Source organism: Magnolia sinica, chromosome 6 (assembly GCF_029962835.1).
Source record: "Magnolia sinica isolate HGM2019 chromosome 6, MsV1, whole genome shotgun sequence".
Classification (NCBI taxonomy): Eukaryota; Viridiplantae; Streptophyta; class Magnoliopsida; order Magnoliales; family Magnoliaceae; genus Magnolia; species Magnolia sinica.
The window spans coordinates 382,278-454,366 of NC_080578.1; the positions used below are offsets into that span (position 1 = coordinate 382,278).

Genomic DNA, 72,089 nt, shown 5'->3' on the forward strand with positions numbered 1-72,089 from the left:
AGTTGCCAGTGCATACATTCTAGAGAAATGATAATATATTGTAGAGCCATCTCTCCTTCGGACACGTGCATGGAACACTGTATCCCCACATGCACTCAACAAGGAGAATGAGTAATCTTTATTGTTTTGAGGATGGATTGTTCTTATTTCCTAATTTCCTGTGCACACGAAAGTCACAAACCATGGTAAGTTATTCGTCTTATATAGATTGTGCTCTACACATCTTTGCTTAAATCCAAACGTCTCCCAAGGTCATTTGGCAGGGGTGAATTGTGGTGCATTGGAAAAAAAATAAGGTTGTTTACCTAGTGTGAATTAATGTGAAATGAAATCGGTGGTAAATGGATTTGCGGGGAATTGGTGTGAATTAGCAGTAAAAGGATAGTACCTTTTTACAAGGAGGAGAGCCACCCAAATAACAAAGGTGTTGTTAGGCTATTAATCTGCCATACATGTGTCATGTTGATGACACTCAAAACAATCCAATCATCAACCATATCACTAAAATCACACTTAGAATAATCTAAACTGTCCAAACATTGGACAAGTAATGGATGTTTAAAAAATATTCGCAAGTCACATTATTTGAGATCCTTGCATTTGTGCCCCAATGAAAGATCAAAATTTCTTCATTTTGTCTAAGCATATATTTCAATGGGCTTATTACAATTATCGAATGTTGAATATGTATATTAATTAATTTGGGGTATTAAAGCTAATTTATTTAATCAAATTCAAGTTCGCATGAATGTACCATAGAATTCCAATGCATTTCAATTATAGGCTATGAAACACAATTTTTGGATTCCAATGTATTCCAATTACAAGGTACCAAATGCAGTTGAGAATTCTAATTCACATAGATTCCATGTTAATAGTGATTTAGATTTCAATTCACAATTGTCAAACTATAAACACCGACCCAAGGCTAATAAGTTGATTAAGGCACAGTAAGAACCTCAAAACCCGTCCAAAGTCCAAACCCAATTCAAGCCCAAGCCCATTAACCTTTTAAACCACAATAAAGTAAAATTGAGTAGATCAGAGGGGAAATACCACCTCCACAAGAGGGCCCTTCCAAAAAATGGGCCCCATTCATGTGGTAGATGGCGATGTGTCGACCGCCACCTAAATTCCTACAATATTTTATTATGGGTTAGGTAAGGGGATGACCAAGTCGAAGCTGCATCTGGTAACTCGCGTGGAGTAAAATACCCATCTTTCCTCACTCTTTCTCAAAATTACTCCTCTCGTTACTTGATCTAACCATCCATATTGCACCACGTGACGCTTCCATTCCAACAGTCAATCTTTAGAGCCCTTAACCCTTGACTTCCCAAAAATTACCTAAAAACCACTCAAAAATACTATAAATATCCATTTTCCTTCTCATTTTAAATCACCATCTATTTTCATATCTTCACCACTAACCATCACCAAAACAGGCTTAAGAATAAGAGAAGGGGAATGTGAGACTTAGCCCATCCATCTACTAAGGAGAAAAAATAGTGTAAGGAGAGGAACTTCTAGCCTAGGTAAGCTTAACTATGCCTAACTCTTAGGCACCTCAGCCACATGAAAGACCCATTTAAGCCACTCAAGTCTATACTTGTGACAAATTTGTTCACCTACTCATCCTATTATGATAAACTTCGCTCATGCTTGCATCTGTATTGTGCATTATTGTCTCCACTCACAACCCACCCACTCGTCTAGTTGGTTTAAGTGATATGCTTTGTGGCTTGTCGATATACCAGATCTTGCCTACAAAAATTCAGATTGACCATATGTCGACCACTTCTCCAAGTGGGTGAGTCCAAGTAGACTAGTCTAACCCAATCCATCGCATAGCATCACCACACTGCTTTTCACACACACTTGCATCATCTTTGCACTAGAAGTAATATAATCCCTAATATTTTGTCTTATCCTGTGAAGTAAAGACCATACACTCGTACAGGTAAAGAGAGTGTCTACTGTACTTTCCATCCATGTCATCGTGGTCTCTTACCTAAAATTTTTGGTTGTATATTGTAAGTCATTTTAAGACATGAAATCTTCTAAATTCCTTCTCTTAAAGTTTCAATAGAGTTTAAACTATAAAAATATAAATAATTAGCTAGTGGCAACTCCAAGTCAAATATACATTATCCCAAGTCACAAATATAAAAGGAAGTGAGAAAAGACACTTGTGAACACGATCAGCCCACAATCCAGCATTCACACAATGACACGTTAAGGATCTCATCATAAAAGCACATACAAGATGTTGTAAGCACGTACGAGATGTTGTCTCCTCTTTATGACATGCGCCATATCCTAAGGTTTTCTATTTGTACCAGCTAGGCCATGGTTCAAAAAGCCCAAATTATCTGTCTAAATTAACCCACAAATAATGGAGCATGCTTTAAAGAATATATATCCTAGATTAGAATATCACAATCCACAATTCTAAGAAAATTTCAGTTCATTGTGGGTCATTGATGCGCAGTTCTCTCATTAATAGTATTTTGTAGCCCACGAACGACGAGAATTTTGAGGCACGATCCATCAGGGGCAGGGCCTAAAAGACGAATGATCCTGATTACTAATCACACACAGATACATTCATGTATGAATTTCCCATCCGGATTACTAATCACACACAGATACATTGAGTTTCATGTATGAATTTCCCATCCGGATTGCTAATCACACACAGATACATTGAGTTTCATGTATGAATTTCCCATCTGGATTACTAATCACACACACATACATTGAGTTTCATGTATGAATTTCCCTTGTTGTACACCGAGTTGGTGCATGCAGGGCTGGTATATCCAAGCCATTAATAAAATGGCACCTACTTAGGATGAACCATGCCTAAAAAATAGCCCAAATTGAAAGATCCTAGCCATTGAATCGTTTTTCTTTCTTCATTGAATGCGGACTGTTGGCAACTTTCATCGTAACCATGTATTTACATTCCAACAATGGAAAGGTAAAGTATAGAGCATAGCTATGGAACTCAAACTCAGTGGCTCGACTCAAAACTGGGCCAAGTCAATGAGATTTCAGGCCGTTTCTCTTGCAAACTCGCTTACAAGCATGATTCGGTTGAGACTCAAAAAGACTCACTGGCTTGGCTCATAAACTGATCAGTTGACTTGAAGCAACTCAACATGATAGAGTGAGTTGCCTTTTCGGTGAAATATAAAAATGTGACCAATAGAAATAAAAAACTCATGACATAGTTGAGGAGCACACAAACTTACTACCAACACGCCATCATTGATTTTTATTTATCCTATGTTGTCCAACACATTTAAGTATTAACCATTACACCCAATTGTAAATATTACTTATATATTGAATGGAGTTGAGTAAAGATTCAATCAAGTCTTCGAGTCGACCTGATCCACTTGGACATTAAGTCAAGTTTTCAGAGGTTTTGAACTATGGGGAGGTGCTGACCGATCAAAGAGATTTTATTTTTTTATTATTATTATTGTTATTATTATTATTATTATTATTATTATTTATTTTTTTATTTTTTTGCACGGTTCATCCATGAGAGAGGCTGTCAGCAGATCAATGGCTTGGATAAATTAGCAATTAGCCTCATATGCACATATTCGGTGCTAAACAAGGAAGTTCCCTTTTGTGTGTTTATGGGAAATGAGTCTACGGTAACGTCATGTATCTCACGTGTTTAGGCCTAAGCGCAAAAATCAGTCCGATCCAGTGCGTATGATGTTCCAATATGGTTATGTTACCACAGCAAATATGGTGATGATATTAGGTGTGATAATCTTTGTGATCTCCACCTCATGACATCCACTCCAACCATTATGAAGGCCTCTCATTTTTAATCATTGGCTCAAAAAATAAGACCAATCCATGATCTCACATGGGCTATCGGTGATTGTTACCCTTGATTGTGTGGAGGGCTCACCATGCTCCCTATATCTATCTAATCCATTCATTTGAGACATCCTCCCCAAACAAAGGACTCCTCAGAAATTACTCCATTCAAAAATTCAACTAGGGCTCAGAGCAAGCAATGGTGGGCGTTCCCTTCCAACTGTTCCTTCTAGTGTGGCCCACCTGAGTTTTGGATTAGTCTGATTTTGGGCCGATCACCAAACAAAAGGGCACGTTCATGATGGTCAGGGTGGATACCATGCATGCATCACAGTGGGGGCAGAGGTGGTTACCACCATAGTAATGGTGGATCTCCCTTCTTTGGTGTGGGCGAACTGAGTTTGGATCTACTTGATTTTTACAATCCTGTCCTATTGTGGTCTTTCAAAACAGATGGACGGAGTGGATTTATCACAGACATCTCTGTGGGCCCCACACAGCTCCAGGCACAGGTATATATATCTTTGTGCCGGGGGTCACACGCAATCCGCTTCCGTGTATGCGTATGTTTGCAGTCCCTCTTAAAATAAATAAATTGAAAAAAAAAAAAAAAAAGGTAATATTTTAAAATTTGTGTGCACGCGCATAGAGTAGTGCATACTGCATACTCCATCGACGGTACTGCCTAGAAAGGCAGATGTGATACTTTGTTTTTCAGCCTTTTGGTTTCTTCTCTTGGCTCCGTGTCCACGATTCCACAAATGAGTGAGTCGTACATGGCTAAATGATAATGTGGAGTAGGAAATGATTTGTTTTTCATGGCATAAAAATATATATTAGTACAGCTAGCAAGCTATTACTTTTAATTTTCTATATATTATAACTGTAGTTACAAGTATAAAAGTGTGAAAGAGAATGCATCAAATTGCATGATAACACATGTCATCTGGTGACAGACGTCCATAGCGCCTGAAGCCAGGGGTCTGCAGCATTTGGGACTGGGGTTAAGCTGAACAAAGACATTAGTGCCACAGGAAGTTCTGACGTGGAGTCACCTTTTTTGGCACCACTGACAGATATGGTATTTAAAAAAAAAAAAATGACAAAGAAAAGAGTAAATGTCTATCTAATTTTTTTCAATCAATTTGTCATTTTTTGTTTTAAATGTCTATTGATCGATAGGAATTTACATTAGATTGATTTTTAGATTAATATCTATTAACTCATTGCTTGGATGTTGCTTGGATATGTATCCAAATATGCAATCATCCAGAGGCTTTTATTGATATGAAAAACAAGGATACATTTTAAGTTGTAGTCTAGCACTAGTTTTTAATTACATTTCTTGTGTAAAAATCTTTGATTGAAACCTAAAAAATCATAGAAAATTAATTTATCACATAGTATAGTGTAGCGAAATGCAAATGGTATACATAACATCTTATTTATAGTCCTTAGTCTTCAATGTATCTACATCATCAGTCAGGTTGAGGAAGCTCCTCATGGCCTTTGGATATAGCCAATTAGGTGTCAGGATACTAACATATGATGTGTATCACATACTCTTAAAGACATCGACTTTAGATAGCCGTGTCACCTTGCAGCATACACAAATTTGATCATTCCAGCATTGCCATGGATCTTAAATGCCATATATGATGAAAGAGAATGTATTAATCTGCATAGTAGCTTGCACTCTAGTGATAGGCTCTTTAACGCCTGGCACAAGGAGTAGGCTGAAAAAAGAAACTAGTTTTAGATCATAGTACTTATTGTCCTTGAACAATGGTTGAAGGAGTAGCACCCTGCATCTGGCATAGATGTTGCAAGAGATGTGCTGTGCGCCTGAGTGGAAGCCATGTCCTTTGGAAACCCGGAGCTAAGGCTTACATTAAGATGTCTAATTCCTTATGCAAAGCCTTCTCAGTGGGAGTAGAAGTTTTCAGATTAGTGAGGCTCACCTTAATGAGCATCTATGTTAATTTGAAGTCCTGAAGTTGAGGAGTCATGTCGAATTAGCTAGTCCTTCAAATTATGCACTATGAGGTCAATTATGCACTATGAGGTATTTATAGTCCTTAGGAGCTTGATTCTCCGCAGAAAGGTTGTTACACAATTATAAGCATGCGTTAGCATTTTATTGGATAAGAGAAAGTGCATTCCATGCAATTTTAGGAACCTGGCTTACTATCATCTGTCATAGAAGAAGCTATGTGCCTGGTGCTTAGGCATTGGCACATATGTCTTGGCAGATTAGTGTAAGGTGCTTTACGGCCGGCAAAGAGCTAGGCTTTACTAAAGAATCCTTCTACGGAGTAAGGGCAAAGGGTGACATTAAGTATTAGGCATCTGGAGTTGATATAGACAACAGTAAGAATCATTTTACTGAATCATTTTAAGGAGCTACGTCATAACAATGTTCATTTTAGAATGATAACACAACAACCTAGCAATCATAGCAATCATAACAACCATAACAGCTATAGCAATCATAGTATTCATATCACCTATCTTAACCGTACATGTATGAGACACGTTGGAATTCACTCACCTATTCTTAGTAGAATTAAATCCGCCAAACAATTATGCTTGAAATCTAAAATCCAAATCCCTATTAAGATAGTTTAACAAATCACGAATTTAATTTAGTTATTCCATCCAATGAGGTTCACTTTTGATCAATTCAAGATGACCCACCAGTCTTATTAATCCGTTAACTCAATTTAAAAATCGACATGAGACTATTGATCAATGCAGTCGATCAATCAAGTTAGGTCGAAGGCTCTCAATCTATCCTTCAATCAATCGACCATGGATAAATGAAATTTGAATTTTAACATCTTTAAGTCTTTAGACACTTTTAGTTACCTTCGATCGATCATATCTTCCCATTGATCGATCGAGATAGGTCAGATTTAATTCATGTCATTGGACAGTTTTTGCTATTCTCGATCGGTACCTTCGATCGATCGAGATTGCTCGTCAACACCCTCGATTGATCGAATATGGATTCTGATCAATCGAACCACATTATGAATTTAGATCTTTAGTTGCTAGATAAAATTCAACCCATTTGATCGATCAAACACTAACTTTGATCGATCAACCAAAGTCAGCTAGCTTCTATTACATATATAACTCATTTATAAAAAAAAAAAAAAACTCTACAGTTTTTACTTCTCTTCTTGACTTATATGGATTCCATCAATCCAGGGGTTAGGTCCAAACCATCCCATGATTATTCCTATTTCGAAGTTAGAGAAAACTAGAGTATCGCTCGGAATTATCGGGGTCTACAATCATTAGTTAAAACCGTTTTACAGCATAGTCTACCAAAGTTATTTTTACCAAGTAGGTTAAGTATTTAGTTTTATTATTAATGACACATTAAACTACTAATTCTAATTAATTGGGCATTATTTCATTGTATTTGACTATTATTTATCATTCACATTAGCCATCTATTAGACATCCACCATTCTAACACCTTCTATGGTAACGCTTTGATTTATGAAGGCCCACACGGTCATGGAATCATGTCCGCGATGTGGATGGGGCAGTTTGCCGTAGCAGGATATAGTTCGTCTTCATCAAAATGTAACAGTTTGATGGGAAAAATGCACTCATCTTGTAGCTCCACCCCCAACTCTGTTCCACTCGCTTGTGCTAATTATAACTGTTAATGGATGGTCCATCTTATAGTACTATAGGAAAATGTTTGCGTACCTACATAGGTCACTTTCTCTGATGTCGGGTATAAAGGCAGAAATTGCATAAAATCCACCCCGTCATCCACACCTTTATTTAGACATGACTTCAAAAATCAGGCTGATTCAACACTTAGGTGGCCACCCTGGAAAATTATCCCTAAAAACCTCTCAATACATGCCACATGGCCCACTTAAAGTTTTGGAATGGGTAATTCTTAGGTTCTGATCATGAGGCCTATTAAATGAATGCTAAAGCCGATTGATCTCAAATTAAAATTACCTGTTTAATTCGAGATGGTAGTAATCGCTGATTGAGACAAGCCTCGTGCTGCTGAATTACCTTGGCAAAATGAATGTGTTTGGTTCCTTTTGGAAGAATGACGTGACGTGGAAAATGAGCTCTCGAACTTGAAGGTAAGGTTGCACAGGGATACACAGAAAGCAAGTCACTGTATGATCAAATCGGCCTATCTTGCCCATGGTGGCACACTGCATTTTCGAGCATCTAGATTGTGTACCTCGCACATAAAACATACATACGATGATCTGAACCTCGCATCACATGGGATCATCCATATTACTAGCCACTGACCAAATTTACCTTTGATATATAGGATTATCTTAACCATCTAAGAAATGGGCCTTTTTGATTGACGAGAGCTGTTACTGATTTTGGTCGTTTAGATTTATATGCCACCAATTAAAGGGCTAGATTGGCTCAAACACTGAGTTTTTTGGGCCACAGCCCATTCACTATTGGGAATATGAAACGGATGGTTCAGATCTCATCCACGTGTGTAGCGGGTTCAGAATGAAAATGAGGCACAGAAAAGGTCCAGCCTCTGGATGCACGGAATCACCCTCTAATTTCCATCCCTTTCAAGAGTACTTGGTTTCCAGCTATCGTTTGTGTCGTGCATGAAGATGGGACAATATTCTATGTTGCTGCCAATTTGTGATTTGAAGGAGAAATCCACTACGTGGGGTCCACTTTCATTTTAACGTTGGATTTTACATGTAGATGAAAAGATATAAGAAAGGATAGAAAGAAAGGTGATAAGAAGATAGAGACAAGATATCATTCAAGGGGCAATGGATTCCTTCTAATAAAGGTGCCATGCGTTAGAGGGATGACATCACTTTGATAGTTTGATTGCTGGGTCTCTGGCATAATTAGTTACTTGCCTTTACACGTTGGGTGCATGGAACGTAAATCCCTTTGGCTCTTCTTGACTAACACTACACAATCAACGCCCATCACAAGAATTTATGAATGATTTCAGAAGATCGGATCTCCAACTTTAGGAGTACGTCCAAAAGGATATGCTCCAAACCTCACATCCAGAAAATACCATGCAATATTCATTGATGAACGCTATTTTCTTTATATGCGCACATCATGCATCCACCTCTCTCTCTCTCTCTCTCTCTCTCTCTCTCTCTCTCTCTCATAAAATAACATGCATGTACAACCAGACAATATTCTATATTCTATATTTGGTAATAGTGCCCATTAATATTTATGCACATGCGTACCTAGTATGTATATATATGTATGTTATATATGGAAGTACTGGAAGTTTCTATGGGCCAAATGAATCCGGGGTTGAAGTGGACATGAGAAAACCAGCAGCAACCAATACCACCAATCTAATCAGTTACTACATGCTTATGCTTGTGTCACTGTCCTCACCTTCTCAGATGAACATGGTCCCTCCCACTTTTTATTTGGTTTCTTTTGCATTTCACATTGGCTTATTTATAAATATCACTTGTATCATCACTAAAATAACAAAACGACACTTCCCTACATATCCATATTTTTATGAAGTAGCGGTGGTGGATGCCACTCCAACAACCGCGTGACGATGCTCCCACGTCATTATTATTATTATTTAAAAGTTTTTTTAAAAAAAATAAAAAATGCATAAATACTCACCTATACCCTGTTACGACTCCTCTCACTTCAGTTAAGGCGGTGCTTGTGATTGCTCTTGAGCATGCTATTTCCATATGACCCATCTTCAAGAACTAACCGAATATGCAGCCCACATGCCAATGTAGCATCTGTGTATCATCCATCGTGCTAATTCTAGATGACCCTTATGGTGAACGATCCTCAACTTTTTCTTTTTCTTTTTTTAACGGATGATTCAATTTTTGGGTGGGCTACATGCGTACCAAGATATGGACAGCTAGAAAATTATATCCAACGGTTGATATTAAATATGCATTTGTTGCTCAGCTGATGAGTGGGCTGGTCTGATTTTCATGATAGAAAGATATGCAACCCTATGAATGTCTGGATCTTAAGCATTTTCAACCTTAGCAGGTGTGTTGCATTCTTATTCGGTGATTGAAGAAGACATTGGAGCGTGCAACGAGCACTCCCCACTATCTAATATATGCATGTACATATCATTTTTGATTGAAGAAGACATGGTGTATGTAACTAGCACTCTCCACTATCTAATATATGCATGTACATATCATTTTTAAAGAGGCAGACCGGTTTCTTTAAGGAGCGGAGCATTTTCATAATGGGGGGACACTCCACCTCATATCCCATGTATTGACTGTTTTGGTGCATTTACTTTCTAGTATTTCTTTGGTGCCCATTTCTCTTTTTACTAGTTTTGCTAATGTCATCACAACAACAATATCCCTACACATCCTGAATTTTGCGCAGAGTGACTTATTGTTGATTTAAACCATTCATTCATTCATATAATTAGGAGTAAGCCTTGATACAAAAACCAAGTCAATTGGGTAATCCTAAGCTTGCCATCAATAGTGTGAAAATGAAGTCATGATTGAACAGAGAAACAAAATATATAGGCAGTCACTTTCTTGAAACAACTACCAGAGATATTCCATTTTGTATTTATTATAGTTCTAAAATAACACTTTGATTTTATGATTATAACTCTATCATTTACAGCTCATAAACAATGGATGGTTGTAACAAACTTTCCCCATTCAATGGGTTAGGACACTCTCATCAGCGTAAACCTTGCAACACAACTTGCTCTTAGTTGTATGAATGAACAAATGGTACAAGTTGAGGATAGATCGACCTATGTCACTTAAAATGTTTGAGGAGAAGACCTTTATTTATTCAACTATTTCCAGAATCCACTCGAGTTTTTTTTTTTTATTATTTGTTTTTTTTTTTTTTTTTTCAATTGCAAAATGTTGAGTGAAGTAAAGACTAGTTCGTGAATTGAAGTCGACCGAGCACACCTAGTCCTCGAGTATTGTGATTTTTGAATTCCCATTGCTTGTTATCCCCGAGCGGAAGCCACCACCAATAATGCTACAAGCCGGTTTCACCAGGACCTGGAGACTGGGCTCAGATGAAAAGCAATTCCTGGTTTAGCCCATTACCTGAGATCTGACTCTGACGCCCAGTCCAAACTGTGAAATAAAATCAGGCTCCCCAGGGCTGGGACCGCCAAACCCGTGCTCGACTCACCAGTAATCAATCTTAAACGGATTAGATAGTGTACAACACAACTAGATTGGTACAGCGTTGACATGGCAAAGTTATGGGGCCCACCATGATGTATGCATTATATCCAAACTATACATCCATTTTCAAGATCATTTTAAGCCTTGGGCCCCAAAATGAGGCAGATCCAAAGCTCAAGTGGACCACTCCAGGAAAAAGTGGGGATTGAACACTTCTCAGGGCCACAGAAGTTTTGGATCAAACTGATATTTGTGTTCTCCCTTCATCCAGATGTGTGTAATCTTGTAAATAGGTTGGATGGAAAATAAACATCATGGTGGGCCCTATACGGTTTTAATGGTGGGCCTCATTGTCCCCACTGTTTTCTGTGGTGTGGTGCACTTGAGGTTTGGATCTGCATCATTTTTTTTCCAGGTGTCCTAAAATAATCTGGCAAAATGGATGTACCACACGGATGTACAATACATACATTATGGTGGCCCACAGAATTTTGCCACCTCAACATAGCTCGGTTAGCTCAATTCGACTTGGTTCGAAACTAAATTTGAGTTGCTGATTTTTTTAGCATGAAAAAATGTTGAACCGAGTTCGAGCTTGCCCGAGCTTGACTCGACTCGACTCAGATCGAACTCGGATCAAACCAGTTCAGTGATCTCAGTTACTTTGATATTGATGTTGCTCACCAAGTGTTTGATGAAATGACTCAATGAAGTATCAGCTAGTGATAAGGAAGGTATATATCTGAAACAAATATCCTTTTTTCTTGATTTTGATGTTGCCTACAAGGTGTTTGATAAAATACTTATAAAAAGCTGGTGTTGTTTTACATACAATAAGTGAAAGTGCACTCCATGTGTTTGTGAAAATGCTGCACATACTCGATCTTGGCTTGAACTAGTCCAAGCTGCTGACCGAACCGAGCCGAGCTGGCCAGTCAGGCTTGAGGATTGAGCTGAGCCTAGCTCAAGCTGGGGTCAGCTAGTGTTCGAGCCAACTCAAGTTGTGCGAAGCTCAACTCGGTTCAACTTGTGTACACCTCTACAATGACCTCAGCTTTGTGTTATCCGAGTTCAGCTTGGAGGGGCACAAATTAGGTGTGGCCTTGACTATGGGGCCACCTTGATGTATGTATTGTATATCCACACTGTTCATTTGTTTTTCTAGTTAATGTTAGGCCATTATTCCAAAAATAATAATAATAAGCAAGTCTGTATCTAAGGTGGACTACACCATACGAAATAGTGGTAATTGACCAAAAAACTTGTCGTGGGCTACAAAGGTTTTGGTTGAAGTTGGTATTTGTTTTTCTCTTCATTCAGGTCAATGGGACCTTTCAAACAGTTTAGATGGTAAATAAATATTACCGAAATATTACAATGGGCACTAGGAAGTTTTTAATGGTGGGCATGTAATCACCACTTTTTCCTATAATATGATCCACCTAGATTTGGATCAACTTCATTTTTGGGCTCATCCCTAAAATGATATGGCCAAATGGATGGATGGCATGTATATACAACACATATATCAAGGTGAGGTTTTGAGTCTTGACCGAACTTAAACTAAACTGCTCGCATCTAAAATGTGCTATACTCCCATTTTAGTTTTGGACAATTGTAGACACCCCACCTCAGATCGATAAGCTGATGAAATTGGACCAAGTCAACTTCACCTAACCTTAACTCTAAACCGAACCGTAAGCCATGAATCTAAACCCAAACCTAAACCTAATCCTAATCCCGTGCCCGACTTGCCAAGTCAACTTACCGAGTTAAATCATTTGCCCAGCTCACCCTGTTCACTCATACAATCAAGCCCAAGGTTTTTTATTATTATTATTATTATTTAAAAAATAAGGTCCAAGCCCGAGGTTTAAAAAAATATTTTTTTAAAAAAGGGTCTAAGCCCAAACTCCAAGGCACATGAAAATCTAGGAGCACAGCAGTAGGGCACCAGGAAGTGGATGCTCTCATACATTTGAGGGAGCTCACCTGCTAAAAGCAGGGAGGCACATGTGGATCTAGCGGTGCCTATGTCCCAAGCCCCCTGTCCAGCAGCAGAAGACCCCAATACGAGTAAAAGCTCTCCTTTTGGAACCTCTAATGGTGTGGTAATGAGAAAAGGCTATGGTGCCCCTCCCGTGCACCAAAATTATGATCTGTGCCACCCAATCCAACTCTTGAGATTATGCTATGTTGTTATCTTGAATTTAAGTCATTCAAACTCTTTTTAACCTTAGACTTGTCGCGAATTACCAAAAAATTGAGCTTGAGGGCTATAAAGAGTCCCCTCCCCTTCTCATTTCAACACACTAAAGGCACCGAAACCTCCCTCATTACTTAAAACACTTTCTCATCCCTGAAATTCTGAGCCATCTCCACCTAAGGAGAAACCCCATTAGCCTTAGCCATTTTATCCCTCTAACAAAAGGATGAGAGAGTAGCAAAAGAGAGTTCAACCTACTCTAGCCCAAACCCTAGCTTCTTGAGCCACTTAAGTCCTAATACAAGCTGCTGGAACTAATCATTGTGACACTACCGTTTATCCTATCGTCCAACTCTCAATCACCTTCGTTCATCTTATAAAAGCATTGTGCAACATCTACTCCCTTCTCTACCCCCTGCTTGTCCAACCCATAGCGTTGTATCACATAACATTGTGGACTTAATCAATTGCAAGTGTAATACTCTTCGACTTATTGATATAATCAAATCTTATCCATTAGAAATTTTAATTGATTAATGTACGCTTTGACAAGTGGAAGAGTAAAGACAGATTTATCCAGCCTAGGCAACACTCTATTGTAGGCATTGTATCCAATACTACATCACATGCATCTTTACATACATAACAACATTGTATATATAACACTCTGCACCCGGATCAATTCAAACATATGCTCTGTAGCTCACTAAGTTAATCAGATCTTGTCCATCAAAAATTTAAATTGGTTGTGGTTAACCACTTTGGCAAGTAGTTGGGTCAAGGCAGATTTATCTAGCCAAAACTTTAACTCGTTATAAGCATTGTACCTAACATGGCATCACATGCACATCGTATCATTAGTGTGCAATAACTAATCTTAATTCTCAGCATTTGGTTAGATCTTATGAAGTAGTGGCTGCACGATTTGTATAAGTAAAGCGGGTGCATAACCCTCTCTCTCTATGTAACCATAGTTCATCAATGAATTATTTTGGGACATGGAATCCTTAAGTAATTTGTCCTACCATTTTTATAAGGTTTAGTCGACCGAAGAATTAAATTAATTGACCAGTGACAACTACAATAAAATATAATCAGTTTTCTATTATACTTGAGAATCCATCATCCCGTGTGAGCGTGATCCGCGGAGGATCGAGCGTCCACATCCATCCATGAAATAGTAATAGTTCACCCTCTCACAGGTCTAAATTCAATCCCAACTGCTTCCTGTGGTGTGGCCCAGTTGAGCTTCCATTCTACTTCCCTTTTAGTTTTATGTACTAAAATGATTAGTCAAAATGGATGGACGGCGTGGATAAAACATATACATCACTGTGGGCCCCACAGATCCCCTGACAGGACCGTCCGTCTCTAGCCAGGTCATGGTAGGGGTAGTACCCAATCCGCGCCGGTGGGTCGCAGGACTCTGTGGGGCCATCATGATTTATGTGTTCTATCCACGCCGTCCATCTGTTTTTCTGGCTATTTTAGGTCATGATCCGAAAATTGAAGCATATTCAAAGTTAAAGTGGACAATACCACAGAAAACAGTGGAGATCGAACGCCTACCGTTGAAAACTCGTGGGGGCCACACATGAGTCTGGATTCTTTCGTCTTGCAAGTAGCAAGGGAACCCAATGCAGAAAGGAAAAGGAAGAGAAACAAAAGCAAGAGGGGAAAAAAAGAAGAGGAGATGGGCAAGTCAGGAACTGATGGTTGGACGGAATAAGCGAGAGAATCAAATGAGAACGTGATCAGCTTCACTTCCAAAATGCGAGATTGGGTAGGAGGGCATCCTTCTCGCTATTCCTTCCCCCATCTTCTTTTGGATCGGTACCATCCATCCATCCTCTCTCTCTCTCTCTCTCTCTCTCTCTCTCTCTCTCTCTACTCACTTTCTATATTTCCTTTTATCAATTGAATTGCAGTAGATACAAGTAAGACATAGGAGTGTCCCAAAGGATGAATCTCAAGAGACTTATAATACAAGTTTATTCGACCACATCCTTCATATTCCCTACTTGTCGCTTTATGTAGAAATTCCCCATTAACAATGTAGAAATTATCTACTGGGCTATAAGTGTACGAAAGAGAACTTCCCATTGGAATCTTTTGCATCCACATCACCCATCTGGACCATCCATCTCAACCATCTTGACTGTGGCATGCCAAAAATGGACAAACAATTCTTTCTAGAGGAGATAGTTCCAGTCGCAAATGTTTAGGGACATTCTATTGATGTGATCATTGCACAGCAACAGAAGAAGAGTAAACCGCACCAAATGGAAGGTCCAGATGGGGAAGGTGGTTTTCAGAAAGTCCAAATCCAACTAAGTGCATGGAAAAAAAAAAAAAAGAAAAAAGTTTCCACTTGATCATTTCTCTCACAAGGAAACATTTTACTTAAAGAAGCCAATACTTAATTCTATTTGTCCACACAAAGAACATATTACTAAATCTGTCTCAACTCATAGTTAATGGGAAATAAAATACGGAAAGGCGTTCAACATAAAATAAGGCAACTAAAATAACAGAATCCAAAAACTGCCAAATCTTTCTTTTTAAAAAAACCATATTATCTGTATACAGCCATAGGGCTTGTGCATAGTCCAACATTCCCATGCGGATTTCACAGAGAGGCAATAATGGCTTTCTATTGGACTTGCTGTCCCCAGTCTACTTGATTCATTCTTCAGCCATCCGAGTGAGTTAGCAGGCCCACAATCCAATCTAATGATAGGTTTTCTCCTGATCTTTCATTGCCCAGCCACTGTTCCATTGGTGGGGCCTGATTGATGATCCAACTGCACTGCATCACATTGTCTAAGGGATAGGTCCTACCATATGTCATTCAGAATGTTGTAGACATTTGGAAATTTGTAGGTATTACAGGAAAGTAACAATCTAACATATACTTCAAAATCTTTATAAAAACCATACATTTGAGAAGAATGCGGTGCTGAGTTACTAGTCCTAGGATTCAATTGAACAGGGCAAGTGAATCCTCTCGGAGAATCGTAATGGCTAAAGCGTTTTTTTCCGGGATGTAAATATCATCCGTATGGCATTTGTTAATGGAGAATGCTGTGCCAGTTTACCCAAATCCCCCAATTGTAGGATTTGCGCTCCCATTGGACCAGGTGTTTGTTGGCTTGGTTCTAGAGCACCAGTGTTGTTAAAGGCACTAGGCACACCCCAGGTGCACCTATCCCGGTAGTGCTCAGAATGCCTATGCATACCTCGACACACACCTGGAGATTCCAAGCACATTTTTTTATATTTTATATAATAAATATTAATGTTTAATTATTTCTAGATATAAGTTGTTCTTTTGTTTTTTAAATAATCAAAGTCAATACCATGAAATTTCTCTTAGCCCAAAGCTTCATATATGCAATTTTCTTCTAAATCCCAATTTCTCAACTTCCTCAAATCCTAACCCTAAATCCCCCAAATTAACCAATCCAAGACCACAAATTTTGCCAAAATCCATAAAATTTCAAAATATTATAATCCACCTTTTCAAAATCCCAAATTCTCTAACCTAAAATTTTCAATTCCCCCTCCCAAAATCTTGTCCGGCACTAACAAAAGCTCAAATTGCTTTTAGGAAGCCCAATGTGATGACCAAGAAGAAAAATAAATTTAAAAAGTTGTTGAAATTTGGGGAAAGAATATCTCAAGCTTTAATCTCAAAAGAAATGAGAAAAGTTGTCGAAATTGGGCTTGAAAGCCCTTTCTTGTATATTTGCACCTTTATTTGGGTGTTAAAATAACACAAAAAAAAAAAAAAAACCCCACATATATGAGGTCCCCACTCCCCATAAGGGCACCTCACGTAAAAAGTTACAGGTGCTAGGCACATGCTTAAGGTAAATTCCTCTCCCAGGGTCCAGGTAGGGCGCAATGGGCCTAAAACTCCTACACATGCACCTAGGTGCACGCTTGGAATGCCTTTGACTAAGCAACCAGTTTCTGTCCATAGGTTTCACTTAGTGGTATGTTAGAGAGGAAAGAACTGGAAAAGGGTAGATCCATCTCACTACACTACACGAGGGTAGGGTCATCTTCCAATCAAGGTTGTCTATCTGGTGGGCCTCATTATGGATCGCTGATGTTTCAAAAAGGAAAATTACTAGACCTTTCCCATGGATTTCCCTCCACCCAATATTTTACTTTCAACCATCCATTTGATAGCCATCAATTGGAAGGTTTGGATTGCTTGATCACTATGATTTTCAATGTACGCTCCGTCCGCAATGTGCCACACAATCAAGGTTTTGGATTACAGTATCAATAGGTGTATATCAGCTGGGCCTAAAAACAATGTGATATGAGGTGTATTGTCCTAGAGGGCCCATATCTGTAGTGGTTTTTGTTGTTGTTGTTGTTGTTGTTGTATTTTAACATGCATTCAATGGGGCATCTAACCATTCTTTTCTAAGAATGTTGTCCTTCTGCTTGACCTGCTGAAGATGAACCAAAAAGGTCCTAATCAAAAATAAATTCAACATGATTTTGTGGTTAGGGCCCATTACATATGAATACAACAACAATAAGATGAAAAAATGATAAAAGAAATTATTGTTTACCCTTTCTTCTGATATTTCCTAAAATGTTTCTTTTTTTCTTTTTCTTTTTGAAAGATAACTAAAACTTTCATTGAAGGAGTGTTGAGGTAGCGCAAAAGGATAAACAAGAAACAAACAATGAAAGAAAAGGAAAAATTATAGCTTGTCCAGAACCCCTTTCCCCCCACCCACTCAACAACATTATCCGATGCATTAGAGACTACCCCCTTAATATTTCGGCATACCTTGCAAAAGCATCTACCATTCCTCTCACCCCAGATACCCCATAAACCTAGAAGGAGACAAAGCCTCCAAGCCGCCTGCCTCTTGTTGCAAAAAGAAACCCACCAAAAGATCACCAATATCCCATGTTACATTAAATTTGACAAATAAGGAGGCCTGGACATAGCTAGTGAAGGAACAATGGATAAAAAGGTGCTTGACCGATTCAACATCAGACATGCACGGGAGACATATTTGGGATGACCATGGACCACTTTTGGAGGTTATCAATCGTCAACACTATTTCTACCACTAACCATATGGAAGTACCGATCTTGCTATAATGCCATGCATGAGGAGTCTTTCCAAACTTCATCCCACCATTCTAAAGCATGAAGTAGAAAGAACTAAATGAGAAGCATCCTGATTTATACATGAACCAAACCATACTATCACTTTCATCAACAAAAGGCCGACATAGGTGAAGAAACTCCAAAACGTGGCATATTCCTCCACCTCATTATCTCGGAGAGATCGGCGACAAGATGAAGACCATGCAACCGACTTTTCCAGAAACTCAATACAAATGTTGATCGTGCCATGCCGATCTGGAGTAAGGCGGGCAATGGCCGGGAAAGAGGTGAAGAAGCACGTTTCCCCTCCACACATAATCCCAAAAGCAGTTGTTCTTTCTGTTCCCAAGTGGAAAACCACTCCTTTCATGAACTTGGATCTCATACTAGAGATGCCCTTCCAAATCGCCAACGCCCTGTAGTTGGAGGATTCTTTTGTCCACCACCCGCTAGGCCAGCAAGCATATTTGCTAGCAATGATCTCTCTCCAAAGAGCTCCTCCTTCTATATTAAACCTAAGAGAGCATCATTCATCACACCCAACTTACGAGTGTTTGGACCATCCTCGTCATAAGGCCTGCAAACTTTGTCCCATTCCGAAAGTGGAACTTTTTCTTCTCCAGCAAATCGCCCCCGCAAAAAGTCCCGCCTAAGTTTCTTGAGGTGAGCAAGAACCAAATTAGGACATCAAAAAAGCGACATGAAGTAAAGGGGCAAACTAGATAAAGCTGCTTTAATGAGAGTAATCCTTCCTCCAAGCAACAAGTACCGCCCTTTCCAACCCACCAATTTCTGCTTGAAGCTTTCTGCTACTTTGTCCCATATGTGCTTGGCCGGTTTTTTGATAGAAAGGAGGAGGCCCAAGTAAGAAGAAGGGAAAGATCCTGCATTGCATCCATAGGACTTGGCTAGGTGCTCGATTTCATCACTAACCAGTGGATACCAAGCATCTCACAGTTAGCAATATCTACCTTTTGCCCCAAAACTTCTTCAAAACACTGAAGAATTATACACTAGTTATCAACCTTTGCTGCATTTGCCTCATAGAACAGAAACGTGTCATCTGCGCAACACATATGAGCGAAGTGGTTCATTCCACTTCAATTTGTTGATTCCTACTTAATTCTTCTGTTCTGATCCTCAAAATAGGCCTAGATGTAGCATAAAATTAGCGTTTAAGTTTCCTTCGTGGTTGGAATGAAGAAGTAGAAAAATCAGAAGAATCTGAAAATAAAATTTTCAGAATGGGGCCTTTGTGGCCATATTGGCCCATTGCGGCCTTGTATCAGTCTGATTTGGCGTGTATCATATTGTATTGGCCAATATGACCCATTTTCTTTTTCTTAATCGACTGGTTCACCCCCTCATCACATAAAGGGTATAGCCAATACAGTTACAATATGGCTAATACAGCCCTATCATAACTGGTATTTAAAACCATACGCACAATTTGGATGGTTTGGATAGCTGTGCATGAGTACCACATCACATGTAGCCTACAAAAACAGGATTAGAGTGCCATTGTTCGTATACAAAGCTTTAATTCACACCAAGTTATCTTTTGTGTAGAACATCTAAAAGTGTGGACTGCACCATCAATATTCATGGAGTGACAATAAGACCAATCCTCTCATTTGTTAGATCACATTTCATATATTGAGTTGGCTTGATGAGTGGAAATTCCTGGTTTTCCTAGGTGACCTTCATGAAGCATCCCTCCCTTTGCATAGAGAGGATGTTCTGCAAAATTGACATGTCAGCAGGAAATAAAGCATTGTGTGTGAAAGTTCAAAGTTCACATACAATGTTGTGAAGAACACTTCTCCTTTTGAAAATTGTAACTGGTTACTAGATATCAGCAACAAGCCAGCGGATACATGTTCCTGTCGTCCTCTTTTTAGGCCCTACAACCACGATTAAAGTCCCACTCCTTATTGGTGCGATCTTTGGTTTAATCTGCATGCAACCCAACCATCTTGATCCACTCTCCATCATATCTAGGGGCTGCTCCTAGGCTACTTTGGGTGATCTCATTCTTCATTCCATCCTTCCTAGACTTCCCACACATTCATCTCCACATTCTCATCATATGCTCATTTGTTGACTCTTAACTGCCCAACACTTTGACCTATAGAACACAACCTGTTGATTAACTTCTAAAATGTTGCCTTCAGTTCCATTGGCATGTGAGAATCATATAGTTTCCACCGACACATCTCTGCTTTGTCCACCTGGCTTTAATTCTATTGCAAATATGCTAATCAATCTTTCCATTCCTTTGAGTAAAATTCCCCAATATATCTAATTAAAATTTATGAGCATTCAAGGTCCAAGAAATACTCTCGCTTGGTCATGAGTCTACTGACTCTCAGTAAAGGAGGGTCGATGTCAGGTGGGCAGCCAGTCGACAAACCATTTCCTAGAAAATCATGAGAAAAGCGGACCCCAAATTGCTGGGACAGGCTATGTTGACGATGATATGATGATGGCAAGGTCCAAATCCTCTTCTTTTTGAAAAGTTTTTCTTGGTGCATTGCTACTTGTATAGCGTTTGCAGTGTGGTCTTATGGAACTGAAGGTTGAAAGAAAGATGGCCCACACACACGCACGCGCAATTTGCCAGGGTACTAAATTGGTACAACTCTCCCCGTATTTCTGTTTTGGTCCCATTTCAGTTTGGTTGTTTCATTTTGGACCAAAATGATATGAGTTGAATGAAACCGAGTCGCATTGGAAGATTTTTTTTAAAGAAATGATTAAAAGAAGAGATATTCATTAGGGGAGAGGGAGTGGAGGAGTGAAGACCACACTTCCAAGATTTGGTTCTATGGGTTGTGGATTTTGTATGGCTAGTGTGGAGGAAGAAGGTGCTAACAATTGACAATATGCAAAAGTGATCGTTGGTGTTACCCGACACTTGCGTTATGTGCATGGAAAATGTGGAATCCATTAATCACCTTTTCATTCATTTTCCTTACACTAAAGGTGGGTGAGGGGTTGTCACGCCACGCAATTTGGATACAGAGTGCGCACTTTCAGACCTGAGTTACAGTTCATGACTCGTACACCAAGTGTGCATAAGCTGACCCATAATACAATTGCTTGGGTATTCTATGTTCACAGCAGAGTTTAACATACATACATGCACACATGCCATACAATCATATACTTTTCATTACTACCACCATTACATTCCCAAAACCACATTATCTAATTTGAAATTAACTGAATCCACCCACCTTGGGACTTTATTCAATCATAATATCAAATACCATCCAGTGAAAATGTTTTTTTTTTTTTAAAAAGAAAACGAGTATCGTGACAAAGTTTAACTATCATGACAACAATGAAGAAATCAACTATCTAGACAGAGATTCATATTAATAATCCATTAGTTCAACACAACCATTTCATCTTCCGATAAATATGGCCACTGGTCCTGGGTGTTGTTCGCCGTCTTGGCCTCATTCTCTAACGTCTGGTTCAGATTTCCTGTCTTGATCACCTCTGTACGGTTGACATTCAACGAACGTTAGCTGGCCAGGCTAGTGAGTGAACCTATCATGGTTCATACTCGGCACAAGTAAGATAGTACAAACATCATTCAATTACATGTTTGCAAATATAAGTATGGATGCAGAGATGTCATGAAATGCATGTCAAGTAGGATAATTGTCCACTTGCCTGGCTTGGATATCCATCAACCCGCATTTGAACCTTGCAATATGACTCGGTGTAATTACCATCTCTACCAAACGCCAGCTAAAGGCAATCATCACAAAGCCACATGTATTTACTGTGGTAAACAGGGAAATAAACAAGCCCTAATTAAGAATTAAGAATTAAGAGAGGGAAGTGAAATTTCAGAAATAGTTAAAATTCAACTGTTTCCATGTTGTAGGTGGCAGTAATTGTTTGCTGGGATACCCTTCAAAAAAAGAAGCAATTGTTCATTGGGATGATTTTACTTGTAAAAACTTGTTTTGCTGTGCCTGGATATGAGTGATATTTAATAACTGTATATCTTGGATCTGAGATTTCTCTCCCTGGACATAGGCTGTCTTCAATTGTTATTAACAGAGTTGAGTGGGTATTAAGTTTATGCCTTTGTGTACATGTCTCTGCCTCCACTGGACTTTTAATTGCCTAAAGAAATTGTCTATCTATCTTCGCATAATGCATCTTTTCTTTTTTTTCTTTTTTTTTTTCTTTTTTTTTTTTTTTTGAAAGGTAACATGACCAGGGATTGAACCCTGGATCACTCACACACTACACTGTCTCTACCAGCTCATCTAACAAGCAAGGGACTTTCTTTATTTTTTTTCTTCTTTTTGAACATTGACAATTTTATTTTAAAAAGGCTGCAGCCTAAAGAATACAAAGAAACAAGGATAAGAAGAACGGAAAAAATTACGACTCTAGCCAACTATCAGGGAACTGAGCCATAACCCCTGAAGAAATTGCCCACTCCATTACATGCATTTTAGCTCTACTGAAGACCTCCAAAACTCGCCTCACCCAATTCCCGAAGCATCAATTGTTCCTTTCTAGCCAAAGGAACCATATCCCTGCTACTAGAAAAAGACACCAAATTCTTTTCCCCACCTTTATACCACCACCATGCTACATCAGGAAATATTGATCAATAGACCTCTGTAAGACCCAAACTGTTTTGAACAAATTGAAGAAGCAATTCCAAAACCTATTTGTGAACGAACAATGAATAAAAAGGTGATCCACCAATTCGTCATCATTATAACACAGGAAGCAAACATTTGGAAAAATCATCTTTCTCTTGCGAAGGTTGTCCACTGTCAGCACCTTATTACAACCCACAAGTCAAGCTAGAGTAGCAACCTTTGGATGAACACCATAATGCCACACATATGCTGATTAACTAACCCCTTCACTTCTATCACCGCCACTAAGCATAGTGAATAAGGACTTCACTGAGAATATTCCAGACTTTTCTTTTAACCATACCATTGAACCCCCTTCTGTTAACACGGTACGAAGCTTGGAAAGCAGACCCAACAAATTAACCATCTCCTCAAACTCTTCATCATCTAAGTTCTTCCTACAAGGTGGGGCCCAAATTACTCTCTAACGAAATCCTTGCTAAACAAGGGAAGACTACACTCAAATTTTGCTCCACAGAATAATGCATCTTTTCTTGTGAACAAATTGTATTGAATGACGTTCCTTGCAAAGTGTTGTTTTGCAGTTGCATGAAACCTTTGGCTACTCACACCCTAGAAATGTGTGACCAATTAATTTAATTGCCTGCTGAAGTCACATTTTCTGAATTGTTCCATCCCCTGCTACGAGCATCAATTAAATGCATCTTTCTTTGTGAAGATGAAGGATTACCTTGTAAGGGTTTTGTGTGTTGATTTGCAGTTGGATGAAACCGTTGGGCGTTGGATGCTCACATCCTACAACTGGTGAGCATCAACTGTATTGCAATGTGTCTCACAAAAAACATATTAGTTCATGCCTCATTCTGTCTCATATTTAGATTGTTAAATTTATGCTGCACTAGCAGAATCCCTATACCTTGGATGGTCTTTTCGGTTCATTGTTAGGAATGAGATGTCTAAACCTCTAAAATTGGTGAGGCAAATCTTTTACCATTCCTGAGTTGCTTGGATTGTCAGTAGTTCTTTGTTGTTTCTTGGGCTTTTTCATGTAGAGCATGTATTGGACTGCATGTTGGTAAAAAAATTCTAAGACAGTCTGACCATGCTGGTTACAGGGACATTCTTAATCGGCGATGTGCATTTTATTTCTACTTATGAAATGCCCATGTGCTGTAGTCCATAAGTTGGAAAGAACTTAGTGAATTCCTATGAGTATGAAGGAGAATAAAAGCAAGATTCCTTCTAGATTCTCGGAGTTGCACAAACTGAGTACAGAAGAAGAGTCTTGAACATTTGGTAGCTTAGGGATTTCGATTTTTCTTTATTGGGAAGCATTAGAGGTTGATATATGGGATAAGGAGTTATGATGTTTATTCTCAATCAAGACTACTCTGCTTTGGGTATAGCAGGTGGATGCTGGGAGGATGGGGAAAAAACTTCCCTCCCTCTCTCTCTCTCTCTCCCTAAAATCTAGGGGAGGAAAAAGTTTCTATTGTGCAATTCCCTAAAATCCAGAGGAAAAATTTTCTATTGTGCAATTCAGATTGTCTTCTCTCTCATTATCCAGAAGGGTGTTTGTTGTGACTCTTAAAGTATGGTGCAATGTCTGCCTTTTCATTAATCTTGCTTCTTTGTTGTGACTCTTTATATATTGGGCAATCTCTCCGTTTTCCCTAATCTTGCTTCTATAAACTTCTCTTAATAAAGCCATGGTTTCATTGGTAGGTATTAACAGAGCTGTTATTATCCCAACGAAACGATAGATTCTTGTTTTTGTGGGGCACCTGATGCACAATCAATCTTGAAGTGGAGGGAGAGGGGGGCCTGATGCAGTTCTAACTTAATGTGGTACCCCATTCACGTGGACACATGGAGAGCACAATCATGTGCAAATCATGGAATTAAAAAAATGGTTATGTCACAGCCATATCAGTTGCCATGTGAAGGAAAATGGTTGCCCTTGTGACGCGTTATGTGGGTGGGTCAGTTATGGAAAAAAAAAAAAAAAAGGGCCGTATTGGCCCGTATTGGCTGGTACGGGTGGATACACCCCATATCAGCACTATTACAGGGCCAATATGGCTGCTATAGGCCGATACAATCATTAAGGGCCCATTATGAAGGTTCTTGTTTTCACATTATCTCGTTTTTCCAGTTCTTTATTCATTTCAACCATGAATGAAATTAGAGACTAATTTTGAAATAGATCTCTGCCTATTTTGAGGATCAAATCAGAAAATTTTAGTAGGATTCAATGAATTGAAGCGGGGTGGACCATTTTTAGAAATATCAGAAGGGGTAAACCATCATTTTTTTCATTTTTCGATATAATTTTTTTTCTTGTTACATGTAATGGGTTCTCATCAACCAAGTCATGCTTGATTTGTGTTTGATTAGGGCATATTTGCTTAACTTTTAGCAGGTGAAGTTGACACTGCCCAGCAAACATCATTCTTACCAAAGAATGATCTATTATACCATCAATTCATGTCCAAGATAAATAAATAAAGAGCATACATATTTGGGATTCTCACTTCTTCTTCTTCTTCTTTTTTTTCTTTCTTTCTTTCTTTCTTTCTTTTTTTTTTTTTTTTGAATTTTACCAATAATTTTAAAGATTTTGTTCCACAAGAAAATTTTGATTGTTACAAGGTTGTGTTGGTGAATACAGCTGATATGGCCTGTATTGTATCAATCAGCAAATTAGCCGATACCGTCATGTAATACCTTGGTGTGAATGGAGTCAATGGACAATCAATTCGCTGAAATGGTCATTCTTATGGTCCAGCTGCAGTTCACCTTGATGAACTGTCTTTATGTGCACTGTGATGCTTATGTCCACATGGACAGTCCATTTATTTGACTGGATCATCGTTTTGGTCCAGCGTGCATATGGACACCTGGACAGTCCAAAAGGAGAGCAGATTTAGTGAGTCCGGGGAAAAACCAACTTCATTGAGGCACGACTCTGAGGCTCTCCTTGATGTATGTATTTTATATCCATGCGGTCCATCCGTTTTGCCAGATCATTTTAGGGCATGAGCCCAAAAATGAAGCAGATCCAAATCTCAAGTGGACCGCACCACAAGAAACAGTGGTGATTAAATGCCTACCATTAAATATTTCTTGTGGACCAAGTTTTGGATCAAGCTGATATTTGTGTTTTCCCTTCATCCAGGTCTGGGTGACCTTATCAACAGGTTGGATGGCAAATAAACATTACAGTGGGCGCCCTAAGAAGTTTTTAATGGTCAGTGTTCAATCACCACTGTTTTCTGTCCACCTGAGATTTAGATCTGCTTCATTTTTTGGGCTCATGAACTAAATGAGTTGTCAAAACGGATGGACGGCATGGATATACAACACATATATCAAGGTGGGCCCCATGGTCATGGCCTCACCAAAGTCGGTGTTTCCCTGGCCTCACCAAATCCACTCTCGTCTGGAAGTCCAATTCAATCCAATCATTGAATTGGACTGTCCTTTGAGTAAAGCCTTGGGCAAGAGAATTGATCTTAGAAAATATTCTACACTGCTGAAATTTTCTGAAGCCTGTGAATCTGGAACTTAGTTTTGCATTTAAAGATGTTGTTTTCATGCACATGTCAGCAGGTGTTTGTACATGTTGGCAATATCTCATTTGCAAATGCTGCTAAATACTTGGCAACAATAAAAGACTAGAGAAATTAACTATCTCCGTAACTTAAAAGTTTTCTTACTTCTATGAAATTCCCTAAGCTATTTCTTTTTTTTCTTTTTCTTTTTTATTTCTTTATAATTTTGCAGTCTAAGCACTTCTGGGCTCAGTTCACTGAAGAATTTGGTTTTCTTGCCATGAATTAGAAGTTATCACATGTTTCATTAATGTAAGTTGTTTGATGTAGTAAGTGGCTCTAGTTGATCACCATTCAAGAATTCTTGCTTAGACAGTACATACCATCCTTACATCTAGGATTTCAATTCTTCCAAAAAGGATTAACTATTGGGTTATCTTGCTAAGCTCAACACAAAGGTTTGCAAATTCTGTTCTACTTGTGCCATTCAGAACTGGAAAGTCCAGAAACCAGATCATTGGTGAAGATTTTTCTGGTTTGTTATTCGTCTTCTTTTTCTTTTCCTTTTATCTACTATTGGTTTGCAGACTTTTGGCGATTTCAAGTGGAGTCCTCATTTGTGTCTTGGTTATCGGGGAATTGGGGGCATGTTGACAATTTGGGCTTGTATGTCCAGGGAAGATGGCGCTGCAATGGTGAGAGGACCATGGACATGTTTAGCAGGACTCCTTTTAAACTCCATATTTTTCAAAAAACTTGTATAATTGACTCAATGTTTAAATATGTTTTTCTCCAAAGGAAAAAAAAAATGCTTTTCATTAGATTTTAAAAAAAAAAAAAAAAAACTTTTAGGGACGATTTAGAAATAGAAATTGGCGTTCACCACCATCAATACAATCGATTAAATGATTGAAGATTTTAGGATAGACGGATTGATTTATATGGGGAATTCTTGGAAAGGAAGGATTTAAGAGAGGCAAAGAATAATATTAACCCACTATTCAATTACCTACATGCATGATTTCTTACACATATTGAGATTTTAATCATTTAAAGTGAGGTTTTTTTAATTCATTTATTTATAAGTTTAATCTTATTTAAGTATAATACACACACACACACACACACACACATATAGCTGCTTCTTTTTTTTTTTTTCATTCATTCTTATTGAATCAGAACCATATTAAACCCGAACTTCTCATTGTCCTAATTTTTATCATTTCCCGTTTTGTTACCTAAATTTTTACCGTCCTTTTAATTATCAAGACTGAATTAAACCTGAACATTTCCCTTTTTTTCTTTTTCTTTTTTGCCATATGGCATTTTGCTAACTATGGGCGCAGAGCATATACAATGTTTTAATGATGTTTGAATGAGGTCCCTCCCTAGGTATGTGATCTTGTGGGTATATTGACAATTTCACCTTTATTCTCGCACCCACAAGCTCTCCAAATGTTTAGATTCATGAGACACAACAAGATAACAAATGTGAGTTGTTGTTTTGAGAAAATTTCCACTAAATGTTACATAGGAAGCTACGTACTGGTTGTGGATATGTCTTCTCTCGCATATGGGGGCCTTTTCCAATGTATTGTTAGAGGCAACGGTTGCTCATGAATACATGATTCTTATGAACCCAGCTTCAGTATCCGTTGACCCATTCATGTTTACATTTTACTTTTTGGTATTTAGAAAATGAAGCCAATACGAGGATTTTGATAATTTGTAACACCCTGATCCTCTTTTAGATCAAAATTACAGTTACAAAATTAGTTGGGATAAGGAAGACATGATGATGAATGTATAATGTGGGAGTTCATACTTGTAGATGCCGGGAGAACCATCTAGACCTAGCAATGGGCAGGCCTCGGGCCTGGCTTTTGATCTGGTAGGATTGGGCTTATCAGGCCAGGTATATTCAAGACATTGGTTTTCATGGCCCATGCCCAGCCCATTGCCAGCCCTTCATCCATCCATCTTTACTGCTGAACTAAGAAAAAAAAATTCGTATGTAATTTCCTGACGATATATTGAATACTGTATATAATATACCCAATATTTTCATAATCGTTATGCATTGCAAATGATAATAAGGGTTGAATCAAGCAGTTTCTGGTGTGCTGGCGTGTTCTGTAATTTTTTTTCTCCTTTTTTTCTGTAAATTTCTGGCTTTGGCCTGTTTAGTAATACAATTATCAAAGTTCAAAAATAATCATAATAAGGGTTGAATCGAATTGCAAATCATATCATAAATCATAAGATTTTTCTGATTTTCTTAAAAATGTGAAAAAATCTGAAAAGTATAAATGAATCAGGAAAATTTTAGAACTTGTCAATCATTCATTTTCCATCAATATGCACCAAGATAAGTAACAAATATCATGAAATTGGCTATTTAGAACTCTTATATGGTTACACATCGTGATAGTGTTAAAGGATTCTCATCTTTCCTTTGTCTTTTAAGAAATTTATCTTAAAAACCCTTTAATAATTTGTTATTTCTACCCTTCTTGAGTGTAGAATCACATTGGGAAAAGCAACATTTAATTATGTTGACAGACAAAAAGATATTTTATTTATTTGATTTGGGTTTTTGAATATCAAAATCTGCGAATCTCCTCTCCATCTTTAATCTTGAAAACATATAGCAACCCTTTAACGATTTGTTCTTTCTAGCTTTCTTGAGTGTAGAATCACCTCGGAAAAAGCAACATTTAATTATGCTGACAAACAAAATATTTTATTTCTTTAATTTTGGTTTTTGAATGTCAAATCTCTCTCTCTCTCTCTCTCTCTCTCTCTGCGAATCTCCTCTCCATCCTTAATCTTGAAAACATATAGCAACCCTTTAACGATTTGTCCTTCCTAGCTTTCTTGAGTGTAGAATCACGTCAGAAAAAGCAACATTTAATTATGCTGACAAACAAAATATTTTATTTCTTTAATTTGGGTTTTTGAATGTCAAATCTCTCTCTCTCTCTCTCTCTCTCTCTCTCTCTCTCTCTCTCTCTCTCTCTCTCTCTCTCTCTCTGCTTGAATCTTAGGAGGGAGGTTGATGCATACCAAATTTCTGAAGTTTCTTCTCCAGATAATGCCATCCTGTGTTTTACTTAGTCGCATCTTGAAATTCTGGTATTTGTACTCCACCAATATATATATATATATATATATATATATATATATACTCTCTCTCTCTCTCTCTCTCTCTCTCTCTCTCTCTCTCTCTCTCTCTCTCTCTCTCTCTCTCTGCTTGAATCTTAGGAGGGAGGTTGACACATACCAAATTTCTGAAGTTTCTTCTCCAGATAATACCATCCTGTGTTTTACTTAGTCGCATCTTGAAATTCTGGTATTTGTACTCCACCAATATATATATATAAGGTCTATGTTTGAATCACAACAAAACCCCATGGAAAGAACCTTTGATCTGCAATTTTTGCAGTAGGTAAAGTTTTACAAATACAAGAAATTAGGATGATGCTTTTCCTCTGGGTGTTCTACAATATAGAATAAAGGAATGCTTAATTAAAATGTTTCTGTTTTCTTGCAACTATTATTCCCCATACAATAATAACTCCATAGGGTGGAGAAGAAAACCACCACAATTTTTTGACAGCCAATGTAAGAACCATATGCTCTTGAAGTAAGTATATCTGTTCGCGGAGTCCCCTGTATGTTGTCAATTATCAATGAGTGGCTCCTCTGTAATTTTTGGCAGCGTGGGATCAAAGAAATCAAATATCAACTTTGATTCCTGCACAAGCTGGCCTTTGCTCAGCTCCTTCCTATTGCTTACAATTCACTCCAGCTTCTCCATTTTCTCCCTGTTTTTGTGCATGTACCCTCCTCCCCAGTTCTCCTTGTTCTCTACTATCTGTCATTCTTGCAGTGAAAGTGAAGCCGAGTGTGAAAATTACTGTTGCCAACACAAGCACAGCTGCACCAATATACACCCCGTCATTAACCACATAGCACTGTCCTTTCAACCATCCGTCTCCATAGCGTTGGCTATGGTTCATGCTCGACCCCACACCCAAAAAAATAATTGCAAATCCAAAGGCGATCCTACAATGTGGTTGAAACAATCCTTGTCAAATAACTCAATATAAAAATTTCCAGATATGCAACTATTTTGGCTAGCAAAACCTTGGGGCAATTGATAATTTTAAGAAAATGGGGATCTTTGCAGATGGTATGACTGTAAATGCCTTCATGCCATTGACACAAGTATACAGAGGATAATGTAACTAAAAATTAATGGAGTAGGTTGCGTGGAAGGAAAGAACTATGATAGATGGATTTGGAACCTTAAGAGCTGGGTGAGTTGAAGTCATTGATTACTTACCATGAGAGGATGAAGAGAATAATTGTTGTGGCTTTTCTCCTGTCATTGGTATTCAGTTTTTTCTCTCTTGAGCATAACTGCCAGCCAATTGCAGAGGTTCCAATGACCTGAGCAGCCAGAAGGCAGATTGATGCTGCAAGTCCCAAACCAAATGCTGGGCTCCCTGGCAAAGAACACAACTTTCCGTCCAACCTCACATCCTTTGCCTTCAAAAACCAATTCCAGAGCCTGTAGTCACATACTGCACGCATAAAAACAGAAGAAACACACAGGGAGAACCTGAACACCCCATGATCAAAGCTCTTTCTTACTCACCTTTGTTCTCTTGAATTCAGCAGCTATACATGCAATGGCAGAAATCAGGCCAAGGAGCAGGATGGCCGCACAGAGAATTGCCATTCCATATTTGGGTTTCTCCATTGCCCTGTGAATTGGATTTGCACAATCTCCGGAGATGTTCAAGGAGCAACTAAAGGCTTGGGGCGTACTCAATGGTGAAAGGATGTCGACTCTCCTACCTTGGCTTTCCCTTGAGTGGTGGTTGGGAATTTCTTCTTAAGAAGGCTTCCATTGCTTGGAGAGATGGATACCTTCCAACTATAGCTGTCGAAGGAGAGAATATGTGAATTTTTAGCTTCTTTCAGAGAGAGAGAGAGAGAGAGAGAGAGAGAGTCAACGTTTAGAAATTAACAAGGAATCCGAATGATGGCTTTCCTAGTTGGCAGAAAGGGTGATTGGGCGTTTGAATTTTCTAAAGAATCACAATCGCACGAAATTTTTTTTTTTCCATAGGCCACTTGGAAGTGTGATGCATGCACATGAAGAAATGGTAATTGGGGCTTTAATTTTCTAAAATACCACAATCACATGAAACTTTTTATTCTTAGGCCACTTGGACGTTTTATCCATGGTCCTGAAATCCATTTGGTAGCAGCAAACGAATATAAGACTGGCTTTTGAAAACGTTGGTGGGAATCTCCGTAGAGGTGTCTTCTTTTCTCCTCCTCTTCTATTTCTCCTTTCCTGTTTTCTTATTCCTTTTCCCCCCTTTTTCTGTTAGAGAGATCATAATGTCCAAAATGGCCATTGATTTCAATGCTAGTCTTTTCTTCTGAACTTTTGGTTAATTTAGTTTTTTGTATTGGTCTATTTATTTTATTTGCTTCCCTTTAAACTAATAATGGCTTTTTTTAGATATGATATGAAAAGGGGATCGAGAGTTTAGACTATGACCGCTTCATTTTTTTTAATGGTCATTGACTGCACCGTCATTGTCTGTTTCGATATTTATTAAAGTGCAATCATCTTTTCTTCTTCTTCTTTGCTCTTTTTTTTTTTTTCTTTTCTTTCTTTCTTTTTTTTTTTGGATAGGTGCTGAATATACAAATGGTCTTGAGAAGCAAAAACCAGCATTTTTAGCGATTATGCAATCTGTAGCAATCCCATATTGAATTGTTGTTTAGATCCTTAATGAAGTAGAACCTTGGTGTTCTACCATACGCTTAGGATCCTTGTCATAACTCCCATAGTTTAGTTTTTTAAAAAACAAATTTTTTAACATCCTTTTCTTTTTCTTTTTCTTTTTTTCCTGGTAGGCGGCATACTCACCAACCATTTGGGGTCCCCACTAAGAAAGTCTACGTCTCCATAAATCGCCCATCTCATCCTAACCATGGGACCGCCTCATGGATGGGCCATAGCTCAACACTGATACTGATCGGATGCTCCTAACCATCTGATGAATTGTCAGCCAGGCGCAACATTGTATGGTAGAGATGGTTTATACAGTGGGTTTTGGTGGATAGCTTCGATTCATGACCATTCATCTTAATATGCATGGATAAGAAATAGTGCTTGCAGCCTATACACCTCCCCTAGCGAGGAGATATATTTTCACGTCATTGTTGGTACTGGAGTGGATTAGACTGGTGAAGGCACGTTATATGAACCTGAACCAATGTATGGTACTGCTATACCTTTTTTTTTTAATAATATATAATTAGAGGTTTAGCTTTCCACAACATTGATTATGATATCCCTCACCTTCTTCACTCCTTACCAAACCAATACATTAATATTTTATTATCGTTATTAGTTTTTTGTTTTTGTTCACATCTTCGGCTCTTCCTTCAATACTTTAATATGTAAAGGTTCCATTACTATACCTACTTTATTCGCTGGGCCCACCTTACCTATCTTCCAAGCAACTTCTATCTTCTGCGTCAACTTGATGCAGTGGATTAACACCTCTAGGACCCTTCTCGACATACCAACAAATTCCGCGTTGCTTCCTTTTCCTTTCTTTTCTTCTTAGGTATAGTCATCCAAGCAAAACATATACAAACCTGCACCCCAAATTTACGGTGCCAAGTATTTTGTAGTCTGTTTGTACAAAACTCGCCTCACCATTCTTCATCAAGCAGACCACAATCACGGCCCCACGAAGAACTGATTTTATTTTTATTTTTTTATTTTTAAGGATTTGATGAGGATCAATGTACACAATCTGGTAGGACAATACACACCCTTGCCTACGGCCGATGTTAGAACATCCAAAACACAGGAAAATCTGAAGGAGAAGTCATTCCAGTTTGTCATCATCCAACCCTACATTAGGCGGGATCCACCAGCCAATGATGAGTTGGGCCATGTTTTGGATGGTGGAGTTCCAGGTTCCCTGAGTTAATGTGTACCCTGTTTTGGTCTAAAATGTTTGTTCCTATGGTTTTATATCTGGGTTTGCTTAAGCCATCTTACTTTGTACTAATGTCTGAGTGAATGAGATTTGAAGCTATGATAAATAACAAATGGTTTAGATTGATTAGGTTTTAGATTTAGTGAAACATAATTGTTTTGTTTTGTAATTGAGTAACATTTCTCTTTAAGAGGAGAAAGAAGAATATTGTGGGTTTCTTATCTCTTGTTTTCTGATCGTTTAAGTTGGATTTCATCTCTTCTTGAGCCAGTCATGGAGTGCCCATCTTTAGAGGATTCCATTCTTTCCGAGTTAAAAGTCACTTGATGGCACTGGATTTGTCAATTGTTACTGTCCATGCGGGGGATTTGCTGCTAAGTTGGTATCAGAGCAAGTTTGATTGTTGTTATTTGACAAGTTATCTAATCAAATCCAAGGTCATCCAACCAATCAAATTGTAATTCCCATCATTTTATTCAACAAAGTTGCAAGATTAGCGTTCGATTTCATCTGTAGGAGATTGCAAAGTCTCACGCCAACTGATCATTGATTTGACTCGTGTGCATAGATTTCTAAGAACTTGACGTGCTGACTATTGGATTAATCACATGTTTGTGTTTTGGCTCACCCCCACCATATCCATTTTCAGCAAATCAACACAGGCCCGTTTACATCTATTTACATTTCTTTTTCGGCAGCAATCCGTCATGCCATAATTGAACTGGAGCCATTTACCCCCTAACAAAATTATTCATCCATCACCCAAATCTACCCACCGACCAATCGTCCTACGTACTTAACCAATGTTCCAAAATTAATTCATACTTTCCACGTAGGTAGCAAGTTTTAGGTCATATGCTTTCCACAGTGAGCCAAGGGTCTTCGTTGGTGGCAACACCAAGAGACCATGCCCCAATTTGCAGATCAAGACACATAACAGGGATAAAGATTTCAGACGATCCTGTAGACTCTCGACATATCTTCGTTCATGAAGTGGTGCCTGATGCACATGTTGCAGGTGTGCAAGTATACAGCCTCCACATCTGTACATAGAGGTGCAAATGGGTTGGATCGGGTTGGCCTTATGGGTCATTAAACTTGAGCCGTAAACTAGTGGGTCAGGGTAAAAAATTTAGGAGGCAGATTTTGGTCCAAAAGTTCAACCCAAATTACTAAATAGATCAGGTCTGGGTCAGCTCAAACCCAACTCAACCCAACCTACACTAATTTAGGTCATGCTAAAATGACCCAACCCAGACCTAACCTAGACCCAATTTATTGTGAGAGAGTGGCAAAAGGAAGTGCACACCTTTGAGCTCTTTCTTGATTAGGAGTTGGTGTGAGCAACCATCAAAAGGAAGTTCACACGCTCTAAGCACATTCTTGATTGGGACTTTATGTGAGCAAGTGGCGGAAGGAAGTGCACATGCTTAAGTGCATTCTTGATATGTACTGGGTGGCTGGGTGTGAGTGAGTGATTTGCTCAGCACATTCTTGACTGGGATTTGGAGTGAGAAAGCAGAAATAGAAATTCCACATTCTTGATTGTAACTGATGTGAGAAGGAAGGGCACCTGCTCAAACGCATTCCAGACTGGGACTTGTGAACCAACATCAAGAGGAAGTGAACACGCTCAGGTGCACATGCTCAAGTGCTTGCTAGAGACCAGATTGCCTGGGAGACCTGACTGCGGGAAGGCCCACCATGATGTTTGTGTGAATCCACCATGTCCATCCATCTTTTCATCTTATATTAGGACATGAGAGCAAAAATGATGTGGATCCAAAACTCAAGTGCGCCACATGACAGGGATATGGTGGGGATTGAATGCCCTCTGTTGAAACATTTGTGGGGCCACAGAATTTTTGTATCAGGCTAATATTTTTGTGTTTTCAGTTCATCCCAGTGGGAATGACCTTATGAAAGGTTTGGATGGCACATAAACATCAAGGTGGACCCGGGGGAGGTCTAAACAATTGGCATTTCACTTTCCACTTTTTCCTATGGTGTGGCCCAATTGAGTTTTGGATCTACCTCATTTTTGGACTCATGTCATAACATGATCTGGAAAATGGGGTGGATTTCTCACAAACATCACGATGGCCCCCATCGCAAGCAATCTGCATTTATCCCTGTAAATGTTGCTGTCTAAGAAATTCAGTTGGAAAATGCCACTTCTCCTGATTGTGACCGTTCATCTGGTGATGGGCCATAGGCGTAGGGATCACCGAATATTCTAACATTCTGGCCATCCTTAATTTGGTCTTACTGCGTATCCAGCTTGAGTAGAGAATGGTAGCATAACAAGTGTAGGAGATGAAGCTCGTAAAAGAGTTACAAGTGTTTCAACCTTTATATTACATATAAGAAGAATATAGAAGAAGAGAAGAAGAAAAAGAAAGGATAAGATGTCTATAATTATGTGTTAGCCACTGAAGAAATCTCACTGTTATCCAGTTTTCTTCCTTGCCAAGACTTCCAGAATTGATTGTGCAGTGCAGTAAGCAATGGCCTGAACGGTGACCATAGGATTCACACCGAGAGCTGTCGGGAAAACACTTGCATCTGTAACATACAGCCCCTCTACTTCCCATGTCTCCCCACTCTGATTCACAGCCGACTGCTTGGGATCAACCCCCATTCTACAGCTTCCCAACTGATGTGCTGAGCAGATGGGCGTCGACAGATCCCTCAGCACCTTCCGACTCACCTCCTTTACAAACCTTTCAAACTCGTGGGAGCTTACCTGTTTCACATTCAGTCTGTCCCCTTTGCAGTGATGCGTTCCAATCTCTTCAGCTCCTGCAGCTGCCAATATCCTAAGCATCTTCTCCATACCCTTCTTTAGATTCTCTTCATCAGAAGCATCCAGTTGATAACTCAACGACCGTTGCGAATTCACCTGTCCCTCCCCCTTATCTCTTGCCAGGGAAAATATATGAGCCGTCCGTGAGAATCTGCTCATCCTCTCTTTGATGTCCATGGATGAAACCCACGGTGTAACCACTGAAAACATGCCTGGGTGCAATGCTGGAGTCTGTATAACTGCACCATAGCCTGAGGTGTTGAAATTGGCTACAACAGTTGACATTGCAGTCATGATCCCACCCTCATAGCTCTTCTTCTCTTCTCCAGGCCATCGACCAGGAGTCTCTGGAAAGTAGCCCCATGCCATTACAGTGGGATGGAGATGGAGGTGTTTTCCAATGTTTGCATTCTTCAATCCACTTCTCTTTAGTAAAACTGGAGTGCCCAATGTGCCGCAGGCGACCACAGTCACTTTTGACTCCACCACATAAACACCCTTTTCCCACTCATTTCCAATTTCAAAAACCACTCCAGTTGCTTTATTTCTTTTCCTCCCCTTCCTCCTTTCATGCAAGACCTTCACAGCTTTGCAACTGGGGATAATTACACCTTTCCCCGAATCTGCCAAATCTACGAGCCATGTCTCATGAGTACCCTTCTTTCTTCCATCCTTGCACCCAAAACAGCACCACCCACAGTAATGATCTGGCGGTGAATTGCGAGGAATATCTTTGATGGGATACCCCAGTTCCAAACAACCTCTACGTAAAACTGCATTATTTAAGCTTTCTTCATGAATGGCCGATTGAACTCCCATTCGCTCACAGACAACATCCATGGCCTGTTTATAAGTCTTACTCTCAAATAGTTCAAGCTCATACTTGTTGCACCATTCGGCAGTCACATGGGCTGGTGTTCGAATTGATGCTGACCAATTTACAGCTGAGCCTCCACCGACAGCCGAGCCGGCAAGGACTACTACACCAAGATCCTTGGTGGCGAGCAATCCTCCACCTTCATACATCTGATCCATGGTCGGGCCTTCGAGAAGAGAGAGATTGTCCCTTGCATAGTAATTCCCCTTCTCCAAGACCAGTACTTTGTAGCCGGATTTGGCTAGGACACCTGCAACGACTCCGCCACCTGAACCAGAGCCAACAACAACAGCATCGCATTGGATAGTTGGATAAGAAGCCCGTGTTCTTTTGCCTAGATGTTGACGTCGGATGGAGACTGGGAATCCGGCTTTTCGGAGGGCTTCTGAGATAACATATCTGGGATTTTCTGTGTTGATGATGGCTTTGTAAAGGGGTCCAAAATGAGTAGCTTCAGCTTCTGTTTCTACTTCTATTTGGTCTTGAGGTGTCCTAATAAAATCAGGGTCAGGTCCCTTATAGCCCAGAGCTTCCCACGATGGGTTCTCATTCTTTTCATTCACCTGATTCAATCACAAGAATGACCTTGAGATAGGCTCTTCTCACTAATTCATGGGCAGGAAACAAAGAACAATAACTCATGCTGTGAATTGTCCGAAAGGAGATGGGAAATGCTGATACTGTAGACCTACAACTGGTTGAGCTATATTGCCACATTACATGTGGCAGGTCTTACCTCCATGAATTACTCTTACCTCCGGGAGGAATAGAGGGTCACAAGCGCCAACTAGCACTGGGTGTGCCAGACCGGTGCAGCTCATCAGAATTCCCATCAAGTAGAGGACTGGAATCCTCTCCAACACCTGTTGTGGGAAGAGTGCGCGACTCCAAGCTTTGGGAGCCACTGCTGTGTGTATGACATCCACTCTGTCCTTCAATTGCAACAACTCACATAGGACCTGAGCCCAACCATCAGGCCGACCAGAAATTCAGGTGGGCCATACCACAGGGAACATTGTGGATGGAGATGCCCACCATAGAAACCTTCCTGGGCCACTATGTTGTTTATATGCCATCCCATCAGTTCATCAGGCCAGCCTTACCAGGTATATTTTACAATATTCATGTGGGCTCACCTGAGTTTTGAATTCCATTGATTTTTGTTATGTTCCATGAAGATGAGACAGTGCAAATACTGGACGGTGTGGATGTCACACACACATCACAATGGCCTCACGGAGCTGGGGTTTTGCTTGTACAAAATGTGTTGTTGCAGAGGATTCCAATACCCAAGTAGGTTCAATGTTTCAAAACCCAGGTGGGGTCACAATTGTTGGTTAGCCTACCTGCTCATCTTATCGATGTGATTTTGAGACATGGTATCTACCTAGTTCTGATCATCTAATAAACAAAGCCCGACCTTGCAACCATGCACATTGTTTTCAATTACAAGGCCAGTGCACTCCACAAACTCCACTGGTTCTTGTAAATCTAACATGGATGTGAGTTTTATAGAAGAGAGTTCCATTGAATTAATTTCATTGCTTTTATGATCAAATTGATTACATGTTTCTTGTGGAAGTGAGTTCCGTGGGACTTTGTGTTCTTACCGGCTTATTTGAGAACAATGTAAATTTTGGAAAAGTATTTTCATGGATATCTACTTTTCCGTTTGTGAAGGAAAAAAAAAAAGGTGCTTATAAGTGAAACAGGTGTTGGCTCAAGATAAGTGTGACACATGTGGAATGCTCGAAGATATTGGCATATATTATAAGAATTCTATAAGGTGGGTCTAGTTGAGTGTAAATATAACTAAGGGTTGGATATTGTGATCCGGTGGGCCTCACTAAAGTTGTGATTAGTCTAGAGATGGTACATTTCAACTATGTTACAAGCATAATGTTCTAATTGTACTAGGAATGCTAGATTTGCGTAGAACTTAAGGAAGAGGAGTTTCGATGGGTTTCAAACTCCTTATGTAACTATTTAAACTCGGCTGGGTACCCAAACCTACACATATTAGAAGATGATTATCCATCATAGTGCTTCTCAAAGTGTTGTGCTGGATGCCTTAGATTCTGCCAATCTGTTGTGTAGAGAAGCCCTGTCTCAGTTCAACCAGTATCTGATTTGGTTCGATCGGAAATTGGTTGGATTCTCGGTTTGCACGCTATGAAAATTTACACATTTTCGATTAGACCAAAAAGTGTGAGTCGATTTGGTTTAGTTCAACCAACAGGTTACACAGATTCGCAAACAAAAAAAAAAAAAAAAAAAAAAAAAAAACCCAGTTATATAAGTTCTAATCTCGATTAGGGCTTAGTAAAGATAACAATTTTCTCTCTAAGAAAAAGGGTTTGCAAAGTGAGAGGGTTCCAAAACACTTGTAAGGCCTTGAGAATGGATTTTCTCAAGGGGCTAGGGTTTTCCTAAGGTTATACATCGCAATGGAAGATTAAGTGTTTTTGTAATAGAAGAAGGTGAGTAGTGTAAACTCTAAGGTTTTGATTATAATGGATCTCTATTGTTTTGTGCTGTTGTTTTTTCCCTCAAGGGTTTTCCACGTTAAATATCTTGTGTTTAAGGTTTTTGCTTTATTGTTTATTATTAATTGTGATTGTTTTATTTTCATTTAACATGCTTCTATAAAGCGCACAAATTAGCAGTGATATTAGATTCAAATTTCTAATACCTAGGGTTGATCTAGGTTTATTGTGGCTCAGGGTTACATCATAGAGGTGTGATATAAGAGTCAAAACTCTAATAAAGTGATATCAGAGCGTCGGGCTTAAGGACGTTTTTGGAATTCAACGAAGATGTTAAGATCGAAGTTCGATATATAGAAATTCAATGGAATCAACAATTTTACTTTGTGACAACAAAAGGTTAAGGATATTATAGTAGCATAAGGATTGAGCTAGGCGTTGTTGGAGAATAAATCGGAGAAAATGTCGGATGATTATTAGAGTGAACTTGGCGAAAATGCTATGAACACTATCCATCTATGTCTATCAAATGAAGTCATGTACAACATTCTAAATGAAGAATCTCCCCTAGAGATGTGGAAGAAATTAGAAGATGTATACATAGTAAAGTCCCTCACTAATAAGTTGTTTGTGAAGAAACAACTTTTTGGACTATGCATGAAGAAATAATCCAATCTCCTAGAGCATATAAATTTGTGTACGAAGGTATGTAACGAGTTGTTAAGGTTTCTAGTGACTATCAAGGAAGAAGACAAAGCAGTATTACTTCTTGCATCACTTCCCACATCATACGACTATACATCACTACTTTTCTGTATGGGAAGAATACAGTGAAGCTAGAAGAGATTACTGCAGCTCTCATTTCTAACGAGATGAGGAAGAAGTTAAGCGATGATGACTCTTAGGCGAAAGAATTAGTTATGAAAGGGGGTAAGGGATGTGGGAGATCCATAAAGTGATATCGGTCTAACAGGAAGAAAAAGTCTTGCTCAAAATTAAAAGCTAACGACAAATGCTTCTATTGTGGCATAAATAAACATTTCAATAAAGACTGTCAGAAACAGAAGGATAACCTATAAAGCAATGGTAAATGAAACACAGGTGAATTGGCTAGCATAGTGGAAGAGAGCTCAGAAGGAGACCCCCAGGTACGAGCCGTCTTTCAAATACATGGATACTCGATTCAGGACGTTTGTTTCACATGTACTCGGATAGGACTTGGTTTGATTCTTACAAGTCCTATAATGGTGGAAGTGTTCTGATGGGGAATGATGCAACATGTAAGGACATCATAATGGGGACCATCAAAGTAAAGATGTTTGATTGAGTCATACAAACTCTTAAGTAATGTTGGGCATGTTCCAGATCTGAAGAAAATTTTGATATCCTTAGGGTTTTGATACGAATGGGTGCACATTCACCGCATCTAGCATGGTAATCAAGGTCACCAGAGGTACGATGGTGTTAATGAATGGACATAAGATAAAAAATCTGTACATGTTGATTAGGAGTACAACTATAGGTGAGGCCACTACCACTTCACATGCAAAATCCGACACATATAATACCAATTTGTGGCATATGCGACTAGGGAATATGAGTGAGAGGGCTATGATGGAACTCTATAAACAAAAGCTGATGAAGGGAGTTAAGGCTTGCAATGTGGATTGCTGTGAGCATTGCATCTATGAGAAGCATTGTGTCTATGGGAAGCAGTGCAGGGTAAGGTTCAAGACTGCTACACATACTAATATAGGGGTGTTCTATTATATTCTTTCCAATGTCTGGGAGCTAGTGATAGTACCATCTAAGGGAGAAGCACCATACTTCATGAACTTCATAGATTATTACTCGAGAAAGGTTTGAGTCTACTTCTTAAAGCACAACTTTGAAATGTTCGCCAAGTTTAATGAATGAAAAGTGGAAGTTGAGAAGCAAATCAAGAGATGGGTTAAGATAATGGTATGGAAAGGCGAGATTCGTAGAATTTTGTAAGGAACGGGGCATCACAAGGCACTTCTCAAGTCTAGGGACCTCACAACAAAATGGGATAGTAGAGAGAATAAATAGAACTGTATTGAAGAGGAAGAGAAGTACACAGTTACATGCGAGGCTGCCTAAAAACTTCTGGACAGAAGCGATTAACATGGTATGCTATATTATAAATCAGTTACTCTTGCTCCGATGGTAGACTCTCAGGAGTTTCAACACTCAGTCAAGGGTTCGAGCATCCATAGGTGGTGAAATCCCACTACAGCGTGAGTGTGTGGGGGTGTGTGTGCGTGTGTTAAAAAAATAAAAAAAAAACAAAAAAAAAAAACGCTAGAATCCAATGTTGTAGAGGAAGTCTAGATACGCAAGGACGTCGATTGCTCGAGGATGAGGATATTCGGGTGTCTAGCATACATCCACATGCAAGTGGACAAAGGTCGAAGTGAGATCTAAAATCTATGAAGTGTATCATTATCAGTTATGAGAAAGGTTTTAAGGGCTAAAAGTTTTGGGATTTAGTTTCACATAAGGTGGTCATTAACAAAGATGTCATCTTTGATAAGGCATCAATGTTGAAGGAAAACAAGGACGTTGTATAGAAGTTGAAAGAACACGGTGATACCAAGAAATTGTCAGATATATGTGGAGTCAGTTGAGTCGATTGCCGAAGGTGAAATTTAATAGAAGTAAGAAATTGAGCAAAATAATCAACAAGATACACAGGAAAGTATAACCATGAATATTGAGAAAAGAACCATTAGAACCCCGGTTCTATACAAGTTCGAGGATATGCTTTCTTTTGCATCGTTCACAGGAAGTAGAGACCCATCATCTTTTAGTAGGCAAAATCTATGAAGGATAGCGACAAGTGGGTGTTGGCCATGACGGAGGATATGAAATCTTTACATACGCATTAGACATGAAAGTTGGTGGATCTTCCAAAATGTCAGAGAGCTATCGGGTGTAAGGATGATGTGTTGATTGTTGCAAAGGTCAAGAAGGAGATACTATTTCTCAAGTCTCTGTTAAGTAAGGAGTTTAACATGAAGGATGTGGGCACTGCAAAGACGATTCTAGGTATGGAGATTCACTAAGATAGAAAATTTGGAAAGTTGTGGATGTCTCAAAGGGGATATGTGCAAAATGTGCTAGAGAGATTCCACATGGAAGGTAGTAAACCAGTTAGTACGCCTCTAGCAGGTTACTTTAAGTTGTCACTCAAGTTATATCTGTGTACAGAAGAGGAGACTTCAGATTTGTCACGGATGTCATACGCGAGTGTAGTGGGGAGTCTCATGTATGCAATAAGTTTGCATGGGGTTGGATATCTCATAGACAGCTAGTGTAGTCAGCAGATATATGATAAATACAGGAAAGGAGCATTGGAATGATGTTAAGTGAATTCTAAGGTATTCAGGGGCACAGTCGACACTAAGATCATGATCGGGGGACATGGAGCTTCAGGTGGAATCGTAGGTTATGTGGTTTTAGATTATATAAGTAATCTTAACAACAAGAGGTCTACTACAAGATATGTTTTTACATTAGCAGATGGACTGATACGTTGGAGATATACGTTACAGTTTATGATAACATTGTATACAACCCAGGAGGAATATATGGTTGCAACAGAGGCATCAAATGAGGCATTATGGTTGAAAGGTCTGATACAAAAACTCATCTTGAAGAAAGAGGCGATTCGGTTTCATTACGATAGTTAGTGTGTTATCCATATAACGATGAATCAAGAGTATCACGCGAGAACCAAGCACATCGACGTGAGGTTCTATAAGATATAAGAACTCATTACTTTAAGAGAGCTTTTGTTGAAGAAGATTCACACGGATGAGAATGTTGTGGACATGTTGAGAAAACATGTAATTACAAAGAAGTTCAAGCATTGCTTAGGCTTGGTCAATCTCACTAGTTATTGATGAGATTGGGCACCCTTGCACAAGAGTGCGAATGGAGTTGCGTTTCAAGTGGAGAATGCAGTGAGCGGTCTACGCTCAAATGGGAGGTTGCACAAGAGATCTTTAGGATGACTTGACAAAATGCAAGTTAATGTGGAGATTGTTATACTGGTTACCTTGGATTTTGCTTATCTGTTGTGCAGAAAAGCCCTGTCTCAGATCGACCGGTATCTAATTCGATTCAACTGAAGATTGGGTGGATTCTTAGTTTGTACGCTATGAAGATTTGCACATTTTTTTTATTTGACCAAAAAGTGTGAATAAGTTCGGTTCGGTCAATCGAAGGTCTCATTTGGTTCGACCGACAGGTTAAGTAGATTTGCAAAAATTAGGTTATGTAAGTTCTAATTTTGATTAGGACTTAGTAAATACAAGTGTTTTCTCTTTAAGAGCTAGGGTTTGAGAGGTGAAAAGGTTTTAAAACACTTACAAGGGCTTGGGAATAGATTTTCTTAATTGGCTAACGGCCTGTTTGGCCAGTTGCATTGGAAAGGATTAGGTGGGATGGAATTGCATTTGTGATATAGAACATGTCACAGATATGTTCCTAGCATGGTTGAGCCAAAAGAAGATGGACCGTGAATTGACCATAACTTTTGATTCGGGTATCGTTATGGGGCGTACAACCTATCAATATTTACTGAAACGGGCCATCCAAGGTGAACCGACCCACAAAGTAGGTCGCATCTGTCTGTTTCGTCAGAAAACGTGCGCTTTCAACTCAAAAACGAATTTTTAGAAAATTTTTATTATTTTTAGTAATTCTGATTTTTTAAAATATTTTTAGAGTTTTAGATTTTCTTTCCTTTTAGAAATAACTTTTAGTTATATTAGGACTCTTCTAGAGAAAGTTTATTTATAATTTTTATTTTTAGAAATCAGGCCTTAGAAGAGTTTTATTAGAATTAGGATTTTTATTAGAGTTAGAATTTTACTATTTTTGATAATTACGAATTTTAGTTTATTTTTTTCTATATTAATGGTGTAAGGAGACACATTAGACAATTATCAATTATTCATTAATCAATTTCGAATTTTATTAGAATTTATTTTTATTATCTTGATTTCTTTCCTCGTGGATTCGAGAAGTCTCTATGAGGAGTCCTGAGAAGCTCCGTGGATTCGGAGTAGTTATCCTTGAGGAAGACGGTGATCGACCTCATCACATTCATCCCTGCGTCACAAATCTTACATGAATGTTGGACATTCCTACCCACCCGAATTGATTCCAACTGTATATCTCACTAACGTATGGATGAGCCTGATTTTTATTTTATGTGATTTTCATGGTAGGGTCAGTTGGCCATGCAAGGGCTGCAGGCAACCCTCAACCGTATTGCGAATGTGTTAATTCCGCCCCGAGCTCAAAGTGATGCTCAACTGCCTGTGGCCGCTATACGACACAACCCCAATTTCTACAAAGCACCATCAGATGATGGTAAATCACAGGCCACCACTTCAATTATGAGGAAGCCGTTATACATGCCAAAGGAGAAATAGAATTATAGCGAGACAACATCTTTCGAACAAGGTGCACTACATATAAAAAAGTCTACAATGTGATCATCGATGTCAGGAGCGATGAGAATTTCGTGTCGAAAATAATGGTGGACAAGCTACAACTGAAAACAAAAAGACACCCATCTTCATACATGATTGGATGGATCAAGGAGGTCAACAAAACAGAGGTAACTGAACGATGTCGTATATTTTTTTCCATTGGTAAATATTATAAAGATGAAGTGATGTGTGACGTGGTCGACATGGAAGCTTGCCACATGTTACTTGGTCAACCCTGGCAAAATAATATTAATGCTACACATAGGGATCGGGATAACCTATTTATCTTTATTAAAGATGGTAAAAAGATTATCCTCGGCCCTATGGGAAGGGAGAACCAACCCAAGACTTCTAAAGTTAAGGAACAGTCTCTCACAACTGAACAGGCTTTTGTCAAACAATCTGAGGAAACAAGACATATATATCCATTAGTTGAAAAGAAAGAATATATGAAGCCTGTGAATATCCCAGAAGATTTGAAGCCAATTTTGCAAGAGTTCAAGGAGATTGTGCTCGATGAAACCCCCCAATAAATTGCCTCCCATATGAGATATACAAAATCACGTTGATCCTGTCTCAGGGGCAAGTCCGTCTAATTGCCCACATTATCAGAAAAAATATGAGATCTTGAAGACAAATATGAAGTAACTGATCAATATTAGTCAAGTCAAGGAAAACATGAGTACATGTATTGTGTCAGCTCAAGAGCTTAATGCCAAGTACAAAAAAAGGGCTAATAAACATCGGCGTCAGAAGTTATCTCAGACTCATGTGTCAAGTCTCTTGCGTAACTCGAGGATGAGTTTTTTTTTCAAGTGGAGGGGTCTGATGTAGAACGTGTCACAGATACGTTCCCAGCATGGTTGAGCCAAAAGAAGATGGACCGTGAATTGACCATAACTTTTGATCCGGGTATCGTTATGGGGCATACAACCTATCAATCTTTACTAAAACGGGCCATCCGAGGTGAACTGACCCACAAAGTGGGTCGCATCTGTCCGTTTCGTCAGAAAACATGCGCTTTCAGCTCAAAAATGAATTTTTAGAAATTAAGCCTTAGAAGAGTTTTATTGGAATTATGATTTTTATTAGAGTTAGAATTTTGCTATTTTTGGTAATTATGAATTTTAGTTTTTTTTTCTATATTAATGGTGTAAGGAGACACATTAGACAATTATCAATGATCAATTAATCAATTTCGAATTTATTAGAATTTATTTCTATTTTTTTGCTTTCTTTTCTCGTGGATTCGAGAAGTCTCTGTGAGGAGTTCAGAGAAGCTCCGTGGATTCGGAGTAGTTATCCTCATCATGTTCATCCCTGCGTCAATTGGTATCAGAGCGAGGTTCCCCTTGGGCCGATGACAAATAATAAAGGTATGAATCAAAAATATGTGGACGGTGATTTGGGGATTCGTTATCTTTTAAAAAGAATTGAAGCTTTCCACCGGGAGAGTCAGTTGACCATGCAAGGGCTGTAGGCAACCTTCAACCGTATTGCGAATGCGTTAATTCCGCCCCGAGTTAAAGTAATGCTCAATCGTCTGTGGCCACTGTATGACACAACCCCAATTTCTACAAAGCACCATCAAATGATGGTAAATCACAGGTCACCACTTCGATTATGAGGAAGCCGTTATACATGCCAAAGGTAGAAATAGAAATACAGCGAGACAACATCTTTCGAACAAGGTACACTGCATATAAAAAAGTTTGCAATGTGATCATCGATGTCAGGAGCGATGAGAATTTCGTGTCGAAAATAATGGTGGAAAAGCTACAACTGAAAACAGAAAGACACCCATCTCCATACATGATTGGATGGATCAAGGAGGTCAACAAAATAAAGGTAACTGAATGATGTCGTATATCTTTTTCCATTGGTAAATATTATAAGGATGAAGTAATGTGTGACGTGGTTGACATGGAAGCTTGCCACACGTTACTTGGTCAACCCTAACAAAATAATATTAATACTACACATAGGAATCAGGATAATCTATTTATCTTTATTAAAGATGGTAAAAAGATTATCCTCGGCCCTATGGGAAGGGAGAACCAACCCAAGACTTCTAAAGTTGAGGAACAGTCTCTCACAACTGAACAGGCTTTTTTCAAACAATTTGATGAAACAAGATATATATATCCATTAGTTGAAAAGAAAGAATATATGGAGCCTGTAAATATCCCAGAAGATTTGAAGCCAATTTTGCAGGAGTTCAAGGAGATTGTGCTCGATGAACCCCCCAATAAATTGCCTCCCATACGAGATATACAAAATCACGTTGATCCCATCTCAGGGGCAAGTCCGCCTAGTTGCCCACATTATCAGAAAAAATATGAGATCTTGAAGACAAATGTGAAGGAACTGATCAATATTAGTCAAGTCAAGGAAAACATGAGTATATGTATTGTGTCAGCTCAAGAACTTAATGCCAAGTACAAAAAAAAAAAAAAAAGCTAATGAACATCGGCGTCAGAAGTTATCTCAGACTCATGTGCCAAGTCTCTTGCATAACTCAAGGATGAGTTTTTTTAAGTGGAGGGGTCTGATGTAGAACGTGTCACAGATACGTTCCCAGCATGGTTGAGCCAAAAGAAGATGGACCGTAAATTGACCATAACTTTTGATCCGGGTATCATTATGGGGCGTACAACCTATCAATCTTTACTGAAACAGGCCATCCGAAGTGAACCAACCCACAAAGTGGATCGCATCTGTCCGTTTCGTCAGAAAACGTGCGCTTTCAGCTCAAAAACGAATTTTTAAAATTTTTTTACTATTTTTAGTAATTCCGATTTTTTTAATATTTTTAGAGTTTTAGATTTTCTTTCCTTTTAGAAATAAATTTTAGTTATACTAGGACTCTTCTAAATAAAGTTTATTTGCAATTTTTATTTTTAGAAATTAAGCCTTAGAAGAGTTTTATTAGAATTAGGATTTTTATTAGAGTTATAATTTTGTTATTTTTGGTAATTACGAATTTTAGTTTATTTTTTTTTTCTATATTAATGGTGTAAGGAGACACATTAGACAATTATCAATGATTAATTAATCAATTTCGAATTTATTAGAATTTATTTCTATTTTTTTCTTTCTTTCCTCGTAGATTCGAGAAGTCTTTGTGAGGAGTCCAGAGAAGCTCCGTGGATTCAGAGTAGTTATCCTTATCACGTTCATCCCTGCGTCAATTTGGTCCTATGCCAATTCCACTCCATGTTTGGGAAGAATGGAAAAGCTTGGAAGTAGATTAGATGGATTTGCATTGGGTCCCATGCCAATTTCATTCAATGTTAGCAAGTTGTGTAGGTCCCACCATGATGTGTGGGCTATATCCACACCGTCCACCCATTTTTCGAGATCATTTTAGAGCATGAGACAAAAAATCAAGTAGATCTAAAGCTCAAGTAGACCCCACCATAGAAAGCAACGGGGATTGAATACTTACCGTTGAAAACTTCTTTGGGGCCACATAAGTTTTGGATCTGCCTCATTTTTAGGCCCATGCCATAAAATGAGGTTACAAAACAAATGAATGGTTTAGATATAACACATGTGTGTTATTCTCAATAGTTTCAAATAATGATGGGTATATCCATTCAATGTACCACCGTATTACAAAAAAAAAAAAAAAAAAGCATGGAATTAAGCTTATCCCATGGTAACAGGGAACAATCCCTGCCATGGGTAATAATTATGTTTTTCGAATCCCATCCCACCTAATCCTTTCCAATGCAACTGGCCAAACAAGCCCTAAAAGTTATGCATCGCAAGGGAAGATCAGTGCTTCTATAATCGAAAAAGGTGAGTGGCGTATAACTCTAAGGTTTTTATTATAGTGGATCTTTATTGCTTTGTGTTATAGTTTTTTCCGCTATAGTTTTCCACGTTAAATATTGTGTTTCATGTGATTGTTCTATTAGTTATTGTAAATTGTAATTGTTCTATCTTCATCTAACGTGCTTCCGCAAAGTGCATGAATTACCGGTGATATTATATCTGAATTTCTAATACCTAGGATTGATTCGAGTTTGTTGTGGCTCGGGATTACAATATAATAGTATGATATAAGAGTCTGAACTTTAACACTTAGGTTGTAAGATACGTTAGAGATGGCATCTTCCTCACTAATGCATAGTTCAATACTTTTCAATTCCGCAAATTAAGTTTACACATATTGCACATCCGTGGAGCATGTAAAGTACTTAAAAGTAAAAAAGGGATGACGTGCGCTACATTTGCACACGTCAGGTTTCCAAAAATTAAGAAGGAAATGAAGATGACATTATTAAAAAAACTTATAAAACAGAGAAGTTATTTATACGGAGATGAATTTTATTGAATTTATATTTCAAAGATTCCAAAGTGCTTTCAATACCACATACAGGATAGACGGATATGTGTATGTAAAAAAAATAAAAATAAAAATTACTCAATTTATATGGCAAAGATTCCAAACAGTACAAAAGCTTTTAAATGTAAATATCTAAGGTTACCAATGTCAGTGAGTCTCACTACTGCCTTCTAGCTTTTTAATGAAAAACTGCAGTTCCAAAACTAACAATGAAATTATTGCTGGATTTGTATCCCGTACTTTGCCTCTCTTTTATTCATGACGCAATGTCATATATTTTTGATGTGTACTAGTTTTAAATCATGTCCATCCAAACAGGTCCAGGGGGCATTCAAGATGCAAGCTAAATGGCACCTAGGCGCATCATCCTGTCTACCACTATCACCGACAGCTGATGTGTCACGATAGTTAATGCCATCGGTCAGCAGTTCAACTTCAAGCGATTGTGATATCATTAATCAATCCATTGATGAAGATTTTCCTTTAGTGTACGTGGACAGTTGTCTAGGACGCGGATTAGATACTGACACGTTGAGTAGCCCGACTCGCTACTAAAGTGACGCCACCAAGTTCTGTGGGGCCTACCATGATGTATGTGTTGTATCCATACCGTCCATCCATTCGGAGATATCATTTTAGGACATAAGAAAAAGAATGAGTAAGATCTAAAGCTCGAGTGGACCCCACCACAGAAAATAGTGGAGAGAGTGATGTCCACCATTAAAAATTTAGATAAAGCTGAATTTGTTTTCTCTTCTTTCATGTCTGTCTTAACTTATAAACAAGTTGAATCTCAGATAAACATCATTATAGACCTTAGGAAGTTTTCAACAGCAGGCGTCCCTCTCCCAACTGTTTTCTGTGGTGGGGTCTACTCCAGATTCATTCGGTCTCCTACTTTAAATATTGATCCCTCCAGATGGATTGGCGGTGCAGATACAACGCATACATCATGCCAAGCCTTACAGAACTTGGCAACGTCACTTCCGTAGGAAGTGGCTACTCAACCTGTCCGTATCAGTTGTCTGAATCTTTTATCTGACATTTATAGACCTCAACCATACCTATGACCAAATCGGATTGGGTATCGTGTGACACATTAGGCTAAACTCTGTGGGGCCCACATTGATGTATGTAATTTATCCACGCCATCCATCTATTTTAACAGCCCATTTTATTGCACCATTCAAAAATTAAATGATATACATAACTCAAGTGGACCACACCATAAGAAACAGTGTGAATTGTATGTCTATAGCTAAAAACTTCTTGAAAGCCACGTAAGTTTTGGATCAAGCTGGTATTTGGGCTTTCCCTTTATCCAGGTCTGTGTGACCTTATGAGCACATTGGATGACAAATAAACATCATTGTAGGCCTGGGAAAGGTTTCAAGTAAATATCGTTATCCCCACTGTTTCACATGATGTGGTCCACTCGAGCTTTTCATACGCTTCAGTTTGGGTTCATGTCTCAAAATGAGTTGGGAAAACGGAAGGACAACGTGGATAAGATATACATCCACGGTGGTCCCTAAGTACATTATAAGTACTGTGTTATTCAATATGCAATCCGCTTCCAGCTACGACTACCCACAAAAATAATGATCCCGATGACTGGACTACAGTGGACACGACCTTGATGTGTGGAGCTTACAAAAACAGACTTCGTGCATTAATTTTTTATGTACCTGATGTTGGGTTGGTATGGAAAGACCAATGAAGAAGAAAAAGGAATGGAAGCATTAGCACGGATATAGTAGTTTCACTCATTTACGTGGATTGGATCCAAGCTGTCATTTTTTATTTTTTAAATGGTGTGAAAAATCTGTCCGTCTAATGTTTGGCATGTAAAGAGAAATGACCACACACAATACAACATCATTTTAACAAACAAACTTTTTATTTTGCTTCTTCCACCTGGGTGGCTTGTGTATAACATCTTATCCGTGGAAAAAGGTCTTCAGCTGGAAAGGAAACTAGCATGGTCCATTCATGAGGCGTGGTAAATATACAGCCAGTGATTGATTCATCAAAATTTGTGTGTGGCCGACCTGATGACTGGATTGTTCTAATTTACTCTCCAAGTGATCTTCATATTATGGTCCATCATTTTCACAGCTTAGATGTTACATTCAAGTGACACATAAACAGAAATAAGAACATTGTTTCTTATATCAAATTACAATCATTGTAATGATCAGTTCTTAGGCCTTGTAAGGACATGTTTGAAACGTGGAAATAAGTGGTATGAAATTGCATTTGGACTAACATAAATTTAATCCAGTATTTGAAAATGATGGAAAGAATTAAATTAATTCAGATATGGCATTGCAGGAGATCATGTGATAAGATTTCTTATGAATTTTGAAATCCACTACATATGTGGCTCCTTATTGATACATCTGTTTTTTACATGCTGTTCGTTTATGTGCACCCTTTGTACATGATTATTAAGTTATATATGCGTATAAGTGACTAACATCAGTTATTAAATCCAATCAATTGGTTATAATATTTCTATGGTTCATTAAATAAGAGTTTTAGTTAATATAGTGTTTTCTTCTTGGGATGAATTTGGTAATTAATTTTCTTCGGAAGAAGAATTTGATATTAAAAATAATAGTAAATCAAAATATTATGATATTTTCAAGCATAATCATTGTGTAATAATGATGTCAATTCAACTTAATGTTATTCCATACCATTTATTACATGTGGAATTCCAAACATGCCCGAAATGACTGATATACATTTAAAAAGGAAAAGATCCACTTGGTGGATAGTTAGAGTAGTCCAATCAAATTAAACTTAATTACCAGTCATTTATTAATAAAATGGTGGGACACTCACAAGGCTAGATGCATGTTACCTATATTCCACCGACAGAAAGTGCCTGCCGGTGGAAGCTATGCGGACTCCACCGTATCGTTAGTGAGAAATTCATTCCATCAATGAACCAAAAATAAAATAGGTACAAAAATCAAGTAGATAATATAAGAGGAGAGAAGGGGCATTCAATGTATAACATTGAAACCATGGTGTATCACAGTTCATCACGGTGTATGTGGAAATAATTTAGGAGCTATTCGGATGGCAAATAAATATTACGGTGGGCTTTTAATTTAATTTTTTTTCTTTTAAATATATTTCCTGTCGTGTATCACGCTCTGTTTGATACTGCTGTTTGGGTACTACCTCTCTTGTCACGAGGTTGGGACAGGTTGGGGCTCTTATGGGGCCACCATGATGTACGGGTTTTATCCAAACCGTCCATCCATTTTTCCATGTCATTTGAGGTTATAAGACTGAAAATTAGACATATTCAAGGCTCAGTGGGCCCTAAGAAGCTTTTCATGGTAGGCGTTTAATCACCACTTCTTTCCTGTGGTGTGGTCCACCTGATATCTAGATCTTCCTCATTTTTGGTAGTTCACACTAAAACAATGATTAAAAAAACAAAATGAACAAACAAACAAAAAAAAAAAAAAAAAAAACAAACAGATGAACAGGGTGGATAAAATGCATACTTATATTTTGGGCCACGGAGCACCGTTCAGTAGCGAGGTCACAACCGGCAGTGTCGCAATCAGCGTTCCGGGATCAAGACCGGATTAGGTGAGATCCCGGCCTCACCCAAGACGGTGCGGCCTTACCGTGGGGGGTTACCTTGGGGCCCACCTTGATGTACGTATTATGTATCCATACTGTCCATCCGTTTTTCCAAATCATTTTGCGACATTATTAAAAAAAAATGAAGCAGATCCCATTATTAAGCCGACCATGCCATAAGAAATAATGTTGATTGGCCATTAATTGGCCACAAAAGTTTTGGATCAAAATGATTTTTATTTTTATTTTTACCATCATCCAGGCACATGAGACACCTTATCAATAGATTAGATGGTAAATAAACACTATAGAAACATTAATGTGCTCCCTAAGAAGATTTTAATAGGAGTAAAGTCAATCACCATTGTTTCTTATGGTATGGTCCACCTGATAACGGGATATACTTTATTTTTTATATAATGCCCTAAAATGATCCATTTGTTTTCCATCTCACTTTCAGACGCGGTCGCGATCCCAAACAGTAAAATATGCAAATCTTAGGTGGACAATACCACCGGAAATAGTGACGAGTGACAACTAAATACTTTGTGGGCTACAAAAGTTTTAGATCAAGATGATGTTTGTATTTTCCTTTCATCCAAATGCTCTTTTTTCTTTTTCTTTTTTTGACATTATCAACCGGTTGCATGGCAAATAAACATGGTGTGCTCCACCTAAAATTTGGATCTCCTTAAATTTTTAAAACACTTCCTAAAATGGTCCAGAGAAACGTAAGGGCGATGTGGATATACAACACAACATCAAGGTGGGCTCTACATTCCTTATATCAAGACCATCCATACATTTTAAGAGATCACTTTATGGCATGAGCTTAAAAATTGAAACAAATCGATAGCTTAAGTGGACCACACCATTGAAAAAAGTAGAGACAATGATGCTCACCAATAAAACATTACCAGGCCATAATGTTTATTTGCCATCCAACCAGTTCATGAAGTCACATAGATATGTAAGGCGGGAAAACACAAATATAAGCTTCATCCAAAACCTTGGTGAGCTCTCGAAAGGTTTCAAAACGATGGATATCTCTGTCCCCACTACTTTCTGTGATATGATCCACCTATGGTTTGGATCCACCTATGGTTTGGATCTACCTCATTTTTTGAACCGTGCCATGAAAGGATCTTGTAAAATGAATAGACAGTGTTGATATAACCCATGCATCATGGTGAGCTTACAAAATTTGGTGACGTCAACACACCACTGAAGTCGGTGGTGTTTAGCCCACCACGCAATCCACTTCCCGTGAAACGGAGGCGGATTCGCTGATGTACCTCACACAAGTTATATAACTGCTGTATTGACATCAGCAAGCTCTGTTGGTCTTATCACAAGGTATGTGTTATATCCAAACCGTCCATTCATTTGGTGAACTCTTCTTAATGCTTGGGACGAAATGTAAAATAGATCTAACTATCAAGTTGACCACAATGCAAAAACAGTGGGGGATTGAACGTTTAGCATTGAAACCCCTCTTAGGGTCATAGAAGTTTTGGATCAATATGAAATTTGTTTTTCCTCCTCATTAAGGTCTTTGTGACATTATGAACAGATTGGATGGAAAATAAACGTTATATTGAGCCCTATGAATTGCTTAACGGTGAAAATCAGTATCTCCGCTGATATTTGTGGTGTGGTCTAGATGATTTTTGGATATGATTCGTTTTTTGGATAATTCTCTAAAATGATTTCTAAAAAGAGATGAACGGTGTAGATATAATAAATACATCACTGTGGGGCAATGTAACTTTGATATCCTTTGAACCGTTTGTACAACTCAGAGCTGAACGAGCGTCAGTGCTCGTCTTCGCAGGACACGTACTAATTACTATGGACGCGGATTGCGTCCTACCCCCGCCCTGACGGTAATCCGTCCGGGCAGTGCTCTGTGGGGCCCACCGTGATGTAATTGTTTTATCCACGCCGTTTATCACTTTTCTAAGATCATTTTAAGCTACAATGTTCAAAACTAGGCAGGTCCACTGATTAAAGGAACATGCAGTGATAATGACACCCACTGTTGAAACCTTTCTAAGGGCTACCGTGATGTTTTTTTTTTTAACCATCCAACCTATTCATAATGTCATGTGGACGTGGATGAAGTGAAAACAAAAATATCAGCTTGATCTAAAACTTCTCCAATTCCCAAGAAGTTTTTAATGGTAGACGTTCAATACCCACTTTGCGGTCCACTTAAGCCTTGGACCTGCCTCATTTTTTGGATCATAGCTTAAAAGGATCTGAGTAAAATGATGAACGACATGGATAAAGCACTTACATCACGGTGGGCCCCACAGATCCCTGCCTGGACGGATTACTGTCTGGGCGGGGTAGGACGCAATCCGGGTCCCAACAGCTATATAGCTGGTGTGTGGTACACCAGCCTATAGATGGGGTGGGGCCGGATTAGGTGCGCCGTACCTTGATACAAGTATTATACATCCACGCCATCCGTCAGAATTTATTTCTTTTCCAAATGTTGGGTGGACACTTTTCAAAACGGTCTTTAGCAAATGCCCCATCATTAAAACTTCCTAAGGCCCGCCCTAATATTTGTTACCGATTGAACAAAAGCTTTTGTAGTCCACAAAATTTTTTTAATGGTTAATCAACACCATTTCTTATGATATAATCCACCTGAAATTTGGACTGCGTCATCTTTGGGCTTGTGCCCTAAAATGATCCAACAAAACAAATGGACGGTATAGATGTAGAATACATATGTGAAAGTGGGCCTTATAGTAAAGGGCAGCACCGTTTTGGGCGAGGCTGGGCACCAAATCCACTCCCAAGAAACATCAAATCGAGTGCCAAACATCCAAGGTATCTTAAATAGTCCACTTAAAGATTTGAATTGCCTTAAAATGGGGTCCAGCTTCGGTGGATCCCCAAACTGTGTGGCCCAGCTTGATGTATGTGACTATATCCGTACTGTCCATTTGTATTGAAAACTCATCTTAAGGCATGATAAAAATAAAATAATAAAAAAATAAAGCGGATCTAAATCTCAAATGGACGATGGTAGAGGAAATAGTAGTAATTGGCCATTAAAAACTTCCTGTGAACCACAAAAGCTTTGGATCAAAATGATATTTGTGTGGTCTCTTATATGGGTGTTTGTGACCATATCAACAGGTTGGATGACAAATAAACATTCAGGTGGACTCTTTGAAGTTTTTAATGGTGGGGATTCAATCACGACTGTTTCACGTGCTGTGGCCCACCTAAGAATTAGGCATGCTTTATTTTTAAGATCATGGCTTAAAAATGAGGTTTAAAAATCGTTGGACGGTACAAATTTAAGGCACGTAAATCACTGTGAGCCCCGCAGTCAGGGATCCCACGCACGCTGTTGGATCCGGGGTATCATTTTAGTCGGCTCCCAGGAAAACCAGCTAAGATTCAATCCGCTGCCATTTGTTTCTCTGATCAGTCACACGTTTCCAGAAAGTGACAGATGCGAATGGATAGAGATAGTAGCAGACAAAACACCACTACCCGTTCCTAATTTACCATGCACGCTGTCCCAGGATTGAAACATATCATACGAAGTTATTCATAAAATGACCAAAATAATCCTTGATGTTAACCGTTCATATTTGCTCAGGCTCCAGTAATGTTCTTAGCCTTTATACTTGAATGCAAGCCATTGAAATTTATTTATTATTTTTTTAATTTTTTTTAATTGGTCCTAAGTCATAATAATCTGCTATCAGACAAAATATGAATAGACCAGATCATTGGATAACTGCGTTTGTGTGAACATGATTGGGTGGTAAATAAAGGTACAAGAGCAAGTAGAACACATGATATATCTAACCTGAGTGAAGAAAAAGAGGAGGGTGAGAAACTTGAAGGCCTTGAATAGCATCCTATAGAGGAAAAAGGAGCTGATGGACCATGACAAAGCAATCTCCTCTCGCTTATGCTGCAAAACCTGTGAGAATCTCTGAAAATATGGGAATTGGGTTGAGAGGCTTCCTATCCCACATATCACAAAAGTTCCATACCAAGTTGACAAAAACCACATCGCTAATCGAAGCAGCCACAAGGCTGGATGTTTCAAACGCGAAGAAATGTATCCTCCAAGCTATAACATAAAACAACAAACAAAAAATAAAACCACTGGATAACGATGGGGAATGAAATTCAAGAAAACCCTTAAAATTGTTTTATTTTATCTTACATATTCTGGTGTTCCAGCCATGGATGCGGAGGTTCGATAGAAGGTGTGTAGAGATTCATTTCCTTGGCAATAACTCTCGATGGATGGCAAAAAGGTGTCGCAAATAGCAGTGAGAGATTCCATTTCTCGAGAGGTGAGGGAATTTGTATAGGGTGGTCTTCCTCCTCTTAGTAGACGATGGCTATCCAACCCCTGCCTTGTAGACATTCTCATAGAATCCATTTCGATTCCTATCGAGGAATCGCCAACTTTTCCGGTAGTCGGAAAGCTCATATTTCTGGTATGGGTGTGCTCCATGGAAGGAATTGAAAGGAGAAGGTAAGATTAGAGAGAGAGAGAGAGAGAGAGAGAGAGAGAGAGAGAGAGAGACGTTGGATTCAGTTGAGAAAAAAAAAAGCACGGGGGGTTGATGAAGAACCGAATTATCAATCATATACTTATGCAAGCTTACCTGCCACATTAATGCGATCGAACGGTTTATCTAACCCTACTTTAGATCGATGGCATTAAATTTTCATGTCAATACCAAACTGCCCACAATTTTTCCTAATACAACTTATAGTCCATTGCAAACAAGTTCCATGTATACTTTCTTTCTTTTCTTTTCTTTTTTCTCATTCTTTTTTGGGTAAAAACGTACCTACAAATAAATATTAGAGACTGAAAACGACAGTAGTTCCTTTACTAAACACATAATAAGAAATTTCTATGGGCAATCCCAATGTCCACTTTCCGATACTGGTTCCTATTTTGGTCATTCACGTGAATGCTGAGGCATCTACTCTTGAAATGCGTGACGTGGATGCACGAAACGGAAAGCGGAATGGCTGTTGTGTTTACGTCATCAAGTTTTGTGGGGCCCACCAAGTTCCAAACTGTCGTCTGTCCTTTTGGCGATTTAGTTGAGAGGTTTGAACCGAAAAATTAGACAGATTCAAAGATCAAGTGGACCACACTGCAAAAGTAGTCGGGGATTGAACGCCTACCATTGAAAGCCTTTTGGGGGGGATGGAAATTTTGGATCAACATAATATTTGTTTTTCCTAGATGGAAAATAAATGTTATAGTTGGCTCTATAAATGTTTCAACGGTTTGGTCCATTTAAGATTTGGATATAACTCATTTTTGAGATCAAGCTCTAAATTGATCTGCCCAAATGGATTAACAGTGTGGATATAATAAATACATAATTGTAAACCCATATAACTTTGATATCATTTAACAGTTGTACGGCTCAAAGATCGAGTAGCATCAGCACTCATCTTTTCACGACATGCACACAGGTCTTTGGTGTGTGCTACAGCAGCCAATCCACTTCCCACACAAACGTTATAGAGGAGAAGCAACTACGTTTTGGTTCAGTCACGACCAGGCTTCACCCTCCGTTCCCAAATCGTTAGCATTCAACTCTAAAAATCATTAGTTATGATCATTGTTGATGTTGTTTTCTAGCAGAACCTCCTTGGCTCACCTGTCTAAACCTACACAGAGAAAAACAAGAAACAAATGAGACCCTGGCTAGTGCAGGGGACCCTCCGATGCCCAAGTCAGGTCTTTGGGATCTTTTGTACGGTAGGATCTCTAGGAAAAGAGATCACCAGTTGAATATTAGGGTATGGATGTGCGTACCTTACTTTGGCTGGAGGTGCCTCTATTTATAGGAGAAGGAAGACATACGTGATAGTGAATCTTTCTTGATATACTGGAGATGAATCATATGTAGAAATCCGTTCAACATCCTTATCAGATCCCGAAGTTATCGGGATTCGATCTGATCCTCAAGATCTTAGGGGATATCTTCGGACCATTAGAGAGATTTTCAGACTGTTGATTCGAGGATCGGTCGTGCTTTCCATGGGATCGGCATTTGCCTTCTCTCGGAGGTCATCCCTGTTGCAAAAATATTGATTTTAATAAAATATATTTTAATAATAAAAAATAATATATGATATATAAAAAGTTGTTTTGAAAAAACACTGTTTTTTGGGTTTTTAGGAATAGTCCCACATGGGAAAGGGAAGAGAAGAAAAAATGGTTTAAATGAAAACAATGGAGTATTATAATATTTACTCACTTAGTCCAAGGACTATGGACCTTGCGTGTTCCAGTGCTACACCTGCGCTCGCGCTCGGTCTCGGGCACGGGCTCGGTGCGAGGGCGTGGGCATGTGAGGCAGTGTGGCTGTAGAGGCGTTAGTTTTCTCCAACAACTAGAAAACGGTCATGGGATTTAATTCCCTGGACCATAACCCCCAGCCATCATAGCCTATAAAAGGAGGGTTTGGATGAATTTCCAAACCATCTCTCAACCCACTCCAGCAGACCCATACGAATTGAGACACAGCTTACTACTTCTCTCTAATACTCCAGTGGTTCCATCAAGATAGCAAGGGTTGAACCTTTGCTAGAAGAACAAACCAACGGTATGGTCTAGAACGGTTCATCTGAACCAGTGGCTGAAGAACTGACCAGTTCAGTGGTCTAAATCAAAAGAAATTTCTTTTCTTTCTTTTTCTTTTGGGACTTTTTCTATATTATAATTCTGCCAGATATAGTGTATAAGAGTTCCATTTGGTGGGCCTTCGTGTTTGTTAAACGCAGACCCACACCAGGCTCGTCGTATCCTAGAAGCGGTTTGCCTGTAACCTATCAGCATACTCAATTCACTTTAGTAGGGGCAAATAACGCTTTAAGGACAGCATTTCAGACGTGCTTCAGCCTGTCCTGATTTCAGATTATTTTACAATTTTTTGGTTTCCACATTATACAGAAATATATTAATCTGTATAATTTTCAACAATCTTAAAGCGTTATTTGATGGAAGCCGACAGTGTTTCATCCATCAAGTTGATGAATCAGGACTTGATATGTCTTGATTGGTTCGATGGAACCAATTTTACAAAATGACAAGACAAGCTGAAATTTCTCTTGACGGCGCTGAAGATCTATTACATATTAGATCCAAATTTGCAAGCACTACCTCAAGCATCCGACAAAGACACACCTGAACAGGTTGCTGCTCGCACTAAAAGAGCCGAAGACGAACTCTTATGTTGAGGACACATCCTGAACGCTCTCTCCGACCGCCTGTACGATCTGTACCAATAGACGTTATCAGCAAAGGAGATCTGGACTGCTCTGGAATTCAAATACAAGACTGAAGAAGAAGGTACCAACAAGTTTCTCATCGCCAGGTATTTTGACTTCAGCATGGTAGATGATAAACCGCTGCTACCCCAAATCCAAGAACTGCAGCTAATAGTTAACAAAATCAAAGCGATAAAAATCGATCTTCCTGAATCATTCCAAGTCGGGGCTATAATCGGCAAATTGCCACCAATGTGGAAAGACTATAAAAAGAAGTTGCTGCATAAAACTGAGGACTACACACTGGAACAAATCCAGAAATACCTCAGAATTGAGGAAAAATCCTGTAACCGCGACAGAAAGAATGATAACGGGAATACCTCATCCAAGGTACATGCGATAGAGAATACTAATAACAAATATCCCGAGAAGGACGATTCCCTAAAACCCAATAAAGAAAAATTCAAGAAAAACATCCAAAAGAAGAACGAAAAGTTCAAAGGCCCATGCCATGTCTATGAAAAAATCGGGCACTATGCTCAAGTATGCTGATATCGCAAATCTAAAAAAGAGGCAAGTCCAGTAGAAGAATGCGATATCGTAGCTATGATCACTGAGGTGAATACCATTCAAGGCAAAGTTCCAGGGTGGTGGTATGATACTGCCGCTACTGTACATGTGTGCTACGACAAATCAGCCTTCAAAACCTATGAGGAATTGACCGATGGTCAAGAAGTCCAAATGGGTAATGAAGTCCGATCGAAGGTCGTCGGCAAAGGAACTGTCAAACTGATATTCATCTCTGGAAAGAAAGTGATTCTAACTAATGTACTGCACGTCCCAGATATGAGTGAAACTTAGTTTATGGGGATCTTCTGGGAAAACCAGGCATACGGGTGGTATACGAGTCAGGTACACTGATTCTGTCCAAGAATGAGAATTTTGTTAGAAAGGGATATGCTTGTAATGGGATGGTTAAGTTTTCTCTGAATGAAAGTAGCACTTCATGCTTATATGGTTGAATCCGCTGGACTGTGGCATGATAGGCTAGCCCATATAGGGTATAGTACCTTGAAGTTCATGGCTAAGAATGGTTTAATCTCATACATAGATAATGAAACCGATAAATGTGAAGTGTGCATAAGATCCAAAATGACGAAGAAACTTTTTCAAGTATTGAAAGATCGTCTCAAGTATTGGATCTTGTGCACAGGGATATTTATGAGTTAAACGGCATTCTTACTCGTGGAGGTAAACGGTACTTCATAACCTTTATAGATAATTGCTCTAGATATGTGTATGTTTATCTGTTAAAGAGCAAAGATGAAACATTAACCATGTTTAAAATATATAAAGCAGAAGTAGAAAATCAACTAAATAAGAAGATAAAAGTTCTCCGTAGCGATAGAGGAGGAGAATACTTCTCCAATGAATTTGATAACTTCTGTGAAGAACATGGACTGATACATCAATGTACAGCGCCATACACACCTCAACAAAACAGAATAGCTGAAAGGAAAAATAGAACATTAGTAGAAATGGCCAACTCAATGCTGATAAGAGCAAAGTTGCCACTAAGTCTATGGGAGAGGCACTGCTTGCAGCATGCCATATAATAAACAGAATTCTTTCTAAAAAATATAAAATATCTCCATATGAAATATGGAGAGGTAGAAAACCTAACTTAGGATATCTAAAAGTGTGGGGGTGTCTTGCGTATTGCAGAATCCCTGATCCAAAAAGAACTAAGTTAAGACCAAGAGCTATTAAATGTGCCTTTGTAGGATATGCATAAAATAGTAAAGCTTATAAACTTCTAGACATAGAGTCTAATACAATAATAGAATCAAGAGATGTTAAGTTCTTTGAGAACTCACTATCCTTGGAGTCAAAGGATAATGAAATTCAAACTCCTAATAGAGAATCATATAGCACAGCTCCACAGATAGTGGAAGCTCCTGTTGAACCTCGTAAGAGTCAAAGGACAAGAATAGAGAAGAGTCTAGGAGATGACTATATAGACTCACAACGCGTCATTTTTCATCTTGTAGAAGGAGATAGAGAAAATGTTATAAGAAAAATACATATAGTGATGACTATAGAAGATGATCCTAAAACATATGAAGAGGCTATATCCTCTAGAGACTCAACTTTCTGGAAAGAAGTTATAAACGATGAAATGGAATCCATACTGTCAAACTAAACATGGGAACTAGTAAACTTACCTCTAGGTTCTAGACCCATAGGTTGTAAGTGGGTATTTAGGAAGAAATATCACACTGATAAGACTATTCAAACCTTTAAAGCTCGACTAGTAGCTAAGGGTTTTAGACAAAAAGAAGGGATAAATTACTTTGACACATACTCACCTGTAGCTAGGATAATATCCATTAGGATATTATTTGCGTTAGCTTCCATATATCATCTTCACATCCACCAAATGGATGTAAAGACTGCATTCCTGAATGGTGACCTCAATGAGGAGGTATACATGAAACAACCTGAAGGTTTCATTCTACCAGAAAATAAAAATAAAGTATGTAGATTAGTCAAATCTTTGTATGGATTAGAACAAGCACCAAAACAATGGCATGAGAAGTTTGATTCCAAAATACTTTCTTATGGTTTTATGCATAATGTAGCTGACAAATGCATATATTCAAAAGTAGATAATAGTTGTATTGTTATTATTTGTCTGTATATTAATGACATGTTAATAATAAGTAATAAAATGAAAGGTGTGACTGAAACAAAGAGATTTCTATTTTCCGTATTCAAAATGAAGGATCTTGGACAAGTTGATACCATCCTAGGTATCAAAGTTAAAAAACGTTATGAGGGTTATGCTTTGTGTCAATCTCATTATATTGAGAAGATACTAAACAAGTTTAATCATCTAAGTATAAAAGAAGCAAAGACCTCATTTGATCCAAGTATCAAGTTAAAAGAAAATACTGGAAGAACAGTTGCACAATTAGAATATGCGAGTGCGATAGGGAGTCTTATGTATGCTATGCAATGCACTGGACCTGATATAGCATATGTTATGAGTAAACTTAGTAGGTTTACTAGTAACCCCAGTACTGAGCACTGGAATGCAATCATAGAGTCCTTTGTTACTTAAAAGCAACCAAAGACTTAAGATTATTTTATTCAGAGTTTCCTGCCGTATTGGAAGGATATACCAATGCAAGCTGGATATCGAGTGCAGGGGACAACAAGTCTACTACAGGGTGGGTATTCACCCTAGGAGGTGTAGCTGTATCTTGAGAATTCAAGAAACAGACTTGCATAACGCATTCGACTATGGAGTCTGAATTTATAGCCCTGGCTGCAACAGGTAAAGAGGCTGAGTGGCTAAGGGATCTTCTATTAGAAATTTCTTTCTGTGTAAAGCCTATATCAGCTGTGTTACTACATTATGATAGTGAAGCCACATTAGCTAGAGCCTATAGCGGCACTTATAATGGTAAATCTAGACATATCAGTCTTCGACATGATTATGTCAGACAATTGATCAAGATAGAATCATTGTTATTTTCTATGTGAAATCAAGCAACAACCTGGCAGATCCTTTCACTAAATCTTTACCGAGAGAAGTAGTAAAGGCTACATCTAAAGGGATGGGGTTTAAACTCTTCAATCAAAGTTTCACCAGTGATGGTAACTCAACCTAAAGTTAGAAAATCTCTAATTTTGGATTTAATGGGTAAAAACAAGTTACTGATATATGAAAAATTTTCAGCACTAAATTATATAACCTCATCCATAATAGATAAGTGCTGAGCGTTACGAAAGATGGTTGAGTCTTAAAACTCTTAATAAAATCTAGTCTATAAGGACAAGTGTCTTATAGTAACGGAGACACTGGAAGGATTTCACCTATATGAACGTAGAGATGGTGCCGTCTCTCATGAGAGTTAAGAGTTTTCTCTCTGGATCGTTCACGAATTAGAACAAGCACATGGCCATTAATTGTGCTAAGCAAGATTGTGGGAACTCTAACAAACACATAACAAATATGTATGTGATTTCTCTGACTCTGTTATCTAGGAATAACTGGTTCAACGCTACGGCTACCAGTCATTTCGACAGAGTTTTGAGATACTTACACTAAGGAAAGATTAAAATCGAAAGATATCTTTCTTTATGTATATAAGCTAATTATTCTGGCAGAATTGTTTAACCGAAAAAATATATGTTATAAAAAAATCAAGTGGGAGATTGTTGCAAAAATATTGATTTTAATAAAATATATTTTAATAATAAAAAATAATATATGATATATAAAAAGTTATTTTGAAAAAATACCGTTTTGTGGGTTTTTAGGAATAGTCCCACATGGGAAAGGGAAGAGAAGAAAAAATGGTTTAAATGAAAAGAGTGGAGTATTATAATATATACTCACCTAGTCCAAGGACTATGGACTTGCGTGTTCCAATGCATAGTACTAGAACACCCGCGCTCGCGCTCGGGCGCAGGCACGGGCTCGGGCTCGGGCTCGGTCTCGGTCTCGGGCTCGGGCACGGGTACGGGCTCGGTGTGAGGGCGTGGGCACGTGAGGCAGTGTGGCTGTAGAGGCGCTAGTGGAGCACTTTGCACTTCGCACGTCCACATCGTGTCGCAGAGGGTTACTCCTTCACGACCTTGAGCGAACCAGAGCGAAACGTGTGCGAGTTGTGGTGCGACTAAGTGACTAAGGTGGATGACTGGATGAAGGGGAGACTAGAGGACTGAATGAGAGTCCTACAGAATATATAGATGGCTGAAAAATAAAGCTGTTGCAGCAGATCTGTAACAGTTGTGCAGTTAGTGCAGGGTCCATCTGTAACTGCTATATGGCTAGCCCAACAGCTAGAAAATGGCTAGCTGTTGTCTCACAACAGTCAGCATGCAGCAGCTTAATGGCCCATGCACAACAGTCAGAAAATGACCATAAAATGGCTAGTTTTCCAACAGCCAGAAATGACTTAATGGAATTTATGTCTCTGGACCATAACCTCCTAGCCACCATAGCTTATAAAAGGAGGGTCTGGATGGGTTTCCAAATCATCTCTCAACCCACTCCAGCAGACCCATACGAATTGAGACACAGCTCACTACTTCTCTCTAATACTTCAGTGGTTCCAGCAAGATAGCAAGGGTTGAACCTTTGCTAGAAGAATAGACCAACGGTGTGGTCTAGAACGGTTTATCTGAACCAGTGGCTGAAGAACTAACCAGTGCAGTGGTCTAAATCAAAAGAAATTTCTTTTCTTTCTTTCTCTTTTGGGACTTTTTTTATATTGTAATTTTGCCAGATAGAGTGTATAAGAGTTCTATTTGGTGGGCCTTCGTGTATGCTAAACGCAGACCCACACCAGGCTCGTCGTATCCTAAAAGCGGTTTGCCTGTAACCTATCAGCATACTCAATTCACTTTAGTAGGGGTAAATAACGCTTCAAGGACAGCGTTTCAGACGTGCTTCAGCCTGTCCTGATTTCAGATTATTTTATAATTTTTCGATTTCCACATTATATAGAAATATATTAATCTGTATAATTTCCAACAATCCCAAACCATAATCGAGCTCTGGTCGACATATAACCGTGCTATGGCTGACCTATAGCCGAGCTATGGCCGACCTATAGGTTAAGTCAGCAATTGGTTATTTAAGTAAACTTATAGTTGTATCTTTTTTTAGTGTCCTTACAGTTGCATCGACTTCCTAGAAGGTTGGCCTGTTTCTGGACGTAGATGCCCCTTAGGGCTTGGATGTCGAAGGGTCCATACTGTGTAGTAGAGTTGGTCCATTCCATAAGTCGACCTAGCGACTTAATTATTTTTCACCCAACAATAATCAATCAATGAAGCGTGGTTACATGAAACTAGGTTAATTATGGTAGTAAAGAGAATGTGGATGGTTCAAATTATCCGAACATAGTAGTATGTTGGTCCACTGGGTGACGACACACCGGATGGGTTTCTATTTAAAATAAATAACTAAAACAAACAAACAAACAAATAAACAAACATATACTACAAAATAACTACAGGTTTTGTCTTCACCAGTTTTAGATCTTCCTTGGCCGGTTCATCTTCAAATCCCTCTTTAGCAGTAAGGTTGCTCTTTGATGACGCAGTCTCGAGCCCCAGTCATGACAAAGGCAAATGGACTTGAAAAAGGGAGCAGATTTCAGGCTAGGGTAATAGGATGCAGATTAGATGCCCATGATATGATAATCCACTCCATCCATTAGTTTTACAAGACCATAATAGGACAGGATTCTAAAATTAGGCAGACCTAAAACTCACGTGAGCTACACCACATGAAACAGTGGGAACGGAAACATCCACCGTTGAAACTTCCTAGAGCCGGTCATAATATGATGTAGAGCGGGTCGCAGACAGTTTCATGGCCAAGATGGACCAGAAAAGGGCCGGTCGACGACAGAAGTGATCCGGACCGTCGAACCTTAGATCGGGCGTATCTCACAATCTGGAATGAGTTATCGGGCGTAAAATATATAATTTTAGGGTAGAACGAGCTACTGTAGCCAACCAACCCCGCTACGCTAGGTTGCGCAAGCCAAAATTGCGAAATACCTCTAGATCGACGGTCGTTTCCTTGTTTTAATTTCGTTTTTACTATAAATAGTAAGTTTTAGTTTGATTATAACTCTTCATCCGTCGGGCTTTAGGAGTCGCGCCCAACGTGAAAAGAGCTTAGAATAATTAGGAGAACGGTTTGGTGAAGCCAAATAGGACACTTACTATTTTTGGCCGAAAACCTTGCGCACTAATAGACATCACGACCGTCTAAAAATAGTAAGTTTACTATTTATAGTAAGTCGCAGGTTCTAGGAGTTTTAGTTGTAGTATGATTCTGATTTCTTTCTCATTGCTTGGTACCCCTATTTAAAGGATTGTGCACTCATTTTTATTCATTAATTAATCAATTTTGAATTTATTAGAATTTATTTCTATTTTCTGCTTTCTTTCCTCATGGATTCGAGAAGTCTCTGTGAGGAGTCCAAAGAAGCTCCGTGGATTCAGAGTAGTTATCCTCATCACGTTCATCCCTGCATCATAATGTTTATATGATATCTAAAGGGTTATTACCACATGCACAAATATCATCCTTATACAAAAGTTCTGTCCGCCCCCACCACACACACACAAAGTTTCCAAACCTTCAAGACCTACTATTTCATGTGGCGTGGACCACATTAGTTTTGGTTTTGGCTGATTTTTGTACTCCTATCTTATTGGTTCCTGTAGTCGGAAGCTATGCGGGGCCCACAGAAATGTCTGTGAGAAACTCACCCCCACCACACACACACAGAGTTTCCAGACCTTCGAGCTCTACTGTTTTGGTGTGGTGTGAACCACATGATCAGTTTTGGTTCTGGAAGATTTTTATACTCCTATATATATCTTATAGTGGTCTTGCAAAACCAATGGACAGACTAAGTTTCTCACAAGCATCTCTGTGGGCCCCACATAGCTTCCAACTACATGGAACCACCAAATTATGTTAACTTGTGAGAAGGCGCCATTTCATTGGCCTACATGCTTGATAGAGAAGGGCTAACCAATTTTTAAAAGTAGTTATGTCAATTTCAATCGTGCCACGTGGGCCAATGAAATGGCACCATGGCCTGGCCCAACTAAGTGTTACATTGGGAGTAGTTTTGGTGAGGCAGACCCCACCCAACACAGTAAGGCTCTAACGTGGCGACGTTTGATTAGGCTATGTGCCGCTATTAGAGATGGGGTCACATAAATCATATTCAAAAGTGATTTGATTTAGTACATACTCAAATAATGTCACATGGGCTTAACCCAATTAAGAGCCACCCCATGTTACCTCCAACGTAGCCTTAGTGGACACAGGGGAACTATCGAGCTTGGTGTTTCCGAGACTGTGGACCCCTCTGTGATGCATGTGTTTTATATCTATATTGTTCATCCATTCTATTAGCGCATTTTAGGGCATGAGCCCAAAAATGAAGCAATCCAAACAAAGAAAACCATAGTAATTGAATGGCCACCATTAAAAAGTTTCTAAGGCATACTATAATGTTTATTTGTCATTCAACCTGTTGATAACCTCATACAGACCCTATATGAATGGAAAACACAAATATAAGCTTCATCCAAAACTTTTTGTTGGCCCGAGAAGTTTTTAACGGTAGCCCTACAATCACCACTGATTCCTGTGTAGTCTGCCTTCGAATTATATATGTTTTATTTTTGGACTCATTCTCTTAAATGATCTATAAAACACATACATCACAGTGGGCCCAGCACTACCGAGCTTGGTGGTTCCCTCGATGAACCAAAGGCGTATCCTATTATCATGGCCTGACCGAATCCGCTTCCCTCTAAAAAGCAGCGGTGGCAGATTCCATCTCATATTCTACCAATCCATCTCATACGAATTGGTTAGCAAGCATCACAGGACCGAAAAGCTAGTACTTTGCTATTTTTGTTTCTTTCTATTTTTTAACACAAATATCTAGTTTTGTTTTTTAGCTACATATTCCTGACACTACCAATTTCTCTTTGATTCCATCTCAAATCGTTCGCATCTCACTCTACTTTACATTTCCAGTATTTTCCAACCTTTTCTAAGGTCATTATTGAATTGCCTCCCTTTCTTCCACTGGGTAGGTAGGAAGTGGACTGCCAACTTACTTAAACTCTGTAGGCCCACCATAATGTATGTCTTATTCATGCCGTCCCATCCATTTTATTAGATTATTTTATTATATGAGCTCAAAATTGAAGTATATCCAAAGCTTAGGAAGACCATAACATAGGAAATAAACTGAATTAAACACCTATTGTTGAAACTTCTCTCGGCCACAAAAGCTTCAAATCAAGCTGATATTTGTATTTTCCCTTCATCCATGTTTGTGCAACCTCATGAATGGGTTGGATGACAAATAAACATCACTGTGGGTCCTAAGAAGGTTTCAATGTTGGATGTCATTATGCCCACTATTTTCTGTAGTGTTGTCCACTTGAGATTTGTATATACTTCAATATTTGGCTCATACCACAAAATGATCTGAAAAAACGGATGGACGACATGAATAAATACATATTTTAAGCTAGTTTACTGAGCACGCAATAACTTCCGGACAGGTAAGGGAGATGGAGATGTGATTTCTATTTCCAGATCCCTGTCTACAGAAATATGCATGTAACGTGTCAAAAGGAAAAGTTTGAAAGAGAATATGCCTTAGTTTTCTTACAGTGAATCGGGCACATGCCAACACTCAATATCAATGGTCATCATGCAAAAATCACACCACCTCATATAATTAGTTCAGACATTTCTTTCACTGGTCATTGATAGGATGGTCAGGATCACACGATCAAAGTGATTATTGAACTACATGGGATATCTAATGTGGGAGCCCATGATGGATGGTCTAGATTGATTTGTTATATTCCCTCTTAATTATGTAATTCAGTGGCCAATGATTAATGGCTGCGATCATCATAAAATCAAAGTGATCAGTGGAAGGCATCTTAAATCAAAGTTGGGTCTGACATTAAGGATGCTTTGCTGTTTCATATTCATAGCTGGACTATCAAGTTGGATATGGAATTTGAGTGGATGGCTTGGATCTGCCAATCGAAGTAAGTTTTAGTGGACGTGTAAAATTGATATTAGGAATCTTTATCTCTATACATAATTTCTACTAACATACAATTCATTTGAAAGTGCCTTGGTTTGTCAATTAGAGTGAGGGTTGAGTCGATGAGTCAAGTGAGCCCTATATGAAGATTGTTCAAGCCATTATCTCAACTGGATGTGTGTTCTGAGATCGTTATAGGTAAATTAAGCCTCACATCTTATGACCCAAAATATCCAGGTGAATAAACCTTTAAAAACCTTTGAACAACATTGGAATAAAAAGTGAAAAAACTTGTATTTAAATAGAAAATTTTTCTTAGTTTTCTGCTTAGTTTGATGACATCGAATACTCATGTTCGATGACATCTAAGTGGAATCGATGACATCGCAATAAGACTTCATATATCCAGCAACCACAAAGTATTTTGAACAGAATATTCGATGAATTAAACATACTCTCGATGACATCAAACATATCTATCGATGACATCGAAGACGTGTTAATGATATCGAAGGGCCTAGAGCATTGACCAGCAACTTATTGAAAAATATTCTGACATTGCTCAAGGAATCGTACCAGACTTGATGACATCGAAATTCAAATTTCGATATCATCGAGCAAGGTTCGATGACATCGAATTCGGATAAGTGTATGTTCAGCAAGCTTCAGAGGAAAAACAATGGAAATGTTCAAGGAATTGAGATATCTTCGATGACATCGATATTCAAAGTTAGTGTCCGATGAGCTTTCAAGGAATATCTTCTGAAAATATCAATGAATCGAAATGGGATTCGATGACATCGAATCAGAATCGATGATATCATAGTTAGCCTTTTATTTCTTCAGCAAGCTCTTGTGTAAAGTCACATATAATATCAAGGAATGGAACTACGATTCGATGGCATCGAAGTTCAAATCTCGATAACATCGATCATCTATCAAAAAGTTCCAGGAATGTTTTACAGTTGAGTTCGTATCATCGAACCGATATTTGATGGCATCGAAAGTATACGTTCGATGACATCGAACTTAGTCAGAAATTGACAGTTTTATTTTCATTGGAGCTTTTTGCCTTTATAAGGAGAGCTTGTTCTTGGTTGCTACATTGAGAAAAAGATAGAGAGCTTTGAGAGAGTAATTGCATATCACCTACCCTAAGCCCTTTTTCTCATGGGAGTTCATCCTTCAATCTACTCTCATCATTGACATTCAATTGAGTAGATTGGTAAATGAACTTCCTCATTCAAGGATCATCCAACTACCATCTTAATGGCAAATCATTAAGTTGAGATCCCTTGAATGCTTAAGACCTTGGAATCTCTCCGTCTCTCAAATGAGTAACATTCATTAGAGTAGAATCTAGCATAACCTTAACCCAACCCATTGCCTTATATTGGAGCATCATCAGTGTTGTAGATCATGGAAGCTGAAGAATCTACATCATCAAGGGAGATCGTCTTCATCAATGTGCAAAACGGGGCTCATCTACTTATCTATAAGTCGTTAGAGTCCAAAAACCCTGTTGATCATTCCTTGTATAGGATTAGGTCACAGGTACATTTCACCCCTTACAAGCCCTCATAGAAGGCCTCCGACAGAAGAGTACGTTTAGGTTCTTAGTGTAGGACTTTTGCCCTTGTGTAAGGCATAAACTCAAGTCCTTTGTGTAGGTCCTTGGCCTGTATGGCCTAAATTAAGTTTCTTGTGGGGATTCTTGACCTGTGTGGCATAAACCTAGGTTCCTTGTGTGGATCTTTTGCTCTTGTGTAAGGCATAAAACTTAGGTTCCTTGTGTGGATCCTTTGCACTTGTGTAAGGCATAAAACCTAGGTTCCTTATGTGGATCTTTTACTCTTGTGTAGGGCATAAAATCTAGGTGCTTTGTGTAGGA

The 72,089-nt window shown here is 38.8% G+C and overlaps 2 protein-coding genes and 1 long non-coding RNA gene across 5 annotated transcripts; 1 reads left to right on the plus strand and 2 right to left on the minus strand.

The window, feature by feature from the left end:
* The first annotated feature begins 14,832 nt into the window (after window positions 1-14,832).
* On the plus strand, window positions 14,833-31,638 carry LOC131247849 (uncharacterized). Of its 3 annotated transcripts, none has more exons than XR_009172056.1 (4): window positions 14,833-15,066; window positions 23,780-23,823; window positions 26,806-27,108; window positions 31,257-31,638. It is a non-coding gene; the product is annotated as an uncharacterized LOC131247849 (long non-coding RNA). The 3 variants fall into 3 exon arrangements; XR_009172058.1 differs by lacking the exon at window positions 31,257-31,638 and adding an exon at window positions 27,250-29,371; XR_009172057.1 differs by lacking the exon at window positions 23,780-23,823 and having other exon boundaries at window positions 14,835-15,066.
* On the minus strand, window positions 29,993-31,368 carry LOC131247848 (protein MODIFYING WALL LIGNIN-1-like). Its single transcript, XM_058247762.1, has 3 exons — window positions 31,237-31,368; window positions 30,922-31,127; window positions 29,993-30,641 (listed from the first exon to the last, which is right to left on the minus strand). The coding sequence occupies exons 1-3, from the start codon at window positions 31,339-31,341 to the stop codon at window positions 30,362-30,364; spliced, it is 591 nt and encodes a 196-aa protein (XP_058103745.1). The 5' UTR covers window positions 31,342-31,368; the 3' UTR covers window positions 29,993-30,361.
* Window positions 31,639-35,912: 4,274 nt separating the features above from the next.
* LOC131247847 (long-chain-alcohol oxidase FAO4A-like) lies at window positions 35,913-57,876 on the minus strand. Its single transcript, XM_058247761.1, has 3 exons — window positions 57,481-57,876; window positions 57,115-57,384; window positions 35,913-37,862 (listed from the first exon to the last, which is right to left on the minus strand). Exons 1-3 carry the CDS (start codon window positions 57,775-57,777, stop codon window positions 36,066-36,068), a joined length of 2,364 nt encoding a protein of 787 aa, XP_058103744.1. The 5' UTR covers window positions 57,778-57,876; the 3' UTR covers window positions 35,913-36,065.
* Window positions 57,877-72,089: the final 14,213 nt, after the last annotated feature.

Coding starts and splice junctions, on each gene's coding strand:
- LOC131247848 (XM_058247762.1), bottom strand. CDS start 31,341: ATGGAGAAACCCAAATATGGAATGGCAATTCTCTGTGCGGCCATCCTG. Junction 31,128..31,236: donor CTGAATTCAAGAGAACAAAG/GTGAGTAAGAAA, acceptor TGGTTTTTGAAG/GCAAAGGATGTGAGGTTGGA. Junction 30,642..30,921: donor ATTCTCTTCATCCTCTCATG/GTAAGTAATCAA, acceptor ACCACATTGTAG/GATCGCCTTTGGATTTGCAA.
- LOC131247847 (XM_058247761.1), bottom strand. CDS start 57,777: ATGGAGCACACCCATACCAGAAATATGAGCTTTCCGACTACCGGAAAA. Junction 57,385..57,480: donor TGGCTGGAACACCAGAATAT/GTAAGATAAAAT, acceptor TTTATGTTATAG/CTTGGAGGATACATTTCTTC. Junction 37,863..57,114: donor TCCTCTTTTTCTTCACTCAG/GTTAGATATATC, acceptor TGATTGAATCAG/GTGAATGAAAAGAATGAGAA.